The 60948-nt window shown below is 37.7% G+C and overlaps 7 protein-coding genes and 1 pseudogene across 9 annotated transcripts in view; 3 read left to right on the plus strand and 5 right to left on the minus strand.

The window, feature by feature from the left end:
• The window catches only part of LOC137943752 (uncharacterized), an 8495-nt gene extending 3581 nt beyond the window's left edge, over positions 1 to 4914 (minus strand). The window contains exon 1 of the mRNA XM_068789190.1: positions 4633 to 4914. Coding sequence (XP_068645291.1) covers positions 4633 to 4914 — 282 coding nt within the window. The remainder of the gene's footprint in view (positions 1 to 4632) is intronic.
• Positions 4915 to 6117: 1203 nt separating this feature from the next.
• On the minus strand, positions 6118 to 9180 carry LOC137943753 (probable ribose-5-phosphate isomerase 3, chloroplastic; annotated as a pseudogene).
• A 12218-nt stretch (positions 9181 to 21398) lies between these two features.
• On the minus strand, positions 21399 to 21755 carry LOC137943754 (agamous-like MADS-box protein AGL62). Its single transcript, XM_068789191.1, has one exon. It carries the CDS (start codon positions 21753 to 21755, stop codon positions 21399 to 21401), a length of 357 nt encoding a protein of 118 aa, XP_068645292.1.
• A 9764-nt stretch (positions 21756 to 31519) lies between these two features.
• Positions 31520 to 31768, plus strand: LOC137943755 (uncharacterized). The gene has a single exon (XM_068789193.1). It carries the CDS (start codon positions 31520 to 31522, stop codon positions 31766 to 31768), a length of 249 nt encoding a protein of 82 aa, XP_068645294.1.
• Positions 31769 to 33322: 1554 nt separating this feature from the next.
• On the minus strand, positions 33323 to 34023 carry LOC137943756 (uncharacterized). The gene is made up of 3 exons (XM_068789194.1): positions 33900 to 34023; positions 33751 to 33818; positions 33323 to 33589 (listed from the first exon to the last, which is right to left on the minus strand). The coding sequence occupies exons 1-3, from the start codon at positions 34021 to 34023 to the stop codon at positions 33323 to 33325; spliced, it is 459 nt and encodes a 152-aa protein (XP_068645295.1).
• An 8235-nt stretch (positions 34024 to 42258) lies between these two features.
• Positions 42259 to 44910, plus strand: LOC137944725 (uncharacterized). The gene is made up of 2 exons (XM_068790454.1): positions 42259 to 43101; positions 43910 to 44910. The coding sequence occupies exons 1-2, from the start codon at positions 42577 to 42579 to the stop codon at positions 44678 to 44680; spliced, it is 1296 nt and encodes a 431-aa protein (XP_068646555.1). The 5' UTR covers positions 42259 to 42576; the 3' UTR covers positions 44681 to 44910.
• A 7-nt stretch (positions 44911 to 44917) lies between these two features.
• LOC137944726 (protein HIGH CHLOROPHYLL FLUORESCENCE PHENOTYPE 244, chloroplastic) lies at positions 44918 to 48411 on the minus strand. The gene is made up of 8 exons (XM_068790455.1): positions 48175 to 48411; positions 47436 to 47671; positions 47105 to 47203; positions 46724 to 46918; positions 46165 to 46257; positions 45948 to 46043; positions 45492 to 45632; positions 44918 to 45349 (listed from the first exon to the last, which is right to left on the minus strand). Exons 1-8 carry the CDS (start codon positions 48338 to 48340, stop codon positions 45173 to 45175), a joined length of 1203 nt encoding a protein of 400 aa, XP_068646556.1. The 5' UTR covers positions 48341 to 48411; the 3' UTR covers positions 44918 to 45172.
• Positions 48412 to 48643: 232 nt separating this feature from the next.
• On the plus strand, positions 48644 to 60745 carry LOC137944724 (pentatricopeptide repeat-containing protein At3g22670, mitochondrial-like). Of its 3 annotated transcripts, XM_068790451.1 has the most exons (5): positions 48644 to 48848; positions 50457 to 51086; positions 51192 to 51399; positions 51766 to 52289; positions 60663 to 60744. In XM_068790451.1, exons 2-4 carry the CDS (start codon positions 50604 to 50606, stop codon positions 52287 to 52289), a joined length of 1215 nt encoding a protein of 404 aa, XP_068646552.1. In that variant the 5' UTR covers positions 48644 to 48848; positions 50457 to 50603; the 3' UTR covers positions 60663 to 60744. The 3 variants fall into 3 exon arrangements, with proteins under 3 accessions (XP_068646552.1, XP_068646553.1, XP_068646551.1); XM_068790452.1 differs by having other exon boundaries at positions 50457 to 51399; positions 51766 to 51930; positions 60663 to 60745; XM_068790450.1 differs by having other exon boundaries at positions 50457 to 51399.
• The last annotated feature ends 203 nt before the right edge of the window (positions 60746 to 60948 follow it).

Genomic DNA, 60948 nt, shown 5'->3' on the forward strand with positions numbered 1-60948 from the left:
ACATTAAAAGCCAAAATAGTGACAAACACCTAATTCATCATCAAGTTCTTTTACAAATAAGCAAGTACCGTTGCTACCCGTACCGAATAGTATGTCATTGCCAAAAGCGAGATAATAATAGCTCAATACTTTGTTTTTTTTCTCTTTACGTTGAGTTGTTTCATCAGTGAAAGTGGCTTTTAACAATAAAATTCACTTTGATGCGTGTTACATATTTTACTATTGTAAATTATAGGATAATAATTAATCATAATTCAACCATGCAAAAAAATAATAAAAATCACACAAAAAATAAAAGTAAATATGGTGAAAATTTTTATTTTATATGTGAAACTTATAAATTGTACATTATACAATAACAATAAAAATCTTTAAGGGGGAGGTCAAAGCTAGAGCCACTATCACCTTGAGGCGGTAGAATTTTTATACTAACACATTTTATATGCAACTTTAATTATGAAAATTGAAATCTAACTTTGTGGCATTGCAACTTTAAATCTGGTTTCCAGTGGCCGACCTTCAATATTGTTTAATTGACGCTTGGTCATCCCTAGTTCTTCCTTTGTTCGAGTAGGTTTCTCCTCATTGACATCAAAGCGGCAAGTAATCCACACTTTTTACTTATAATCAAAATTAAAATAAAACTAATTGACCAAGTAAATCAAATGTTAAACATAAAAAATTTTAAAAATCAAAGCAATTTTGTCTCTCCTATCCTTTGTTCCCTCTCTCCCTGTTATTTCCCTCTCCCAAAGAATTAAATAAATTAAAATAAAAAAATAAATTTGTGCAACAATTCTATCATGTGTCCCCAAGTTCATGATAATAACTCTTTTCCACATGGATATCATCATATGTAGGGGCGGCATCGAACCGAGCTGATTTCCAAGTAGCTCGAGCTCGGCTCGGTTTGGTTCAAGTCGATTCGCGATCAGGTTTCGATTCTTTTAAGTAAAGGAGCCAAACATGAAGTCGGGCCAGTTCGGTTCTGAATCTTGGATGTGACCGATTTTGTAAAGGTATATGCTATTATTCCTCGAGATGAAACTTGCCTGAGAGATATAATGTCAACTTCTAATTTTTCTCGTATCAAATGGTAGACTACCTCAATATGTTTTGTTCTCTCATGAAAAATTGGATTTGAAGCGATGTGGATTGTTGTTTGGTTGGCACAAAGTAGTTCTATGAATATTTCTTTGTGGAACCCTAATTTGGTAACAAGGGATTTGATCCATAGAAGTTCACTAACTGCATGGGACATAGCTCTATATTTTGCTTCGACATTGGACCTTGCAATAACATTATTTTTTTTTACTCTTCCATGTGACCAAGTTTCTTCCAACAAAAGTGCAATAACTAGAAGTGGACTTTTGTCATCAAGTGATCTAGCCCAATCTACATCTACAAATTCTTTTTTAGAAGTTAAGATCGAAGTATAGTGGCTTGATGTAATTGACCTTTGATTTATGTCTCTTTCTCTCCCTGCTTATGGTAAAGGGTAATGATATAATTATGGCTTTTCTTATTATTATAAATACACATTGAGGGGGAGGATTAGGTACATCACTTAACCTAATCCTCCTCCTTCCTTTTCTCTCAATCTTGTTTTCTCTCTTCTTCTCTCTCACACTCTTCTCCTCACGTTCTTATTCTCCATTACCACTTTATCTTTGGTTTCTCCCTCTTTCTCTATTTCTTGTGGTAACTATCTACTTCATTATCATGGGATTTGGTGGATTTAGGATCCCTATTGATTTCTAGGACCAACACATAAACCCAAGAGAGCACAGAATCCTTCTAGGGGATTTTTGACCTTCTCCTTCTCAAAAGAAGTAATAAATTTAGATAAAGGAAGTAGCTTAAAAATCATGAGATGCTGCAACAGAATTCAAAACAAGAGCCAAAGGATCTTTCTGATGGAAAGGCCACTGTAATCCAATGTTGCCTCCTTCTGAAATGCAGAAAGATCTGCCACCAATAATTCTAATCCAGTAGCATAAACTATTTGGAAACTCCATTGTCTTGGGCTGGTATGGAGAGAAATAGAAAATTCTAACTAAGGGCAACTTGATTCAAAAAAGAGTGTTGGTGATTAATTTTCTCAACTAGAGCAAAACAGTTGATCATCACCTCATCCAATGTCACCTCTCCATCTAGATTTGGCACAAAATCCTTCCAACTCTTCAGCATCAGCTTTTGCAAGCCCCCTACTTTCAACCAATTAATCCAGCAATGCCCCTTCTCTTGATAGAATCTTATACCGTGCTCTACCTTGGCCATTGTTCTGTGGTGAATTTGGGGAGAGTGGTAAAATAGACCCTTCAGAGGGAAAACTGAAACTATAGAAAAAATCTTCAACAGCTGCACTCACCATGTTTTCTTGCCGACCCGCCAACCAAAGGCATATATACACAGTACCACAGTTCCTTCTTTAGATAAAATTGGCATAATATTACAGTTCGGCATAATAAGAAACAAGCTCTCCAATCTCCTCAATTTCCTCCAAAGCCAGGACCATAAAACATAATTTTAATGGTAGCTCTCTTTCAAGAACCCGAGATCAGCAGATTTTGGTCGCCTATTTTGTCAGCATAACAGCAGTTCTTGGCTTGCGTGTGCTGGCCCATTAGGCTCTACAGACTATCACGCTGAATCAAGTGCAGTCCTAAACAGGATAACACTAGCTAGCACAAATTTACGCCCCCCCTTGCTGAAGGGGACTATTCATCAGCCATCAGCTGGTGCAGCAAAAGCAGCCAATGTTGGAATCCGTAATAATAAATTATAATCCAAAATTTCAGCATGCTAGAATATTAGGATTGAAAACATACCTGGATCTATTCCGTAAATTTTGTCTTCTGATACGGAATTTACTGTGACGAATGATAAGAACAGATATTGATAGTGTGGTCTTCCTCAACTAAATCGTATTATTCCTCAATGGGACCTTCGTCTCTCTTCCGGATGGGGAGAAGGGAAATTGTGATTTAGCATATTGGGGACCATAACCATGTTGTGTCTCTTTATATAGGGTTCCCATGATTCACTATGGTATCTACTCAATTGGCCCATATTCATGGCCCATTCTTTAATGGGCTTAACAAAATTAGATCACTTAATTTCAGCTCATTCCATTAATAATAGAAAATATAATTGTATAATAAATATGTTACCCAAATTAGAATAGGAAATGTGAATTTCCTAACAGCCAATCCTCCCTGGTGTTTGCTGGCCCACTTTGAGGATATCCGGGATGTTGCAAGAACTCTCACAAATTGTCTGGAATTAAGTTCTTTCATCGGCCAATGCTGTGGCTGATAAACATGCCAGAGAAAGGATTTTGCTTCCTTTGTGATTGATTAGCTCATTGTACTTACTTTTTCTCTCTTTTTTTGCTCTTGTTTTATGATTGTTGTAATAGGTGGGTCCCCCATTTCACTCTCCTTTGCTATTAAAGATTCATTTCGCTTCTTACAATAGAACTAACTTGATTTAACCATTTACCCTGTTCAATAAGTGGAACGCATTAGCTGTCCGCTCTCCGGTTGGGTAGTAAGGGTTGGAGAAGGGCAATCACTCATTCTTAAAACCAGCATTCTGGTGACCAAACCAAAGAGTCGGGCAGCAAAAGGGCGAGGGTTCTCCGTTTCTGGTTCTCCTGGAGTTGGATCCTCCACCACAAGAATCCTTAGGGGGGGGGGGGGGGGGTTAGTCAACAAAATGAAAACTTCATCTTCATCTTATGCATCTACATGATCTTCATCTTCGAAATGGGTGTTAGTGTGGACAATTTCATCTTCAAAATCTTCGAAATAGGGTGTTAGTATAGACAACTTCATCTTCTTCTTCATCTTAGAAATTTAAAACCATTGATTTTATTAATTATAAAAATAAGTTAATTAAACCAAGTGTTTGAGTTAACAATATTTTAATTACCACTATTAAATCACTAATACAATAGAGTAAATAAAAAAATTATGATTAATGAATAAAAAAGTATTATGTTAATAACATAAGATAGATTTGCATGGTATTAATTAATAATATATTTTGACAAAATTAAAAGTAATTAATTAATCAAATGCATACTTTAATTATATTTTATTTACCAGATACTTAAATATGAAGTTTAATATAGCAATAAAATTGAAAAAATAATAAATAAATACATATACAACTTTGAAAATAACCTAAAAAAAATTATTCAAATAACGAGTTCGTGCCTTTAATATTAAAATCAACAAGTTACAAGTTTAGTACATATAAATGACGCATGTTCAAAAGTAATAAGAGTAAACAATCATTTATCGTTCCACATGGAAGTCGATATGGCATCTCAAAATTGTGCGGCTCTTGTGTATTCTAATGCACTCTGCCTCTGAATGCTTGTTACTTGGCTACACATATCCTCAAGATCATCGCAATCGTCGTTGTCTGTATCATCCATTGCACCTAATTGAACCGCATCACCTCCTCCACCGAACTCGCCACCCGAATCATCATCTTCATCTTCAAATATATCATCATAATCTTTTGCACATATATAATTGTGCAATATGCAACAAGCATGTACAATTTTCACCTGGATCTTAAAAGAAAATGGAGTGTCTTTTAACATTTGAATCAACTTACAGGTGCTCTGGAAGGAGAATGCGAGAACATGGGTATTGGATTATCAAATCGATCATCAGTATCTACAACGCCAAATTTATCCGAATCATCACAAAACTTCGGTGAGAGGATTAGCACAATCTTAATTTGTTGAACACAATTACAGTCAAGAGGGAAAATCAAGTTTGCAATCAGTAGAATTTGGGGAATAACTTTGATTTTTTCTTGTTTCATTCTTTCAGCTAGCTCAAAGGTTCCAGGGAATCTGCTCTGGACAACGATCTTGATGACTTCCATGGCCATTGCTTCGTGGTTATAGAAACACGAAGAGTTGAAAGACAGACACCCTTGGTGATAGCTGTCATATAAACAGAGTGATTACATGATGATATTCCTCACCATTTTTCTTCATTACTATTTATTTTGTTAGAACTACTCTGTTGGATGGATAGAGATGGCCCTCGATGTTTTCTCTCATTTTCAAGCACAGGGGGTTCCTTGTTTGACAGGAGCATGTATATTATGTAATAAAGCAGTGGCTTGCCTGCTCCTTTTATTTAGTCCTTTTTTCTTATCTTGAGCGGAGCTGATCTCTTCAGTCAAACCATAAGAAGCAATTGATGAATTACTTCGAATTAATTCAGAGAATATAGGAAAATGAACCTACTGATGCACATCTCATGGAGATTAAAAATAAAAACGGAGGATCAAAACATGTTTTGGAATGCAAATGCCAGACAAGGAGTAAGACCACTTGCAAATGAAGGTCAAGTGCAAGCAGGGTCAAGTGTCATTTCTTTTTCATCTTAGGACCTGCTTGTAGCTTTCTGTTCAGGAAAAATACTTCCAATGGAGAAGGGAACATGTTGATGTCTTACAGGAAGTAGTATATCAGAAGACGGGAAACTTAAATCCATATATGACATATACAGAAGGTAGAATACTGCCCTGGTGCATTAAAAGTTCAGAGTTTTCTCCCTCCTTTAGAAGGGAAGGACATGGAAGAAAGGATCATCAACCTTAAGACATAATCTGATGCTTATATTTTCAATCAAAGGATTGTCCCACCCAGTTAACAGACAGACTCTTTTCATTAACTACATCAGTTTCCCTTTCGATTTGGATTATAGCAATCTGTTTCACAAAAGATACAGAGACTTGTTGTGCTAAAACTTGGGGTTGAAGGATCAGTATTGCTCCTTGATTGTGGAACAGATTTCAAGCTTTTTGTTTTAAAACAAACCTGGAAGTATAAATCCAGTGAAAACCTTGTAAGTCATGAACGAAGAAAGCTTTAGTTAGCTAAAAAATATCCAGGTGAAGACTCGGATGTCTAATTCACATAGATACTGCACAAAGGGAAAACAACAATTACAGGAAGTTAATCGTTCTCTAAATAAATATCGAAAGGCATAGAAGAAAGACCCTCCATGTCGAAAAGAGAGTTTCAGTGCTACGATTCAAAGGCAATAAAGGCTACAAAAAAGTGAAAACTCGCGACTCATCTGCAATAAAGGCTACATTTTCATTGAAATACAACAATTCATCCTCCTTTATTCCCCACATCTAGTCTGTCAACAAAAGGGTCAGAAAACCCAGAAAAACTTGGAAAAAAAATACAAAGAAATACCAAGGACCCCATTTCAGTTCAGTTGAGTAAAAGTGAAGCAAAAGAAAGTAGTAATAATGACACCATTTAGACTCTACCTCTCCTTTCACTTCGTCTGTACAGTCACTCCTTCCTTCCCGGAAATTATAACGGTAGTGGCCATATCAAGGAAAAGCCCATGTTCCACCACTCCTTCAAGTGCAGAAATCTCCTTTCCGGCAGCTGTAGCATCCTTAATCGGCGTCTGGAAGTACAAATCCACAATGTAGTTCGAGTTATCTGTCACATATGGTTTGCCATCTGAATCCACCCTGAGCTTGGCGTCTCACCCTTCTTCCGTGAACAGCTCCTGAAGCCTCGTCAAATTATACTTCCAACAGAACTGAACCACCTCCACAGGCATGGCCAAGCCGTTGCCTCCCAGACCCTCCACAAGCTTTGTCTCATCGACCACGACCACGAATTTTCACGACGCCGCCTCTACCATTTTTTCACGGAGAAGTGCCCCACCCCGCCCTTTGACCAAATTGAGAAAAGGGTCCACTTCGTCTGCGCCGTCAATGGCCGGATCGATGTTGGGGTGAGAATCGAGAACGGAGAGGGGAATGCCGAGAGATGTGGCTTGCTCCTGCTAGCGATTGGTGGTGGTGGTGGAGATGGGGTTCGGAAGGAGACAAAAAAAGGGAGGTTTTATGGGAATGGGAAGCCTGGGATTTTCGGAGACGAGAGGGAACTGAGACGGCCGGAGACGAAGGACGAGATCGATTTTATGGCAGCAGCGACGTCGGGGGCGCAAGGAGACGAGAGAGGAAGAAAAAATGACAAATAACGACGCGGACGGGGGGGGGGGGGGGGTGGAGAGAGAGGGGAAAAAGCAAGCGTCGTTCGTCCTTCAATTCAAAGACGATCAAAGAAGGCCTTCTTCCAGATGATCGAAATTAAACCGTGGAGATGAAGGACCCTTCATCTCTTGCATCGAGATGAAGTTTCATCTGCACTCCACTAACGACTTCAAGTGTTGAAGGGCGTTATGCGGTTGAAGATCATCTCATCCTTCAAGTTGACTAACCCCCCTTAGAATAGGATTCCATCTCAGCACCTTTTGAGATTTTGAGAAGAGCGGCATCAAATGAGTAAACCAAATCCAAATAAACTAACAAATACAAAACCTACAAAAACAAAAATAAAATAAAATTTGATTAACCCATAAGACCAAAACCACACAAAGAAATAACAAATGGATAGTTTAATGTGGAATTTAAAACCAATAGTTTACAATCTACCCAGAAATATGTCTAAACCAGTGAAGTTACTAACCGCTTTCTCGCAAGCCCCAAATTCGTTGTGGAACTATTAAAAAATGGGAGAAGGTATTTCCCAAAACAAGTTAATTTCATTCAATTGAACACAACATATTTATTCAAATTCGATGTCTCCAATCATGCCTTCAATCACACTTCAATTATGCCTATAATCACTCCATAGTAGACTTTTTTGTTTTGATTCTCCGGAAGATTTCCTCTTCTTAAAGGAAGCTCAGACAGCTCATGCCAACAGGAACCCATGTTGCGATACAGAAAACGGATCCTCTATCTTTGTCAGTTAAAACAACAAGAAAAAACATAACGAAATCATGGATCGTAAAAGGGAAAAAGAGAGAAACAAGAAGAGGAGAGAAAACGATCTAAGTAACCTATTGGAATTGAAGACAAGAAAACGATGAGGTTTTAGAGAGTAAAAAGGTCATGTTCCTCTTGTGGGAAAAAGGAAAGCTCTTTTGAAATTGTTGAAGAGGGCAGAGAGAGAGTTTATGTGGCATTGGAAAATTCATGGAGAAAGATATTGGTTTGCTGAAATATGACAAGTGAAAGTGAATTCACCGGTCTCTTGGAGTGAATTCACTTTCACTTTTTTTTTCACTAAACAAGTGAAAGTGAATTAGGTACTTCACTTTCACTCCTCACTTACCGAGTGCACTAACGATTTTTTGGGTACTTTAATTCACTTTCGCTCCTCACTTACAAAGTGCAATAAAGATTTTTTGGGCACTTTCCTTAATGAAAGTAAATTACATTTCGCATTAACAGGCCCATAAGGAAAAAATAGATTTGGGATGGAGCACAATAAGCTCTTGGGGATTGTGTGATGCTCACACTGTCTCCCTATGTTGTATCAAAATCTAACAAAGCCATTATCTTCTAAGATTTATCTTATTCTTTAGAATATTTTAGCACTAATTAAAATTGATTCAATTGGGTAATCAAGTCTAGGTTTCACTTGAGATAATGTCATCATAATATCATAATCTAAACAACACAAAAAATTGTATTAAAGGAAGTAGAGCGGCATCACGCCAAGCTCAAGCTATCACAAGGTGGGACTTAACTCAACCCATTGATTGAGATAAGGATAAAGATATCAAAAATACAAGTACCAAATAATCTCAAACTTAAAATCTGAGTTGTAATCTCTATAGTCATTGTTGTAATCCTATAAATACATGTCTCCTCGTCAATAAAAGAACACAAAAAATATTATTCTCAATTCCTAAATTATATATGGTATCGGAACTCTCAATAAGGCGTTGTCATTGCCGCTGTGTCCTGTCTCCCACCATCATCTCTGGTCTGATTCCTCTCCCATCGATGCCATCGCCTGTCGATTTTACCTCTCTACCATAAGTTCCATCGATCGATGATTGCAGTAGTAGCCTTTTTAGCTTTCCTAGACTCGTCCACCTCGCTCTCTCCCACCGTCACACCAGGCCCAACCTCTGACCATCTCACCTCCAGAACAACTCCTATCCCATCATCTAATGCCACACACGTGTGCCACACCGAGTCATTACAGAGCCTCTGCCTTTCTCTCAGCTCTCTCATCATCATCATCGAAGACAATCTCAAGCCTTCACCGACATTACCATTGCCATCGCCATACAGATTTACCTTTGTCGTCGCCATCGCCGGTCCCTATCACCAGCAAGGACCTTACACTCCTTCCGTGCCTTTCTCTCCCTCCTCTATGGCTCTATCATCATCACCGCCCCCATCCTCCAGAGCCTCTACCCTTTGCTCTTCTCCTCCCACAGATTTCCATCTAGATTTACCTCTGTCACTGTCACCCGATGTCGTCGTTGTCTCTATTTTCACTCTACAAGCAACCACCCTCGCTCCCCCTCCCGCCCGCTGCTCTTCCTCCAGATGATGCAATTTCGTCCCCTCTAGCCGCTGCTCTTCCTCCCGACGATGCGATTCCTTCCGCCCCAACCCTTCGCAGCCACAACCACTGTCGCTATTCTTCCATCTATTCATCAGACGATGCAATTCCCTCTGCCCCAGCCACTACCCGTGCTACTGCTCTTCCTCCAAACGATGTGATTCTATCTGCCCCAACCGATATTAGTGTCACTGCTTCCACATCTCTTCTCCGGATGATGTAATTTCGTCTACCCTAGCCTCAATTAGTGTCGCTAATCTTCCACAACTCTTCTCCGGACGATGCGATTTTGTTTTCCCCAACCGCTACCAGTGTCACTGCTTCCACATCTCTTCTCCGGATGATGTAATTTCGTCTACCCTAGCCTCAATTAGTGTCGCTAATCTTCCATCTCTTTCCTGGACAATACAATTTTGTCTGCCCCAGCCCCTACTAGTGCCGCTGATCTTCCACATCTTTTCACCGAATGATGCAATTCCATTTTCCCCAACCGCTACCAATGTTGTTGCCCTTCCACATCTCTTCTCCAGATGATACGATTCCATCCACCTCGGCTGCTACTATTAAGTTTTGGAGCCTAATTAATGTCTTATGCTGAGTCAGTACACGGTCCACGATATATTGATTGTTGTTTCATTAAGGGTAGTTAGGAGATTTCACTCTTGTATTGTGGTTGCCCTAGTTTTCGCTTTATATTTGGGGAGTCACTATTAGGGTTTATCATCGAAGAAGGATCTTGAGTTGCACCCCGAGAGAGGTTAGAGAAAAAAACACCTGTGAGTGTGTGTGATTTCTCTTGTAAATTATTTCATCTTCAGAGTGGATTACTGCAGCAGCGGAAGACAAGACGTAGTCTCACCTTGAGGGGAACCTGTATAAATCTAGTTGTCTTTTTGGTGTTTTTTTTTCTTCTTCTTTCACGATTATTATTATTATTGTTCTCTGTTGAATTTATGAAAAAGAAAAATACTTCATTGACTTATTATAATCAAAGTACATGAACCTCTATTTATAATAGAGGAAGGTAGTAGAGTCCAATTACAATTAAACTACCTTTGTTTCAATTACACCCAAACTCTAACACTTAAAGATATGTCCTAGTATAATTAAATAACCCAATATAAATAGACAACTAACATGACTAAAACACTTTTAAATTGAAACTCCTCTGTGAGACTTGCTTCCATAATAATTTTGGATCTGTTAGACTTCTTATTGTGTAAGACTTCTTATGCCACCTCATGTGATCATGGTGGGTCCCATATCTTATGGACTTGGGCCCATCTTCCAACACTCTTGGATATGTGGTCTTCTTTGGTCTTATGGGCTTGTGCCCATCTTCCAACACTCTTGAATATGTGGGCCTTCCTTAGTCATGTGGGCTTGGGCCCATCTTCCGACACTCTCGTTAGTTTGGAATTAGGGTGTCTAATTTCTAACAATTACCAGTGTTGCTGCCCTTCCACATCTCTTCACTGGACAATGCAATTTCATCCACCCCAGCCACTACCAGTGTCGTTGTTCTTCCACATCATCACTCCGAATGATGTGATTTTGTCTACCCTAATCGCTACCAGTGTCATTGCCTCTCCACCTCTTCCACTGAACGATGTGATTCCGTATGTCCCAACTACTACCGGTACCGTTGCTCTTCCCGTCCTTTAGCTTCTGCCAAAACACTTCCTCTTCTTGAACACCAAGATTGGATTCCCCTCTTAGAGCTCCATCTTGCGGGGGCATGATAGAGATAAAGATAATGATCGAAATACAAGTACCAAATAGACTCAAACTCTGAAGAGTTGTAATCTCTACAGTTTTTGTTGTAATTCTATAAATACATGTCTCTTCGTCAATGAAAATACGACAAATATTATTCTCAATTCCTAAATTCTATACCCATAACCACTGGGCTCAAGCTCGACTAGTAACTAGAGTACGGAAGAGGTGGTAATCCAATTAACTAATTGGGTAATTTTACCTATTTACAAATTTATCATCTATTAGACGGAATGAAATCAAATAATAGCTATTTTGTACATGGTTACATGCTAGCGTTAATTTTAAGGATATAAAAGTATTTTTTACTATACTAAACTTATAAATTAAAAGACACTGCTCTAGTTTCCCTCAAGAAACTAAGAACATTAGTATTCTAGTATACTTTTTATGAAGATGATATGTTTTATTTAAGGACCTTATCATGTGTATGCTATTATATGATTTTTTATATGTATTTTAGGTATTATGAAATGATGCCATTGTCTGCTTTTTTATCTTTAAGAATTTGATAGATTCTTGATTTTATCTTACTAATATATATTTATTTGCTTGTTTGCCCAATTGGTAATTGGGTAAATAAAAGAAATAGAATCCTCTCATTAATAATCGATCATAACATAAATGGAATAACGAGAAGGTAATTGGAACGATGTACAAAGCAACTTATTTCATTGCATCATATGATGTTTATAGCCCTAGGCTAACTTGCTCGAGCATTTGGCATCTGGATCGCACAAAAGGTCTCCTCCCCCTACATGCATGATCACTTGTTCTATCCACCATTATGTGAAACCAAAGATTCCATCCTCATCATATAAAAATCGCAATGGGTTACTTCCTTACTTGTTTTCTATGGTGTATGGTGATAAGACAAAACTTGTATTTATATAACAAACACCTAACGCCTTACATTACATCTGATAAACAAAGGTTTAAGTTAAGTGCATCAAATTTCACTATATTAACCCTAATGAAAATTTGAGCACACGACTCCAAAATAAAATGACACTTTAATATCCCGCATGGGGACGGGGTTGTTAGGGTTTATTATCGAGGAGGATCATCAGTTGCAATTGAGAGAGGCTAGAGAAAAATACGAGTGTGTGTGATTTCTCTTGTAAACTATTTCATTATCATAGTGAAATATTGTAGCAGCGGAAGACAGGATGTTGTCTCAACTTGAGGTGAATCTGTATAAATCTTGTGTTTTTAGTGCTTGATTATTTCTTTTTCTGAAATTTTTATTTCTCTCGTTAGTATTGAATTAGGGCATCTAATTCCTAACATGGCTCCACTCTCCTCCCTTGGACGTAATCAAGGAGTATAATTTTTTTATTTTGTGTTTAAAATGACATTATTACATCATACTAAGCCAATCAGCTAGCTATGAAATTGGATTGACTTATGTTAGACTATACTCTATGATGATGATGATAAGAGGAGAATTTGAAAGTTGACATTTGAATTCATATAAATTCTCTTGAGAGGTTTACACATTTAAATTTCATTAAATAGAAGAAAAAGAGAAACTTTGGTTTAATTACAAAAGAGTAAATCAAAACATAAGTTTGAATACAAAACTTCGACAGGAATGCTAATGTTCTTCCATTGTGACTAGGTAATCTTAGATGGCTATGTTAAGTTGGTTTTAACTTCTTCAAAGTGCTTATTTTAGCAAGGTGAGGTGGCTTGATCAGTTAAGAACTTGAGTTCCTTGTTAGACGACTATTTCTGTTTTTGAAAGCAATCAAATTGAAATCAATCGTGCCAACGAAACAAGACTTTGAGAGATTCTTAGTAGACCAGTGTCTACTATTACGAATCACGTGCACACACACCCCAATACATAGCCATCTAAGATTACCTAGTCAAATGACATCTATATTAAAGAGCCACAAAGGTCATATTATATTGTTGCCTTCATAGGGACTTATGCCACTCAAATGACTACAATTGCCAACTTATAAATCTTACTCTCACAAGGGTTTATGACATCTAGGCTCATCAACCTAGACCCACAATTGGGATTTTCACAAAAACAAACTAAACTTAAAAAACTAGATCTACACTTGGGATTTTCATTATAGAAAACTAAACTTGAAAGTCTAGATCCACACTTGGATTTTTAACACCTTAATCTCACCCACAACATGTTTCTTAGTGGATTGAGTTGAGCATTCACCTTACCTTCATAAGGTTTGATCAATCATAATGCAATTTTATTAGCTTACAATTATTCTCAAATAATATCTCTCAAATGGGCTGATTTTACAATTCAGTAATAAATAAATGTATAACCCTTCTTATGTGTCCTTCCATTATTTCACATAAAATCAATTTAATTCCCTAATAATTTGATTTCAAATTAAAATTTTATTTGGAAAACACAAATCAATCTGAAAATGCATCCCTTGTAAAATTTCTAAGTGAAGTGGTTGGTTAATTCAAGCATCCATGTATTTTGCTAAACAAAAGTTGATTTCAGAGTAAGTGTGTTTGTTCAACAAATATCATGCAAGTACACTATGATTTAAAAATGCGTAGATGAGTGTACTTGAATCTGCAAAGACCAACTGAATAAGTAATTCAATCAGGAAACCTAAGCACAACATGGTTTGTTGTAGATGTGTGATTAATTTGAAAGCTTGATGTACTGAATCAATAGAAAAAACACTTGTATAATCTCAAATTTAAAAACGAAGGCTCATTGGGGAGCATATCCGCCTCCCCAAAATTATTTTAAAATTTAGAATCACTTGCTGGTTAGTGTGGCGTTCTCTCACTAAAAAGTGAGGCTTAATTAATTTAATAACCAAGTGATAATATTCTAAAAACTAGCTCTTTTTTTCTCCAAAACAAGTATTTTTGTCTTCTAGGAAAAAAAACCAATCATAATGATGCAAAATGTTCATTGTGGCATTTTAACCACAATGGTAGGTCAATACAAAATTTTGACAACCAATATAGTTCAAATCAAAAGTCATAAGTTGAGGCTTTGACTTTTTGTCCAGTAGTAGTCGACTGATGGGTTAGTGTTGGATTGTTTGTAACTTGTTGGTTGCTTCTGACATTGGTTGAGCTTGGGCATGCAATTGTTGGTGTGTTGGTCAACTAGTGATACTCTTTTTTTGTGGTTTGAGCAGTCAACTATCGGATTTGATTTTGACTTTCTATTTCTTCGATAGTCAACTCCTTAATGAGGTGTAGTCGACAGATTGATCAATTTCTTGAACTAAATAGTTGATTGCAAAGTGTGGCATTCAATTTGTTCAAATTTTTTTATTCCTCCAAGTGTTTGTTTCTTTACCAATGGACTACTACTTTTACGAGAAGTTGTGTGCTTTTACAATTTGAACTATCGGGACAATCGGTTGCACCTGGGTAGGCTTATCTCACTTGCTTCAATACGCAAATGTACTTGATCCCTTGTATGGGATCAACTTCTTTTTTCTTCAATTGCTTTTTTGTTGCATGAAGAGCTTGACTCCTTCTGACTTCAAAAGCTCCATTCATTTTAATTGCTCTTTATGTTTAATATGCTTGATTTTTGCCTATTAAAGTTAGTGATTGATAATCCAATATGCTTCTTGATTTATATTTAAAAATAAAGGCATTAATATGGATTTATAAAAAATTAAATTATTCAAGAAAAAAAATTATTTGGGATTCTCAATTTATTATAGTTATTAGTTTAAATATTAAATTAATTACTTTATTATTTATAATTATCCATTTAATAATGAAAATACTAGTAAATAAACAAAAAGTGTAGTAAGCAAAAGTTTCTGTACAGAGTAAGATATTAATATGAATATGTGAATATTAATTTTTTAATTATTATGAAGAAATATTCAAAAATAAATCCCTGAACTCCATTTGAAAATATTTGACAGCTGGTCAATTAAGAAACAAACCCGCCGGAAGAAGTTGGGCGGGTAACCAAGAATCATGATCTTGAGCTTCACTCCGCGGCATTCTTCACTTCATCAGTTCTGGTTCCTGCTTCTCATCCACTGCCATTCCTTTCTTTCCCAAGAAGCATGGAACAGACTCATCGTCCCTGTGCTATTCGCGGCCTTTACTTGACGGTGACATCCAAAGACGTGTTCGGGAGATCAAAGGTCGACGAATCCGAAGAGTTTGATGCCATTGTCGATTTCCAAGTGAAAGTTGTCTTTCCTCGTGGCAGCGCTCCCCAGGTAGAAGGGATGGAGGTCATCGGCGACGAGCAAGGAGAGGTGGCGCACATGACCAAGAAGGTGTGGACCTCCTTTGACTATTTCCTCGACCGGAGACTGGCTCTGAGGGTTGCTAAAAGAATGCTAGTTTCCACTTTAGCGTCTTCGATGGAGGTCGATTCTGAGACTCTGCAATGGTTGATCAGCAGCATTGCATCCAAGGGGTGGAAAAGTTAGCTCAAGAATCAGTGAGACGGAGAGATAAGGCGTTGCATTTGACCGCCGATGTAGATCTTTTTTACAGAGACAGATTCATTCTGGCGCTACCATAGCCTGATGTTCAGAAATTAGGGAAAACAACAGATCATTCCTCACCCATTATCTTTTTATTAATTTTCTATTTCTTATGCAACATTCTTTATTCATAATTTTGAATTACAAATAAAAGATAAAGGATTTCTTCTCTCCTTCTCAAATTTCGTCTCTATTATTCTGAGATGGGTGGAGTTTTCTTTTTACACAGAGAAGTAGAAAATGGATTTCGGTGTTTCATCAATCTTTGAAAATTATTAATGTTTCGGTGTTTCAATTCCGGAGTTATGGTTCATAGTTGTGATGATGCAAAAACTATTGTTTGGCTCTGGGTGGTGATATGGTGGAGAAGAACTTAATTTTCACCTACTCGTCATGGTTCAACGGAGTTCACCGAATGATGCAAGACCCTATTTTAGTTCACCGAAGGATCAGGGAACCTTGATGTGTGTTCTCTCTGCTTTCAATGAGCAACAGATATCTCTACAGTAGGTGTTCGTCATCTGATAGATTGCAAGTTTTTTTTTTTTCTATTTTCTTTCACTCTTTCCATTAGAAGCAGATTGTTTAAGTGCATGTGCTCTGAATGTATGAATTTTTCATATATCATGAACTTCTAAATAACATAAATAAAATTCATGAACTCAAGATCGTACCTTTTGTCATGGCATCAATTTCTGATGAACATAGAATAGAGTTGTCTTGTCTATCACAGACCTTCATCGATAGCAACGTCCAAACATGTCTCTGCTAGACCAAACCTTTTTCTTAAAACTCTTTTCCATCAAAGGAGACCACCAAGCGACGGGTCATTTATGTGATGGTTAGAGAATCATTTAACATTCTGCCACTTGACCCATGCGCATACTTAATATGTATCATTGACTATTAAAACATCTTTCAGAATGTTTTCCCCAGATATAATATCCTTATACTCAAACAAAGAAGATATAATTACATGAATCATGGCAATAAATCCTATGACTTAGAAATTGTGTCAACAATTTCTAACCCTGAAATCAAACTCCTCAACCATATAACCTATGATGATGCTTCAAAACATGCTACAAACTCTGCTTCTGTCGTAGAAGTAGCAATCAAAGATTATTTTACACTTGTCCAAGAAATATTCTCTCAAACTAATAAGAAGACATATCCCGATGTCGACTTACTAAAATCAAGGCAGCCAGCAAAATCAGAGTTTAGAATATCCAATCACTTCCAGATGATCAGATCATCTGTACATAAGTTTGTAGTCTTTAGTTCCCTGAAGGTATCACATGACTTTCTTTGCAGCTTTCCAATGGTCTAAACCGGGATTACTTTGATATTTGCCCAACATTCTCACTGCATATGCTATGTTAGGTCTTATGCAAACCTGAGCATACATTAAACTACTAACGGCGGAAGCATATGGAATATTTTTTATTTATTCCCTCCCTAAATTATTTTGAGAACCTTATTCCAAACTCAATTTGTCACCTTTCACAATAGATGCAACACCAGATGAGCAATTATTCATACAATATTTCTCTAGAATTTAGAGGTTTTTGAGACAAACTTAATGTTCATTGGGATCTCTTTCTATCAATCTTTATACCTATGACATAAGAAACTTCACCATATCTTTCATATCAAACTTCATCAAGAGAAATCGTTTGACTTCATGAAGTAATCTTAAATCACTTGAAGCAAGTAGAATATCATCTACATATAGAACTAAGAAAATTATTTTGCTCCCACTGAACTTATGGTATATACATTGATCCATTATATTCTCCATAAAACCAAATGAAGAAAAAACATCATGAAATTTTAAATACCACTAACGGGAGGCTTGTTTTAGTCCATATATAGATTTTTTAAGTCTACAAACCAAGTGATTATCCCCTTCTAAAATGAAACCTTCAGGTTATTTAATGTAAACCTCTTCTTCTAGGTATCCATTGAGGAAAGCCATTTTCATATCCATTTGATGTAACTCCATATCATAATGAGCTACTAATGTCATGATTATCCAAAATGAATTCTTCTTTGAAGCAGGAGATAAGGTATTGTGATAATCAATTCTTTCTTGTTGAGTAAATCCTTTGGTTACAAGTCTTACCTTGTATATTTCGATATTGCCTAAAGAGATTCTTTTGGTTTTTAAAACCCATTTATAGTCAATGGCCTTCCCCCCTTTAGGCAATTCAACAAAATCTCAGACTTGGTTTTTAGCCATTGAATCCAACTTTTCCTTCATGTTATCATTCTATAATGTGGGTTTATATCCACTCATGGCCTGTGAAAACATACTAGAATCATCTTCAGCACCATTGTCCATGTCAGATTCTTGAAGGAATACTTCATATTTTGAAGAGATTGTAGGTTTTCTAACTCTTGAAGATCTTCTTAATGGTACTTCACCATTTTCAGGTTCAGAATGTTGAGTAACTGGATCTATAGGAGTATCTTCACGATGAGATGGTTCTTCTACTATTAGTTGTACTTGAATAATCGAATCCTAATGATTATCATGAACAACAACCAATCTATGTGAAGTTGTTGGAGTAGGTTGAAGACTTGTATGCTCCTCAAAAATTAAGTTTCGAGGTTGGCTACTCCCACTAATCTCATCATTCTCGAGGATTTTGCATTCTTAGATTCGACAATTCTTGTCAAACGAGATAGATAATAAAATCTGTATCCCTTAGACTTTTTCAGATAGCCAATGAAATGTTTACTGGCTATTCTAAAGTCTAACTTCGTCTCATATGGATTGTAAATCAGAACTTCAACTGGACAACCCCAAACATGTACATGCCTTAAATTAGTTTCCAACCTTTCCATAACTCGAATGGCGTTTTATGAACCGCCTTGGTAGGAACCTTATTAAGTACATAGCAATTTTGAGAGCTTCACTCCACAAACACAATGGAAAATTAGAGTTACTAATCATACTCCTCACCATGTCCATTAATGTTCGATTTCTTCTTTCAGCCACACCATTTTTGACGCGATGAGCCAGGCATTGTGTATCGTGGCACAATACCTTGTTCCTCAAGAAACCTTGCAAAAGGACCAGAAAATTGTCCTCTTTCAGTGTACCTTTCATAATATTCACCACCTCTATTTGACTTCAAGATTTTGATTTGTTTGCCTAATTGTTTCTTTACTTCTACTTTATGGACGTTAAAAGCATCTAGAGCTTCACTTCTATCATAAAGCAGATAGAGATACATATATCGTGAATGGTCATCAATAAAGGTAATGACTTTTGACCATTGAAACATGCATCGTAGGGACCTGAAATATCAATATGTATGATTTCTAAGACATCAGAAGTCCTCTTGACACCTTTCTTGTACTTGTTAGTTTGTTTTCCTTTAATGCAATTCACACATGTACTAAAATCAGTAAAATCAAGAGCCACAAGGACTCCATCATTAACCAATCTTTTAATTTTATCAATGGAGATTTCTCAATGCCATAAAATGGAAGATTTCTCATTTATAACACTTCGTTGAATGCCAACATTAATACCATGCACAATAGTAATGCTACAATCAAAGGTTCAATTGGCATCGGTTTTCATTTCATTCAAGAAACCATGCATGGTGTTGGCAACATGGATTTTAGTACTAGAATTAATCCACCAAGTGTTGTAAGAAGCACGAGTCATATTAAATTCAAAACACACTAAGGATATGAGATTACCTTTCTTTTCAAGTCAATGCTTGAACTTGGGGCAGGTTTTCTTTATATGTTCTTTCTTCTTGCAGAAGAAATATTTGACACTGCCCTTATTCTTTATTAAGAGGCGTTTTTTCTTTCCCTTTCTTAAAAGGTCTCTTGTCTCGAGTTGCTAAATGCACATTTTCGATCCTCCTAATTCAGCCTCCCTTCCTCTTGTACACACATGGTCAAAAGTTCGTTAATTAACCATTTATCTTTGTGTGTTATAAGATATTTTGAAGGGTGCGTATGCAGAGGGAAGTGAGTTAAGGATGAAGTGGACCAAAAATGACTAAGACATCCCAATCTCCTTCGATTTCAGTCTTGTGGCCATATCCTGCATTTGCATGATGTGCTCAGCACACCCTTTGTTGATTTTCAGAACTCCATGAATTTAGCTCATAGAGAAAAAGGGAAAGAAACTCATTGGGAGAAAACTGGAGGAAAAGGGTTATGGAATTGATTCTTATTACCCCCTGAAGCTCTATTTATATATTTATGTAACTATAATATTACAATAATACCCCTGAACTAAGGGTTTAGGGTTTTAAACCTAGAACTTTAACATAATTACATCAATGTCATCTCTATGAGATGTTTATTTACCATCCTACCATCAATGTATGTTGGCCTATGGGCCTTCTCTTTGATATGTGGGCCTTGAGCCTATCTTCTACATCTCTTGGTTGCATGGGTTTTCTTTGGTCTTATAGGCTTGGGCCCATATTCTAATACACTTGTATATGTGAGACTTCCTTGGTCGTGTGTGCTTGGGCCCTATCTTCCAACACTCCCCCTCAAGCTGGGGGTGAGAGAACATCAAGAACTCCCAGCTTGCTGTAAATGATGTATAAAATCTTTCTTATATAATAAGCCTTCATTTTCCAACGCTCCCTCATGAGGCCCATCTGGTATAATATCAATGAGAGTAAATCACTCCTAGCCACTAAGATATTGCGCTGAAATGTCCACCTCCACCACCGTGTCCCTCCACAGGACAACGACTCTCAAGTGGTAGAGTAATATATGATATTAATGGAGAGAAGTAATATAAATATAACAATAAGTTCCTCCGTCATGGACTTCCAACCAAAAAAATGTGATATTTTTACGGGGATGAAGTTCCTCCGTCATGGACTCCCGGGGATGAAGTTTCATCGTCATAGACTCCCAACCACAAAAAAAATTGATATTGTTTACGGGGTTGACGATAAATATAACAATAAGTTCCTCCATCATGGACTCCCAAAAAACAATTTGATATTTTTTACAGGGTTGACAATAAATAATGGTATGATGCTACATCTTCTTCAATAATAATATCTTACAAAATAGACACAATATCAACAGCTTAAATGGGCTTGGCTTGGGCCCACTTAACATAACCCAAAATAATCATTGTAAAATAATCCATGAAATAGTCCAATGCACATATGTAGACCAAATAATATGTTGACCATGGAATAATCTACCAATTCTTCGATAATAATAATTCACCCAAAGAAATTTTTTTAGTAAGTCGCATTGAAATCTTGGGCACGCATACCGAGGCAGAAACTAAGTGGCCTGAGTCAGGTAGACCCGGGTCCGAGTTGGTCTGAGTTGACTCGGTCTGTTGGTGCTGAAACAGTGGTAGACTGGGAACTCGGCTCGCTGGTACGAGTTGACTCAGCGAGTTCGGGTTTCGACCGAACAGAGCGGCCCGGCTGATTAATTAAGTTTCCGAACTTAGAAAACTATATTTTCCTCCCCGATTCTCGACGGAAACAGAGCTTGCTTTTCGGGAGGAAACTTTCCCCTCGAGGCCCAAAGAAGTTTCCGTTCCCCGTCGACGAGCGGTCCAAGGAGTTTCTGTTCCTCGTCGACGAACGACTTTCAATCGCCCTGGGGTGAGTTCCGCCGGGAAATTTTTCGCGCGAGGAAGGCGGAAACCGTCCAGAAACGGTAACAAAGCTGGCGGGATCATTCCGCCAATGTCATCGGCAATTCTGTCTCGATGTTCGGCTCCCACCTAACCTATGCTCCGTCGCCGCTTTCAAAGCCTGCTCTAGCCTCTCCTTCCTCTTCTTCTCGGTGTCCACCTGGTTGACCAGCTCTGTGTAGTGGCAGTTCAGCTTGTGCAGCGTGCTCGCACAGTGGGAAGCATTCGACAAAGGCATTCTAGCCGGCGAGAAGATGATAATGGCAATCTCCACCCCGCATAAGATCCAGAGCTCACTTGCCTTCTTGAACAGCCCCGATCGGCGCTTCGAGAAGCAGACTTGCAGAGCATCGCTGTTCTCGATCTTCTTGATCTCGATCTTTTGACGACCAAGGCTGGGTTTTCTCACCATGGCGAGACGAGGAGAGGGGCAGCTAAACCAGAGGAGAAAACGTAGAAGAAGAAGAAGAAGATGTTGCTGATGTTATCAAAGGCGAAGCTCCCAGGCCTAATGGCTCCAATGAGCTGCATCTCGGACTCCTTTCAGAACTCCAGAAAGAAGAAACGACATGATAATTTATTTATTTTTGTTCCCCGGCATCATAAACGTCTCTTCATGTTTTAGCAGCAGAACATTAAATCAAACATAATAAAAACAAATATCAACTATGGAAAAAAACACAACGAAAAATGATCCTGAAAAATCATAGTCGGAGTCCTCAAAACCATAGTTCTGATGCATGTTAATTTTCAGGACTCCATTGAATTTAGTTCATGGAGAAAAAGAAAAAGAAACTTATTGGGAGAAAACTGGAGGAAGAAGTATTATGGAATTTATTCTTCTTACCCTCCCCTTGAAATTATATTTATAGATTTATGAAACTACAATATTATAATTATACCATTGAACTTAGGGTTTAGGGTTTTAACCTTGGAACTTTAACATAATTACATCAATGTCATCTCTATGAGATGACCCTTTATTTACCATCCTGCCATCAATATATGTGGGCTTATGGGCCTTCTCTTTGATCTGTGGGCCTTGAGCCCATCTTTTACATCTCTTGGTTGCATGGGTGGTCTTAATTGATCTTATGGGCTTGGGCCTATCTTCTAATACACTTGTGTGTGTGAGCATTTCTTGGTCATGTGGGCTGCTTCCAACACACTTAGTGCCTGTAAGTTTCATGAAACACATTCGGGTTATCAGGGTGCTCGCTAATGCCTTATCAAAAGTCTCAAACTGTTCTTGAATAGCTTCAGGAATGAATCCATGAATACTCTTCCCAATATGAAACTTAATCGATTGGATTACTCCCAAGGTTTAAATGATGTTTTCTAGGGGGGGTTAGTCAACTTGAAGGACGAGATGATCTTCAACCGCATAACGCCCTTCAACACTTGAAGTCGTTAGTGGAGCGCAGATGAAACTTCATTTTGATACAGGAGATGAAGGGGTCCTTCATCTCCACGGTTTAATTTCGATCATGTGGAAGAAGGCCTTGTTTGATCTTCTTTGAATTGAAGGACGGGTGACGCTCGATTTTTCCCCTCTCTCTCCTCACACCCCCCCATCGCACGTCATCATTTCTCATTTTTTCTTCCTCTCTCCCGCACTCCCTCTCTCGTCTCCCTGCGCCCCTGACGTTGCTGCTGCCAAAATCGATCTCGTCCTTCGTCTCCGGCCATTGTCTCAGTTCCCTCTCGGCCTCGCCCTCTCTCTCGTTTCCCTCTCTCTATTCCCTCCCGACCTCCCTTTCTTCTCTGTCTTCTCCCTCTCTTCTCCGTTTCAGCCTCCCACTCCTTTCTCTCTCTGGCTAGTCTCCTTTCCCCCGAAAATACCTTCCGATTTCGTTCGATTTCCCCATTTCCAATTCGATTTTCTTCGATTTTGGACATTTGGGCATCGATTGCTTAATATCTACTTCGATTAGGCATCGATTTCACCCTTCGACTTCGGATTTCCCCAAATTTTAGAAGGTATGCCTAAACCCTAATTTTTTTCATTAAATTAGTGTTTTATTTGATTTAAATTTATTTTCAATGCATAATTAGGGGTTATTTGTGCATTATTTTGGGATTTAGGGTTACAGTTTATAGTCTAAATTCTTGATTCATGTATGGATTATTTTTAGGGTTTGTTGCTCGGTATTTAAGGGTCCAATAATTAGAGTTTAGGGTTTATGGTTAAGGATTTAGGGTATTTTAGGGATTAGGGCTTTTAAGGTTTAGGGGGTTTAGGGTTTTTAAGCTTTTGGGAGTTTTGTGTTTTTAAGCTATAAGGTTTTTTGGGTTTAGGGTTTGGAATTAGGGTGTAGGGTTTAGGGTTTAGGGCTTTTAATGTATTAAGTTATGGAATTAGTGTTTAGGGTTTAGAGTTTAGTAGGTGATAGGGTTTTTAAGGTTTTGGGGGGTTTTGTGTTTTTAAGCTCTAGGGTTTTTTGGCTTTAGGGTCTGGAATTATGGTGTAGGGTTTAGGGCTTCTAAGGTTTAGGGTATGTTATGGAATTAGTGTTTAGGGTTTAGAGTTTAGTAGGTGATAGGGTTTGACTTTAGGGTTTGATGGTTTATGGTTTAGGTTTTATTAGGGGTTTTTTACTCCAATTCAAACTAGGCTGAGTCGCCTACACGGGCGTCCATTAGCCAACGAAACTTGACCCCCATCACTGACGAGGTACAGTTCGTAGTGACTGCGAAGTTATATGGGACTCTACCAGGGGTGTTCGGTGAATTTGGACTTGATGTGTGTGTTTTCTCATTGTTTAGTGTATATGCAGTAGTGAAAATAGTTTAATTAATTTTGAAATGTTTTAGAATGTTGTTGAGGATTTTTGAAGTGCTATGGAATGTTTTTGCCATGTGGTGAGGAGATTCAGGTGTTATACATATCCACCACATGGTATTTTCTTTTTTTTGTGATTTCGATTCAACCCTTCGGCTTTGATTTTTCTCAAATTTCATAAGGTAAGTCTAAACTCTATTTTTTTTATTAATTTAGTGTTGTATTTGATTTGCCTTATAGACAACTACTTGTGATTGATATATCCTACTTTTGATATTGTTGAGAACTTGTTGACCAATGCCATTTCAACCATTGTTCTAAGATTTTGTTTTCCAATCTTATTTTTTTGGAGTCGGAGACTTTTGAGTCCGAAGGCCTGCTTGAGAATGTCTCATCAGGGCAATATTTATATCTCTATTCAGAATTTTTAGATTGTTAAAAGTAAACTAGTAAAGAATTGGCCCTTTTTTTTTACCATAATCACGGATTTATTCTGGATGTTCTTACTTGCATGTCAGGGCAATGCGGATGATGTAACAATTGCAGTATTGAAGGAGTTGCCTCCTCTACAATAGAAAGATCAATCAAGGGGAAGATTTGGAGATCAGTTCATAGGGGGAAATGGGCGAGGAACAACTAGCATGAAGAGAAACAATTATAGTTTGTAAATTTATAATGGATTTATAGTTTTTATTTGGGCGATTGTAAATTGATAGTGATATTTCATTTAATTTTGTTGTGTTTGATTATTGTATGGAGTTTTTTTATAATGTTATGCAGTGTATGGAGTGTTTAGACTATTTTATGGAGTGTATATAAACAATTCCATGGAGTGTTTATAGAATGTATAGACAATTTTATGGAGTGTATATAAACAATTCCATGGAGTTTCTGGAATGTATAGACAATTTTATGGAGTGTTTATGGAGTATTTATGCAGGTATTATGTATATTGATTATGCCCAATTTTAAGTAGAGGTCATGCCGAATTTTATACAGGTATTATATACATAGATTATGCTCAATTTTAAGAAGAGGTTATGCCCAATCTTATACATGTATTATATATATAGGTTATGCCTAATTTTATGTAGATGTCATATCCAATTTTATGTAAAATGTATAAAGACAGCGACGATTGCGATGGTCTTGAGGATGTGGGTAGCCAAGTAACATGCTTTCGAAGGCAGAGTGCATTAGAATCCACAAGAGCCGCACAATTTCGAGATGCCATATATCAACTTCCACGTGGAACGATAAATGATGGTTGTATCTTATTACTTTTGAACATGCGTCATTTATATGTACTAAACTTGTAACTTGATGATTTTAATATTAAAGGCACGAACTCGTTATTAGAATAATCTTTTTTTAGGTTATTAATAAAGTTGTATATATATTTATTTATTATTTTTTCAATTTTATTACTATATTAAACTTCATATTTAAGTCTCTGGTAAATAAAATATAATTAAAGTATGCATTTGATTAATTAATTACTTTTAATTTTTTCAAAATATATTATTAATTAATACCATGTAAAAAATCTATCTTATGTTATTAATATAATACTTTTTATTCATTAATCATATTTATTTTTTATTTACTCTATTGTATTAGTGATTTAATAGTGGTAATTAAAGTATTGTCAACTCAAACATTGGTTTAATTAACGTATTTTTATAATTAATAAAATCAATGGTTTTAAATTTTGAAAATGAAGATGAAGATGAACTTGTCCACACTAACACCTATTTCGAAGATGAAGATCATGTAGATGCATAAGATGAAGATGAAGATGAAGATCAAATTTTCAATTTGTTGACTAAACCCCCCTCAATTTGGGTATTGGATTTTGTGGGATTTGGAGGTTCATCTACTCGAAGTGACAAGTCAAAATCCATGCACCCAAATAACAGGAGAATTTTCTCCTTCCACTCAATATAATTTTCTCTATTCAAGGGAAAAATAGAGGAATCAAAGTTTGGGATAGACAAAGTTTGAAGAACTGCAAAATAGACAACAGGTTTACTAAACATGTAATGAAGGCAATTTTTTTGAATATTTACCCATGTAAATAATTCAAAGAAATAAATCAGTGTGTCATTATAATCTTTCTTGTGGGCTTAGATTATAACACATGTAATTTATGTCTCTTTATCATGGGACCCAGAAAATTTGTTTGTAAAGGAATATTCTAGGCCTATGGGCAACTAGAATTTTTTTTTAAATATTTCTTTTCCATCCTGATTAATCACTTAAATATAACATTTACCCTATGGGGTTAAATTATTATATCTCCACGATTAAACATAATTTTTATGTCATTAACTTAATGTGATTAAACCTAATGTCACTAGACATTTTCATAATTAAGAATATTGTGGCAATTACTCAATTATTCAAATGTATACAAAAAATATGACATAAAAATAATTGACTAAAATTGATGCCAATTATTAATTCTTTATAATATGCATAAAAATGAAGTATGCATAAAACCTAAATAAAAATTTTCGCAATTGAAAAATCAACAAAATATGAACAATATACAACTATATGTGCATGCACAATTATTTAATTCATTTGAATTGAAATTACATTAAAAACAGATCTGTAATTTAAATATGTATTAAATGTGTATCCAACGTTAACACATGATGGCCAGTGGGCCTATGGTTACCGATGCCAGAAATGTGTCTAGCGTGCGTGTTCGCATCCTACTGGCACAAAAAAAAAATTGATTTTGAGAACTGAGTCGGCTCGGTCTTCTCTCGGGAGACTCAAACAGCGAATTGAAACGGGCAAGCCGACTCAACCTCCCCGAGTCGACCCTAACCGCCTGATTCGACCCTTAATGTTCGAGTTGCTTCTACCTGTCTCACTCATCTCAACCGATTCGAGCCGTCTCAACCAGTCCGATCTTTCTCAACCGGTCTGAGTCGACTCAACCCATCCGAGTTGACTCGTTATTTAAATGAAACATAACCATAAGTTTCATTTTTTTTATTTTTGTGCACTGGAGGTCGTCTTCAACCTCTTGCCACACATAGAAGGGGTGCTCGATGGCTCCCACTGTCGCCCCCCCCCCCCCCCCCCCCCCCCGCTGGTCGTCGGCCTCCCTTTGGATGTCAGCCATCGTAGTTGGTGTCACTGGAACACCCCGCACCGCCCAGCGGCACTCTTTTGTTGTAGAAGTCCGAGAGCGTGACAGATGAAGGGAATCACCCATTGTCACTCGTAGTCAGCCTTTGTCACAGCCTCAACGCTGGATTACGACGACTATGCTAGCTGACGCACAACGCCAACACGAGACTCCAATCGACTTCACAATGCTAGCACTTGTAAACACCAATGAACGTATGCACAGAGCGTCGTTCTCCACGGAAATAATGTCATATCAGAGAGGAAAGCTCTGATACCAAATGTAAGATTCTTCATATATCATGAACTTCTACATAACATAAATGAAATTCATGAACTCAAGATCGTACCTCTTGTCATGGCGTTAATTTTTGGTAAACAGAGAACAAAGTTGTCTCATCTATCGCAGAGGTTCATCGATGGCAATGTCCAAGCATGCCTCTACTAGACCAGACCTTTTCTTAAAACTCCTCCTTTCCATTAAAGAAGACCACCAAGCGACGGGTCATTTATGTGAGAGGTTGTAACTGTTACCAGTTATAACCGGCGACACCTTTAAGGGAAACCACTAAGCGACGGGTCATTTAGGTGATGGTTAGAGAAGTAACACTGAATACATTAATCTGTATTAGGACAAGTGAAGGACTGAGATTAGTAAAGGGCTTACTTGGGAGAAGATCATTTGAGTTACTGTAAAGTTGAAACTTAAGAAGAAGAACAGAAGGAAAGGAATCCATAAGCAATACAGACAACACTGAAGAAGTTGAGATGGACATGGCTAATTGGGATTTGAGAAGCATGATGGATGTGAGTTAGATTCTTTGTTAATGAGTCAAAGTAGATGAACTGATCCTGAATTACTTATGGAGCAGAGAAAAGTAGAGTTGCCTATAGATGGCAGAGTTGAATGCTGTTCAGTTTAAAGGCAAAGTTTCCCTTTGAAGACTCACATAATCCAGAGATTGATTTCTCACTTCGAAACTAAGAGTGAAGTAGAAATTCTTAGGAATAACAACTACAAAAAAGGGTTACTATTTCAAATCTTGGTGGAATCCATACTAATAGGTATTTTTGTGACCTTTGAACAAGGAACATAAAAAAACTAGAGAAAAGAGGTGAGACTAATCACGAAAAACCTTGAATTTTATGTGAAGGATATTCATGGATTCAAGAGCAAGAGCCTCTGTAAAGTAGACAATTAGTAAAAAATAAAAAGTTACAAATTCAAAGTAGAAAGGAAAGTCCAATTGATCTAACCTTCAGGTACAAGACCTCCCAAAGGATGTAGGATCCATTGCAAAGTTATTCTCTGACAAGTTTCTAAATTCCAATGTACAACAATGGTAATTGGACCATAACAAAAGAAATCGACATGAGTGGAAGAGATAATAGAACTGCTCTACCAGAAGCTTGGATGCAATTTTGCAAAGAAGATTTCTTGTGATGCTTCTTTAATATTTCTTTAATTCCAAATCAGAAAGACCCCCTCACTCGATGTTCCGTCCTTGCTTCCCTTCTATCTTTAGACCTTTCCCCGATTTATCCTATAACATTGTGTCTGAAATGGAGTGATAGCATCAGAAAGATGCAGCAACTAAAGGTCTATTTTGGGCTTTCAGCCTTCAGGTTTTATCTATTTTTTTAAAATATGAGGAAGAGAGTAATTTTACATCTTTGAATACTATCAGGTTGGTCCTATGATTCTAATATAGAAGTCCGGACTTGGCATGTAAGGACAAGATGACCCATCTTTTATGGGCAAGTGTCGTCCAACTCGATCCTAATTCAATCATAGTCCTGGTCCAACTTTGTTTAATCCCTATCAAAAACTTTGAATCATAAGTTAGCTACCAATTCCGAGTTAGAAAACTATTACATAAATTAAAAAATATTATTTTCTATTTGTATTGATTTTATAAAAAAATGATCCAACGAGGTGATTAAGTCAAACATTATTTTAATTTTTAGTTATTGTAATATTAAAAATTAAAAATTTCATGGAAGGAGATGCTTCTCTCTTAAAGTTTTGTTGAATTTTTAGATAAGAGAAATAGATCGTTGACTTGCTCATAACTTAGTACAACTCCTGTTTATAATAAAGGAAACAAGTAGAATCAAATTACAAATAAACTAAAAGATAATTTCTAGAACAATTAAATAAATGAACATAAATAGAAGATTATCATAACAAAAACACCTTTGAACAAGACTCTTCCTCTCATACTCCACTATATTATTTTTGGCTCTATGAGGCTTCTTGTTGTGAGAGTCATGCAACACTCTTTCATACATGTTCTTCAACACTCCACCTCAAGCTAGAGCACAATGAAAAAAATCATTAGTCTTCAATACAAAAAATCTTCATATTTTACTCCACTTGACAAGGTATTTTGTTCATGCAAAATTTGATTACCACAACGCATGAAACTCTTTATTTTATATTCTACTTCTTCTCTCAAATGATGGCAACACAAATACTTCAATTCCATAAGGAGGCACAACCACTACAACACTCAACTTTCAAATAGAATTCTGACATGTAAACAAAATAAATTGAAAAGAGGCGAAACCATTGCAACACTCACAAATTCTTTTGCATATAAAAAATAAGAAGAAGACGTACATCAAATCAATAGAGTAACGAAAAATGACCAGGCTTGATTCAACTTGCAGAATCCTTCATACATCTCCTTTTATTCTCCCCCTCAAGTTGGATGGTATCAACATCGTCCCAATTTAAAATAAAAAATAACTATAATAATTATCTCTTCCATCAACGTAGCCAGAAGATAAGTACTTAGCCAAACACAAACTCCCAAAAATAAAACTATAAGTGATAAAAAAAAGAGTTGAAACCAACCTCATAAGATGTCCAGCAAAATAGTGATAATAATCATCAAAAAGGGGAAATGTCTATCACACAAAGACAACGATAAACACGTACTCATAAAAAAGTCTCAATGGACCAGAAACCTCATGTAGGTGGGCAGAGGCCTTCCCATGCCCATCTAGATGACAAAAGATGTGCTTCCCCTTATGAAGCAAATTGTCAAGGATAGCTCTCTCACCACTATGTCAACATGACCCAAGCAATGGGCCTAAGCAATCCGTCAAGTTATGAATCATTTTAAAAATCTCAGAATTCTTTCAAAAAATATTTTATTTTTCCTTCATTACAAACAATAATTATAAAAACACTTGTAATTAGTATTAAAAATTTAACATAAACCATTATAACCTCATCAAAAACATAATTTCTTCATAGGGTTATTTGTAAGCACATAATGTTACAAACCCATGTAGGAATAGGTCATCTTGATCATGAAGGTAGGGTAGGTCAAGTGAGTTTGCCTCCATGCTGGCCAGTAAGACAAGAAGAGTTTTACCCATGTGAGGGCTCTAGAGGAGCAAAACTGTAATAGGAATCTACATTAAGCAAGCAATTCCAAGTAGGAGTCTAGCATAGATACAATCAATGCTCATGAAATCGTGTCTGCGCATAGATCTCTATTTTGGCTTTGGAGATTTTTATTTTTTAAAATTTTCTAGTTCAAGTTGCCTCTATTGCTTTATCTAATTTTTTTTATTTGCATCTATAATCTTTCTTTTCTAATTTGATTCTCAATCCAATTTTAATTATTTTTAGTCTTTATTTTGACATAGACAAGGACTAGTAATAGGGATTTTAACTGTTACATATGAGTAATTTGGAATTTGCAAGACGTTAAAAGACACCCACATGTGTAGGAGTGAAATGACTAATAAATAAGGATAACTTCTATAGAGATAACATAAAATTGTAATTATGTAAGTTAGTGTATGTCTTCCTATGTCTTTTTCCTATTGAAGCATATAGTCCTAAAGACATTGTGGTCATCGTAAACACCTTCCGATAGCAATAAAGCAAAGAGTAGAGCATTCCCATGGTGGGTGTATTGGTTTTCAAGGAAAAATCATTAAAAAATTTAAAATATTCGATAAAAAAGGCATGGTTATTATATACATATAATATATGATATAAAGTGAAATGTTTTTGAACTAGCTGATAAGACAGAAAATGAGTATAAACGAGACCCCGTTGATTAAATATTTATTAAATTGCCTTGCCACTGAAATGAAAAACGTGTCCTCGCCCGGATCTTCCACATGATTACTGGAGACAACGTGTCAGGTTTGTTGGAGACGGACTAACGATTAAAAACAGAAATGAAGAAAGAGCTGAGTTGCAAGAGAAGACAGAGGCGACAAATATGGAGCAGAAAGAAGAGAGGAAGCCGACGACGATCTCAGACATGAAGCCGATGACGGAAGGAGCCTACGGCGGCGGACTGTACGGTAAGGAGGAGGGAGAAGATGAACAGCCTCGAAAGCCGCCGGCGAGCGAGACCCAAAGCGCCGACGGGGAGGGCCGTCCGACGAACGTCGAGCCCAAGCACAGGCCCCCTCCCTCCACCGGTGATAGAGATGTTGATATCACCGGCCAGGCTTATATTCAATAGTCCTTCCAAGATTTTTCTGAAACTATGAAGAATTTGTTTGTGCTTTCCACTCTTTTTTTATTTTTTTGCTCATCCGTTTTTAGGTGTTACAGTTTTGTGTGAATCAAACATGGTGTGCTTCCTTTTGACATTTTTTTTACTGTGGAAATTACTTTTGTTTTACAAAAGCTAACGAGCAAACGCCTGAACGCCAATGAATAAAATCACGAATTGATTGATCCATAGCAAAACAACATATGGAACAGAAAACGGCAATACAAGAGAAAATATATAGAGAGAAGAAGCCATAAATTCGTCGTGTTCAGTTCTGGAACACAAGGAAACATAGCCCTTCATCGTCCCTGCTTTAAACATTAGAATCGAGATTTCTGATGGGTCTCACAATCCAAAAACCATTACGATCACGATCTGCATTACTGTGCTACTCCATAATGGCAGCAGCCCTAACGACGGAGGTGAAGATCTTATGGCCTCGTGGAAAACTCATCGCACTTGATCTTGGACATATCCTTGCTTCATTTACCACATATGATAGTTACAGTCATACTCCTCATTTTAGGCCTAGGACAAACCCTAAAACCTAAAACCAAATTCATAAATTTTGTGTTAAAGTTCTAAAATAGTTTCAATGACTTCATATTGGTAGAGTTATAAAGAAGTATTCTTGTGAATTTGTAAATTCGTATTTAAATTTATAGTAACAAAATTTTAAAATATTGAAACATGGATGATATATTTTGTAATTAAAAGGTTAAGTGGTATACTTGTAAATATTAGAAGTTTTTATTTTATTTTTCACCCCTTATGTTTATACCCTATTTTATAAATAAGAAATTTAAGGGAGTTCACATCAAGCTCTTTTCTCTCCCTCCTAAACTTCTCTTCTCACACATTGTAAGTATAGAGGGAAATAAAATACAATAAAAAATACTTTCCCTAGGGAAAGTGAGAGGGGTGGGTTAGTGCACAAAGTAATAGAGGGAAATAAAATACAATAAAAAATACTTTCCCTAGGAAAAGTGAGAGGGAATGTAAAGTACTTGTTTGTGTTAGTGTGCGCAATGGAAAGTGCAGTGTAAAGTACTTGTTTGTTTTAGTGTGCGCAATGGAAAGTGCAGTGTAAAGTATTTGTTTGTGCTAGTGTGCACAATGGAAAGTGCAGTGTAAAGTACTTGTTTGTGTTAGTGTGCACAATGGAAAGTGTGGTGTAAAGTGAATATAGATTATTTATTAAATAAAATATTTTGATATATCTGACTATCAAAAAATTAAATTAATATTAGTAAATAAATAACATATATTAAATATAATAATTAAACAAATTCTTACTTTTATATGATTAAAATTGTAATCAAATTTTAATTTTGTAATATCTAAATGTGAAATAATTATACAAATATCGTACTGGCGTACTACACAAATATCGTAATAATAAAAATAACAATAATACAAATATTACTCAATCATCTTTTTAATATAAAAGAAATATAGTTGTCCATACAAAAGTACAACACAAAGAAATATATCTGTTCATACAAAAGTACAACATAATAGTCAATAATTTTGCCACATCTGAATTGCTAAAATATCTCGATAATATGATGCTCTTGCAGATTGTACTGCGGACTCCTTTTGAGTATTTCTTTGAGTATCCACATCATCACTACTATCACTGTCTTCAATATCACTTTCATTGTTATCTTCACAATGTTCTCCACCAGAATCATCACTTGAATAATCTTCTTCATCTTCAAATAAATCCATGTGATCTTCTATGCGTATATAATTATGTAATACACAACAAGCAATCACAATTTTAATCTGGACATCAAAATCAAAAGGAACATCTTTTAATATCTTGAAACGAGCTTTTAAAGCCCCAAATGTACGGTCGTTAGTGTTCCGTAAAGATGAGTGTCTTCGGTTAAATAATTCTCTTTCATCCGTAGGAGAATTATTTCCAAATTCTTGCAAGTGATAACGAGTATCTCAATAGGGAGCCGGAACCCAGGAAGATTTGCATACCCAACATCTACCAAATAATATTTGCCTACAATAAAATATATATCTATTATAATTTAATTAAAAAATATAAATTTAAATAGACTATATAGAGAGAAATGATATTTACCTTCAGGAACATAAAGTTTATCTCGCCTGGTTAATGTTGACTTCAATACACGTGAATCGACTGTTGATCCCTCCCATCCAGCAAGTATATATGTGAATTGCATGTCAAATGTACATGCTGCCATTACGTTTTGTGAGAGAAAACCCTTCCTGTTCCAGAATCTTGCTTGTTGATCAAATGGGATATGTGCTTTAAAATGAGTACCATCGATGACACCAATACAATCCTAATAAAAAATTCATTAATACAAATATATGTTTTTATAGTAACTGAAAATTATTCATCAAACGACTTTATATTTACCTTAAAATATGGATAATAAATATCACCATTCAAGATCTTTGAATGAGTACTTCTTGAAGGTCGCTTGATGTAATCAGATTGTAGTTTAATAATAACATTTAACACCTTGTTAAAATATTTACTAATTGTCCAATTTGATCTTTCAAACATCTCTAAGGTGACACTGTAAGATTATTGTTGACCAACAATTATACAAAAATATGCAAGCTGTTCTTCCACAGATATTGTCCCTGTATCAAATAAAAGTCCTCTACTTTCCAAGATTCCAACCAACTTGAGAAAAATAGTTTAATTCATCCTATACACTTTTCAAAATTTAATAGGCAATCTTTCTAATGCTTTCTTTAAATATCGTGGACCACCCATATGATAAGAACGTTGTACTTGCCTATTACAATCGTTTAAGTATGAATGGACAAGGACAAGTACAACTGTATAAGCTGCAATACAAATACATATTTTCTCCCTATCTAGTAGATTATCCATGGGTACCTGCAATACTAGACATTGAATAATGAAAACATGGTTCAAACACATTCAATAATACACATTCACTATTGACCAAAAATACTCAATAATCAACGTCATTCATACAAAATCAAATGTGTCTCGTAAATATAGGTTAAAACTGTCAACATCTGTAATAGTCTATTGCATTACGTTGAATTTAGCCATCAACCAGTTATACTGATCTTCTTGTTTCATCTTCATAAACATATCCTTCTTAGCTTTGGTGTCGAGTAACTGCATGGCATAATATTTGACTTTTATGGGCAAGTTAGGTAATGCCTCAAGTGCTTCGAACCATGGAGGTTCTACGGGGGGAGTAAAGATGTCTCTAAGGGTTGATGACATATTGTTAATAGCCTCAATGATCCTGTTAGAATTTTCAACTAATGGTTCAGATCTCTTCCTACGCCGAGTAGAAGAAGTTCTATACCCATCATTGCTTGGTGCTTTGCTTTTCGGAGGAGCATCACTTGGAGACTCTGTAATGTTGAGTGCTGGGATCTCCATGATTACATCATCTTCATCAATGTCATCAATCATTGTCCCTTCTACAAAATTCGAAAGGTTATCATCTGACTCCATGCTTGTGTTACTGGCTTTCCCCGCGGCCATAGTGTTTCTAACCACAATAGCCAATTTTTCATAGAGCGGACAACCTTCCCGCCTATACTTGTCGGCTTCTCTATGTGTCTACATGAAAAGTTATCATTTAAAAGACTAAAAAACATGATTAATAAAGCAAAAAACGTAACATTCTATATTACATTTACAAACTTTTATGTAGTCTTGTCACACTGTCTTACTAGCAGTGACTTTCTGGGTTGTTGGATCCCACCCAAAGTTGCTAGTGTTTAGGCATGTACTAACAACCATATACATTCTTTTCCAAGTCCTCGCGCGGTTTTTCAACTATTCTACTGTGTTTTGGTTCGTTGCGTCTATATTGAACATATTGACACAATCGTTGAAAACTTCGTGTTTCCAAATTCCATTGGGTAATTTGTTACCCAAATTGACTTGCTCAATGAGAAAATCAAGCATTTTATAGTCTTTGTCAGACGTCCATGTGTCGTATGACCTCTTTGTAGTACTATCCATACCGTTTTTACCTTTCCTCCTTCCAGCCATCTAAAACTCATAACCATTAGACAATGAATCAAAAAAAGTTCATAACACATTAGTAACAATTTCCATTACCTTGTTATTTTTATTTTCCAATGTCCAAACTCCCCAAGAACTTACAAAGTCCATGTGGGAATGAAGTCACAAACAAACAGTTCATATACAAAGTTCTTCAGGCATTGTTGGTGTTTAATACCCCATGCTTAATAAATTTCTATTTGTCTAAAACCATTTACAGAGCTACTTGACTCTGAGGTTAGAAACATACAATTCCTATACGAAATTAATCTTTTTTTTATGTTGCATATCTATATAAGACATGTGATCAATGTAATAATATATGAAACTATTATTCTCTTTACTATCACTACAAGAAGTTAAGCATCGTTAACATGAAATATATAACATATTAGACATAAGAGCCTCAGATAAAATCATATAGTGTTGTAGACAAATTAAAAATAACAGTGGAGTCCTGAAAAAGAAAAGCAGTAAATTTGAGATGAAGACCACCTAAAAATCTTTACACTGCATTGACCCTGTCAAAAACTTTGTTTCATTTTATTCTATTTCTCTTATTTCATTTTATCTACACTCGCACAAGAGCATAAGATTCCCACTCCTGTTAGTCTAGTTATTTACCAATTGGGTAACTACTTATAGGTCTACTGGGTTGATCTCATACAATCGCACTCTGTAAGTTACAAAGAAGTTTCAGGTTTCTCTTTGATAGTTCCATTATGTTACAAAAGAGAACTTCTCAATAGGAAAGAATAGCCGATCAATAAAGTCTGTGTAATCAGATAATTGATGAATTATATTAAATATAACTGGAGTCAGGCTTTGGCTTTCAGAATTGATAATACAATTGATTCAGCTTCAGATGAATGAATTAAAAACATAAGAAAGGGAGAATATATCAAGTTTCTAAGCCTTTAAGGTATCCACTTTTCATTTTTTTAAACGCAGATAACATCAATGGATTGAGTTACAATCTCTTTGATGTCACTGGATTGAGATATACTAATTGATAAACGGTCAAAAATAATTCTTCATCACCAATGTGCACCAAGAAGTCCACAGTGTGCCTTCAAATAACTTCATAAATACCTTGATTTGAGCCGGAGAGATTGCAAAGAGAGAAGACTGGTTCGACGACGGTCGTCGGTGTTGGGGACGGCGAGAGGGAGAGAATCAAGCATTGGGGAGAGGTCGTAGAGGGGGCGATTGAACTCGTCGACGGTTGCAAGTGAGGAAGGAATCGGAGAGGTTGCAGAGAGAGGGGAGAGATGTCACCGAAGGTCGTCGGAGTTGGGGACGGCGAGAGGAGCGCCTGAGATAAGGTCGCAGGGCGATTGAAATCGTTAAAGACGAGCGAGCGAGGGAGAAATTTTTTTCTTCGAAACCCTCGTTCGACTGACGTTCCTCCCCGACAGCGAAATGTATTTGAGTGATGGTAAGTGAAATCCGAGCTCGACCCCTCAAATTTCACTTACCATCGTTTTAAGCCTAAAACAGGGGAAAACGAAATGCAACTGTATTTCACTTTCCCCCGTCACTTACTGGACGCACTAACGGGTTTTGGCCCACTTTCCCTAGCGTAAGTGAAATACACTTCACTTACGTTGCGCACTAACAGACCTTTAGTCTTCTTCTTTAACAGCTACTCTACCATTTTCTTTTCTTTTTTCTTCCTCTTTTTCTTCTTTCACAAATCTTATAAGCTTTTAGAACGTAACATGGTATCAGAGCCTTAAAACGAAGTTTATAAAGAGGTAGTTATGGTTTCTGAAATAAATTATAACATAGATCTTATTCAGATAAGTTTGATTCATTATTACACTTTGTGTGTTTTAATTTCTTCAAAATATTAGCATTAAACTTCTTACTTGGGTGTCCAAATTAAATATGTATATTCTTATAAAATTATGCATTTTCATATAAAAAGGGGTTGCACATTGACCATAATTTGGGGTTGTTAAAATCCTTGCCAAAAATTCTTTTATGCATATTCGAAACCTCCTCTAGAAGGCTGGATTAAAATTATTGAGTTAATTTTTTAATTGGATTTTAAAATTCATGAAACCCTAAATTGAGGTTTGATGTTAATTATTGAAGTAAAGGTCACTGTTTGAGTTATTTTAATCCTTTTTTTCAAATCAGAATTTTTTGGGATATTCCAAAAATATTTATCATATTCAATTGTTGTCAAGGTTTTCATTTATTCATCCTATATCATAGTTGTTGAGTTTTGACAAGGCTACTTTTTATAAGGCACTTCGTTTGATTTCAGCACTTGATTATTATTTTTGATGTAGTGTTAATTTTTGCATCTTGACCTCTTAAGTTAGTCCTTGATTCTTTTATTCTTTGAGATTTAAAAGTAGTTTTTTTTTTGCTGCTTAAGAATGTCCAAAAGTTCAAATAAGTTATTTTTTTCTCATCATATCCTAATTTCTGCAAACATGTTTTTTTTTTTTTAAATCACTTCTATTCCACTCAAAGTTTTAAGCAATTCATCATTGTCACAGTCTGACAAATGTTTCATGATTACAAGAGACTTTTCTGGACATTTAACTTAGCCATCTATCACTAAAGACGATCCTTCCTATCGTAAGTGATTGAAGGAGGATACTTTGATCATAAGTTGGTTAATAAACAATACGGAAGAATTAGTAGGGAATAAATTTTGTTCACTTGTAAATAGCCAATGATATTTGGGGGAAATGTTCTAAATTGTATTCAACTCCTAAAAATCTTCAAAATATTTATGATATTTTTTAGGAGATGTATGTGACAAAGCAATGTGATAATTTATATAATTATTTTGCTAAATTTATAGGTCTTTTACAACAGCTTAGCATATTCAACAGATATAGCAACTCAAGATAAACAAAGAGAGACCCTTGTTTCAGCCCAATATCTTAATGTTGCAAAATCTCATGTACTTAGCTCTCCTTTTGGTGCTTCTTGTGGTGATATTTGTATAGTAAAGCTCAGAATTCCAGCCAAATAGGCAACATCTCAGCCAAATCAGTTAGAAACCTTTGCCATGTTGTCCAAGGAAGAGGGAGTGAAACTTATGATAGAGGAAAATGAAGAGGAGGTAGATGTATTGGTAGAGGTAGAGAAAGAAAAGGGAGCTTCTCCCCTACCACCTCAAATGCCAGTCAAAATAGAAAGTGTTTTTTTTGTGGCCTCAATAATCATTTTATTGAAAAATGTTAAAATTTATGTGAAAAACCATACTTTTCCAATAAAAATCATGCTTCAACTACTCCTATAGAAACAACTAAGAGGAGATTTCAAACCTCTTTATCACTGAGGTGGACTGATTTCCTACAAATCTGATTTTTCTCTTACAAATGGGTTACATCATATAAGATTATTACATACAAATGGGAGGTTTGGGTTTCGGGGTTAGGGTTTCCGGCAACCCGACCTCGACTCAACCCATTCCCACCCCTAATCCGGGCTAGGGTGAGACATTTAATTCAGGGTTGAAGATTATTACTGTTAAATTCATACTAACAAGAATACTAATTAAAACTGCTGTTTTGCTAGTCATAAGATTTAATTGTCAGTTTAGTCAGATGAGGGATACAACCACTTCGTTATGTAAAGATTATAATTATCATTCTTAAAGCAGGTATCATGTGGAAGCAAAAACGGCTTGAACAGGAAGAGTGTGCGTAGACTGACTCAAATTCTGACTTTTAGTTTCAGATTTCTTTATCTGTTTTTAATGGTTCGAAAGGTTCAGTAATAAAGAGTTAGTGGGAAGCCTGCTGTGCTTGTTTTGTAATCGATGGATCTGTTTCCGCGGGACAACTTTGCTTTTAATATAAATTGTGCTGATCATAAGAAGCTTCCCAGCTGCGAGCTGCAGATATGCAATGAACCTCGAACATGGGGAACAGTCTGTGTCAACGCAGGGGTGGTTGCGAGAGTGGTTGAAAGGAACTTGAGAGAAAAAGTCAGGGACGACGACGAAGTTCAAAATGGGGTTTCAACTTTGAACCAAACAGGACTGGTTACGAGTAATGTGTTAAGGGAAACGAAATAGGAACTTGAGAGAAAATCTTAATCATCTTTTATTTTCTTTTCATTTCGCTTTCGCTTTATTTTCTCTCCACTTTTTTGTGATTGCAAAGACTATTTTATGTACCAACTAAAGTTATTAGTTAACTAATTTTTGACTTTGTCAAAATCAAGTACAAAATTTCATTGGAAGGGAATCAATTAGTTGGTTGAAATTGCCTCCAATAATAAAATGAAAGGCCTATTCATGTCCATATCACATTGACATTGTTTTGTTACAAGTACAATATTTTTCTTCATTTAAATGCAGGTTTGTTCATTAGTAGTTGAATTTCGAGAGGCTGATATGATCATCCACCCACATCCGAACCCAATCCCTGTATTAAAAACCCCATGTGGTCATGGAACCAAAAACCTAACCCAGATTTGTTAAAGTTTTTCTTATGGGTCGATGATATCAAAAAGAGACACCCAGATGTACCCTAAAAAACAAGAATGTTGATCCAATACACAAAAAAATCATTTAGTGCGAAACATGCAAAACGGTTCTCTGAACTGTCCGATCATGATAGGACGATTGAGATAGTCGTTGATCGGATACCTAAGATAACCGTTGATCATGATCGGACAACTGAGATAGTCATTGATCATGATTGGACTACTGAGATAGTGTTAAACAACTATCTCCGTCGTCCGATCATGATTAGAAGGTTGTCATTGATAGGACGATTGAGATAACTATTGATCATGATCAGACGTTGACATAGCCGTTGATTAAATGGCTGAGATAACCGTTGATCATGATCAAATGTTTGAGATAATTGGTGATTAAATGATTGAGATAACCGTTTATTATGGCCAAACTGCTGACATAATAGTTGACCAAATAGCTGAGATAACCGTTCATCATGATCAAACGGCTGAGATAATGTTTCATATATTTCGTACTAAATTACTTTTCATATAGGTTCAGCCGTCCGGAACCTCCCGATGAGATTTTCACTTTTCCTTTCAACAAAGAAACGAGATGATAAATGCCCATTTCACCACTGCACGTAAGAGAAAAGTCATGAATAACGTGGTTGGCAAACCTAAGAAATACTTTTGACCAATCTTCAACTGTTGGAGGCGGAAAGGAAAAGACGCGGAGGAAAGATCAGAGCCAAAAAAAACAAAAACAAAAAAAAAGCTAAAAGAAAATGTTTCTGGTTTCTATCGTATGAGGAAGGTGGCAGTCTTGTAGAGGCCGAACAGGGAAAAAGAAATATTAAGCGGAGGCTTCCAATGGTGATTCGACGTGAAACGACCGTCGTGGAACGTTGAACGGAGATTTTTCAGTTTAAAGCTGAGACTTTGTTAATACGAGACAAGTGCCAATTTAGTTCATTTGGTCTAGATTTTGACCCGGTCTTCTTGGTTAATTGAATTGTTCTTGCACGATAAGGGAATTGATCACTCCCTCCCTACATTTTTGCACTACTTCTACCTTTTGATCCCCAATGAAACATATCTATGACCAAACACCCTTCCTTGTTCTTCATAAATTCTCCACTCCCTACACTTTTCAAGTGTTTGTGCTACTATTGGGTATGAGAATTAATTTTTTTGTTCGACTCATCTTGCATGCATTACGAAAATGATAAAGATGACGAAAAAATTAAGTTACCATTTGTTTAAGTAGGAAATCATGACAAAAAAAAGAAAAAACATTTAAAGGGTTCCTCATCGGTTACTCCCGTCTTACGTCTACCTTATCGAGTGTAGGCACAAACACTAGAATGCAAGAATGCAAGATAATTAGTCAAAGGAAAAAAAAATCATTCAAAATACAAAAAGTTTAACTTGAGAAATGATTAAATGTTTCTAGTTTATTTGTAAGTTGAGTAAGTAGAAAGATTTCATCATTTTTTTGCCACAAATTGAAGTGATTCAAGACCCCAATAAAATCATGAGAGGTGTTGCAGCTTTGTGGGTAAATACATTAGGACTTGTGGGGGTAGTGAAGATCGAGACAATTAGGGCCATGATTTCAGAGTGGTTCCATCCACTATTGTAGGCAGTAGTTTTTCGCACTTAATAAATCGGTCTGTTGGGTTATATTGGCTAACTGCTGTTATAGTATCAGAGCCGGATACACCACGTCCTGCATTGTTCGGTCCACTCTTGTGTATTTTGTCTTCGTTTCTTAATGTAACTCACCAACAACATTTACCTAGTAATTGAGTGAGACGCCCGCTGCCCATATATTATACGGCCTGCAATCTGAGGAATTTCTTTCTTATACGCTTCTCACTTGAGCAGCTTCTCAGTATTTGCTCAGATCGGAAGAAAGAGATTAAATAACACAGCTCGTATCTCAGGCGGATTGAAGACGCTCCCTGTCTCACTCCGTGACACCCTTGATAAATCTTCTCTCCTGTAGTTTCAGATTGTAGATTCAAATCCATCAACTCCAAACCCTTTTTTAACTGTTGTTTTCATAAATTGTTATCTGCTCATCCGCTGCAATAATCTCCCAAATCGAAAGCGCATCGCCTGTCACGCCGAGGTCGTTCCCTTCCTTCCCTTCAAGCTTGCGGAATCATCAATCCTGCGCGAAAACAGAGGCAGCATCGAAGAACTAAAGAGGAGGGTGATTCCTCTTTTTAACCCTTCTTTCCTTCTCCCTTCTCCCCATGGGAAAAACTAAGAAAAGGCGAAGATGTTGAGAAACCCCAGAGCCATGTTGCTCAAATATTTTGCCGATGTCGACTGGCGCCATCGCTTCCTCATCCTCGTTCCCCTCTCGCTCCTTCTCTACGTTTCTCTCTCCTACGCCACCGGCAGTCCTTTCTCGCTCGGTACGGCTTTCATCACCGGCGGTCAATTGAGTCCTGATACGGCTCATTCCCGCCCGCCCCACGCGCCGACGCCGGAAACGATGGAGATCGCGGCCAGGAGGAAGCAGAAGGCCGAGCTGCGCCGGTCGAGGATCGCTGTCTGTCTTGTGGGCGGGGCAAGGCGATTCGAGCTGACGGGGCCGTCGCTGATCCAAAACGTCCTCAGGGAGTACCCCAATTCGGATCTCTTTCTGCACAGTCCGCTTGACAAAGGCGCTTACAAATTCTCACTGCTTAAGGTTGCACCGAGGATCGCTGCTGTAAAGATCTTCACGCCGAAGCCGCTCCCGGAGACGGAGGCGGAGAATCGGGTGTTGACCGGTAGCGGCTCGCCCAATGGGATTCAGGTGAGCTTCCGTTCCCGTTAACGGACATTTCCTTCGCTTTTCTGTCTCTCGGTTTTGTCGTTTTAAAATTGTGAACTCCGTAGTTTTGATTTGAGAACATACCAATAAAAGTCCCAGTTCATGGGAACGAATCAAACTCAGTGTTGAGATGGCTGATTTTTTTTTTTGTCCTGGGAACTACTTCTATTTGAATCCGATTCTTTGTTCTCTTCCCTCGATTTTCAGATAAATTTTCAACCATTTCAGTTGGAGGTAGAAAACAATTTATGAGTTCAATCACAAAATTCATACGACCTCTATCCAAAATCCAAAGACCGAATTATGCGATTGGGTGTGCGTCGTATCTTGTTTATCGCGCTGACAGAGCCAGAGTCGTGTCACTTTCGATCTTGCTAGGTGGATCCCTCCTCTGAGTATGTGGGTTTGGTCCTGAAACCTTCTCAGTTTATACTAGTTAAGAGCAAAATTAGAATAAAATCTCCAAAGAGTTCGACAAGTGGAAAGAGTAGCGATTTTATATTTTTGAGTTTCTTTCTCGCACTTTCTGAAAGTTTGGGACTTTAAAGCAGTTTTTTGCGCTTTCGTCTTTTTCACGACTCTGCGATGCGGGCAGTTATTTATCTTTCTTGAATTGTGAGCGATAAATTAATGAAAGCGGAGACCTTTTGAGCTTCAGGCAAAGAATAAAAATATGGGTTTCCTGATTTGTTCTTTTCAATTTTTTAATTTTTAAGCATCTTCTGCAGAATAAAAAAAGTTATAGTGCCTTCTTGGTTGGTTCATCAATCCAAATTCTGGCCGGTTTCAGGGTCTGTTGCAGTACTTCAGTCTGGTGCAAGACTGCCTGAGCCTCATAAACGCTTACCAGGAGCGGCACAACTTCACCTACGACTGGATTGTCCGGACCCGGGTGGATGGATACTGGTCACGCCCTCTCACCCCAGACCACTTCATCCACTCTAAATACGTTGTGCCCTCCGGCTCCCGGTACAACGGCCTCAACGACCGCCTCGGCATTGGGGACGTCAAGTCGTCCCGCGCCGCCCTCTCCCGCCTTGACATGATTCCCCTCCTCGATGCCGCTGGCTACAGATTGCTCAACTCAGAGACCGCATTCAAGGCCCAGCTCACCGTCGCCAGCGTGCCATACCAAATGAACCGTCTTCCCTTCTGTATCGTCTCGGACCGGACATACTCCTTTCCGCCGGGGCCGTATGGGGTGCCTGTGGCGTCGATGAGCAGCCCTGGTCCGCTGAGTGGAGCGAAATGCAGGCCCTGTAAACCGGTCTGTGCTGGACCATGCGTGGCGGACGTGATGGGGGTGCTGAATAAGGGTTGGAGTTGGACTGACTGGGAGAAAGGGAGCTTGCAGCTGTGCGATGCCAGCGGATCATGGGATGTCGGTTGGGAGAAGGAGTTCGATCGGGTAGCCGGCCGGAAACGGGCGGCCGTCAGGAAGCGGGTGTGGAAGATGGGGATTGATGAGTGTGCGAGAGACTTTGAGGTGATGAGGAATAGAACGGTGATATGGGAAGCACCTGAACCGGCGGAAATCTGCAAGCTTGGGTTGGATTCCTAAGCTGGTGGCTGAGCTGAGCAGTGCTTGTGTTTTTCCTTTTATCTTTTTGTTGTTTGTAAAGAAGAAAAGCGGTGTAAAAAGGGCGTTTTTAGAGCGAGATTTTTCTAACACACGGTTAAAGGGATCAGATAAGCAGTTTTAGGTGTTTTTTTTCTTCTTCTAATTACACAGCAGTAGTAGTTTGCTGCGAATTGCTTGGAAATAAATTGGGTTACTGAAGCTTTTTTAAATTCTTCTTCAATAAATTACAGATACTCTTGAGAACTTTAACATGGAGATAGGGGCTTCAGAGGCAGCACTGTGCCAATCCTTTCTCCGATATTCTGGATCTTTCAGGCTTTAACATGGACAGCAAATTTGTTTGAAAATGGACAAAGAAAAGAATAGTTGGAAGGCATTCATGATGTTCTCCACAGCTACTGTAAATTCAAATGAACCTTTGTAAAACTATACAGCAATGCCAACCTGTGCACAAAACGATAGATAGACACATCAGAAGTAGATGTCGGTTTGCTTTGATTGAGCTTTCAGGTCTTTCAATTTCTTCAATATGTTAGTGAAATAGTCTTGCAAATACTTCTCCAAGGTTACGATATCTTTTGCTTCCACCCCGAGTTGGTCATATGTTTCAGTCATGGGGACTGAGAAGACCGTGTTACTTGAGAGAACCTGGACATGTCAGAGACATTAACAAAGTCTTAGGACTCTTAACTAAGGACTGAAAAGGGAAAGCGGGTTAGTGGCAATAAATAGAGATTAGAATTCAGCCACTGAGTGTAAAGCTAGATGTCAAGAAAGGAAAGATTATCACCTCTGAGAATGCCAATCTATCAGCAACATCGTTTGTCCATTGAAAAAATCTAGTCAACTGGCGTGTGAATCTCAAGACTGAAACAGGAACAGTAGTTACATTTGCATCCTGTCCTGCTAGCCTTTCACACAAAGTTATCACCTGTAACAAAGAAAGACTTCTTCAAATGTTTACTTTCTTTGCAACCCTTGGTGCAAGTATACTACTTTCTACAGCCAGCAATTGACACTTCCGTACGGAATCTGCCACATTCAAATTTTTCCAAGTGGAACTTCCCAGCTATTCTGACAAGCAAAGCCACTTGAATATGTAGCACTAGGAGGCTGTTTCTTTAAACCAGTTGATTGGTGACTAGAAATTGTTCAGCTCTTAGGGACAGAAGCTCCTTGATGGTAAAACTCCTGTTCATTGACCGGAAAATTATAATATGCTATGACAAAGAAAGATTCTTTTCACCTCCTGGGTTGTCCATGCACGAGGTCCAGCAAATGTCGTAAGTTTGTTATTAATCTTCTCATTTCTTAGAGCTATGAAGGTTAACCGAGCAATATCCTGGAAAAAGAGAATGCTTTAGATGGCAAGCTAAATTTTGTAATTCACAACCACTGGTAAAAATAAAGTTAAGTCGACCATGAAGAAGCAATAAGGATTCAACTGAAAATGAGATAAGAACCTGGGTGTCCATGTAAGCTATTCGTGTAGGTGCATCTGTTCCCCAAACTGATTTTTCTTCTAATATGGGCACAGCATATTGCCCAATAAGCCCCTGCAAGATTTGACCTTTTATGTTATAAAGCAAGAAGACAGAAAATTAAAATGTTTGCGTAGTAAGAAACAGTTAGGAATGTGTATGTAGAAGGAAAACATCTCAACTGCTAACACATGTAGGTTTGAAATAATCCATGATACAGATGGCAATGGAAACATTTCTTTCACCCACAAGAGAACTACATAAAAAACGGGTGAGACAAAATTTTAGTTATATATCTTTGTAGACACTTAAGATCCACCAATTGACATCCACCGGGGTGGAGGTCCATGGTTGGAAATTGGAATATTCATTAAGAACACAATATTGGCATTTTGGCTTCACGGTCAAATGTTGAAATTTCCAAGTGCATATTATGATCTTCAATTTAGTAATCATCATGACAAATGAACTGCTAATCTACCAATTTTACCATGCAAAAATAACAGAAATTCCGCAGAGTTTTATATGGTTGTTTGAATACCTGCATGAACCCGCACAATCGGATCACTATATAGGTGAGACCTGAATCTTGAAGGAACTTCTCTGTGCAGTGCTTAATTTCCATTAATGGAACTTCTGGATGCTTATCACAGTTGTGGATGGAATAGAAGACATATTTTTGGATTCCCATGGCTTTTGCACATTGTATTAGAGCAACTTTTCCTTCCCAATCTACCTAAATAGGAAAAGAAAATCAGCAACTGAATCAGACAAAAAACGACCAAGTTCAATAATTATATGCTCTCTTGTAATAAGTATATATAAAGTTAATACTACCAGTTCAATATATCAGGCAAAATTAACAGTTTCGAATCTGAAGTCCAAACCCCCAAAAAACCACCATAAGCTTCACACTTCATACCGTCCTGATGGGTTCTTCTGGCCGTCCTGTGGCACAATCTATCACTGTGTGGATGCCAACCAAAGTAGCAGGAATTGTTTCTGGCTTGCTCAAATCAGCCTGCTCAAATTAACTTATTAGAATCTGTTAAATAGAAACACTTTCGTCTTTTCAAGTCTAAAAAGAAGTACATGCCGACCTATATAAGAGCTTCAGAAAAATAAAAGAAATCCTTGTTATGTGGGATAACAAGACCCACAGTTCAATGATGGAGAGCCAGAGGCAATTTGCCTTGACAAGGAATTCTAATAACTAAAAGTGACCGTAGAGTATCTGAAAAATTGGAGCCTACATTGACAACAGTTGCACCCCAGTCCCGGAGGAAGTCTGCAGGGGCAGGTCGAGGCCTCACCAAACACCTTACATCATAGCCTTCGTCTAATGCTTTTCTCACAACCTGGCGGCCCAAAGTTCCAGTGGCTCCTACCACCAAAATACTTGTAGGCCTAACTGGAGTCCCTGGACCCAAGTTAGTTGCTACAACCGTCCCAGTAGTACATCTAATTGCTGATGGCATGCAATGATTCCCTGAAGATACAAGGGTGAAGGGCAAAAGTCAGATTACTTTGTGGAAAAGATTCCCAGAACTCGAGATCCTCCCTAAAAGAGTAAATCCACCAACTGACCATATCTTATATCTTATCCTCTAGACCTCTGCTTCTTTCAACAACTTTAACAAGTTGAAAATTAAGAAAATTGACATGAAAAACCAAAAAATCACCTAGGTAAATAGAAATTAAAAATGTTTTAAACAAGATCAACAAGAAGTTCGCCAGAGTTTCTGATCTATCAATAAAATTTCCTTTAATTACAAGACATCATAAGGTGAGCATGTAAAAAATCACAAACAACACCAGTAAAACACTTTGAACTTTCATCAACAGTTTACACAACAGCCGAAAAGCAAGAAACTGGTTCCAGCTAGATCATTCTCTTCTATCAAGTTACATAGACAATTTACAGTTAAAAACACAAATTAAAAGAAGCAGAGAAGAGTAGCATCTAACGGCGAACGATGGAATTATGCTTGCCTTGAAAATTTGCACGGGCGAAAAGAAGAGCATGGCTGGAGGAGAGGAGACTATCCTGAGTACTGGAAAAGGTTCGTGCCCAAGAGAGGGAACTCTCACATTGACGGCTGAGATGACGAGATGGGGTAGCCAGTGGAGGAGGGAAGGTGGTGCACCTCGACGCCATCGTCGACTGCTTTTTCCTTCTTCTCCGAGCTCTGGAAAAATTTCCTGTTTCTTTTCCTTCACAGAAAAGAGAGAAAGAGAGGGTGAGGGGATGTCGATCTCAGTGTTGCCACGTCCTTCAAAATGGATCACGCAATATGTCCATCTCAGCATCCGGCAATTGTGCTTCGTGGGCCCCGCTGAATTCATCGTCTGTAATTGGGACTAAGTAGAAAATTACCAAATTAAAACCCCTGATTTGCCAATTAAACAACAGAGATGCCCTTATGTTAATTCTACATTTTGTGCCGAGAAAATGCTTCTGTCAGCGACTCCGGAGACGTTTTCTGTAGTTCGGTTCTCACTTCTCCCTCTTTTGAGTCCGGATGCGGGATCGTAACCCAATTGGCAAAACTTTCTTTACTCTCCACTTGAAGCCCAGCGCTCGATACTTCGCTGATTCAGATACTCGTAACTTTTCGTTCCGCAGATTCTTCTCCATTCAAGTTCTGTTGCTTCTGTACTTTCTGGTGAGCACTGATCTCTGCTTTTTGGAGATTTTGTAGGCGATTAGTTATGGTGGCACAGGGCTATTCCTTGTTCAGTTTAGATGTTGCAATAGTTCTATTTACTCCTTTCAATCTTGAAGCACAATCTAGTAACTGAAACCCCACTTTTTAAGAACAGTGGCACTATAATGGTTGGCTTCCCTGGAAATCCTGTAGCGACCATGTTAGTGAACGGGCACGAAATGTACCACAGTACAGTCACCTTTGTAGTTTGTTGGGAAGTGGCCAGTTATGCTTTCTTAAAAGTTGGAGCCAGAAAGTATGCTAAATAGAAGTAAAATGTGTTTCTGTTTTTAGTAAGTAGTAGTAATTGAAAAGCTAGGGACAAACGTCTATCTTCTTTCTGATCACAAGGGAGGCCGCATAAAACTGCAAATAAAAAGCCCCTATGCATCTTGACAAAAATGAATATTATCCTCCTTTACTTGGCTTAGTTGAAATGCTGTAAACTGAGGCAAAAACATCTGAACAAATGTTTCTTGTTGACTTTTCATTAGTGAATGCTTCTGAATGAAAGACAAAGATCTCATATTGGAACTTGGAAACATTAGTAATGACAATTCTATACTTCCAACCTTGAGGCGCTCACAAGCATCTGATATCAACTCTGTCAAGTTGGAAGCAGTGCTAGAAGTTGAATTATTCACTGGTTTTATCAGAATTTCGGACTTCAGCTTTTTGCGAATTTTTGCAGTCTAATCTCTCATAATCTTTTGTTGGATTGACATAGAATGAGAGACATGTTCTTCATTAATACTTTTAGTTTGTGTAATTTTAATCTCTCACTGAGGTCAAACTTTGTTGGCCTTTTTTGGGTTTTTTTAATGGATCTTTCATGATCCTTTTTGGTTTGATATATCTGTAACTAGGGAATGCATCTTCATATTTTGTCTTGGTCTTATGCAAAATTTTTTAGTAATTTTCTTTCTAAAAACGTAGTAGTATTTTATAAAAAAATATATTTTTATCTATTCAAGTGGAGTAAAAAGTAACTGGTGCTGGATCAGATAACTACTATTTAGCTTGAAGTGCATTTATTAGATCGGAAAGTTAGTTTGTTCTACGACTGTTCAACATTGTTCTGACGATGGTAAATGAGGAGTGTGCTGAAAAAAAAGTGACAGAGCATGATGTTTTTAAACAATGTGAGAATAAATTTTACTAAAGAAGAGCTCCTGTCGGGATAAGAATAACAGACTAATTACATCAGGAAAAAAAAGGACATAAAAGGAAAAGGGCACGTTGTAGGTCAGACATAGATTAAGTATCGTACAGTGTATGTTCTACTCATAACATGCTCTTTTTATTTTTATTTTCTGTCCTTATATTGAGTAAGTATCATAGAAATTTGTTGAAGATTATCTCCTACTTTATTTACATGATGTTTTACTGTTGATTTCTGATGTCTTCTGTTGTATTTTGGTATGGCCAGCATCTTCTTTTGCTCATTTTCTTTTTATAATTCTTTGATCCTCTTTAATAATTCTTACTTTTTTTTTAAAAAGTAAGCATCATGGAATAAACTTACACAATTTATATATTTATATCTTTTTATGCTGTTTCGTGAAGGTCCTTGCAGAAGAGGCAAAAGGTGTTTCTTCAGCACTGAGGATTAATTAGAGATCTTGCAAGCTGGGCTACTTCTCAACTCATCCTTTGGTTCCTTGAATATCGGCAATTAAAACTATTTTTTTTGTTCCATATCTCAGTTATCCTATGCTCAGAAGATCCACATTACTAAGGATTATCTCACAGTGTGGATCAGAAAAGCAAGTGAAGCTCTGGGATGGTTTTACTCACCAAGTTAATGGTGCATTTTTTTGCTTATTTAATAGTTTGTGCAGAATGCCAGAGTCACCTGAACTACCAAGTTGGATTCTATTCCCTCAAACTGAACAGTCTTCAGTAGCAAACTCGAATGATGATTTTGTGCTTCCTTATTTGGTTAGAAGTGTTTCAAATGGGGCACATGGACAGGAAACTTGTTATGCAGATGCATGCAGTGAGGTTATTGATGATGGTACAAATAAAATCAGCGAGATTCTAAAGGCTTCTTGGTTCAAATCTCCAGAGATGGTTGTTCATGCATTAGATGGATCCGATCTAGATATTTCAAAGAGTTTGGTTGCTAAGATATTGAAGAGATTCAGTAATGATTGGATTCCAGCATTTGGTTTCTTTAGTTGGGCCAGCAAACAAGTAGGCTACTATCATTCATCAGATTCTTATGACTCAATAATTGACATTCTAGGAAAAGCAAAACAATTTGATCTCATGTGGTGCTTGGTTGATGAAATGGTTCAGGACAAGGGCTTTGTTTCACTAATCACTGTAAGTAAGATCATGAGAAGGTTTGCAAGAGCTGATCGATGGAAGGATGCTGTAGATACATTTCATAGAATTGAAGATTTTGGTCTGAGACAAGACACTGCTGTCATGAATATTCTATTAGACACTTTGTGTAAGGAGCGAAGCACTGAGCATGCACAAGATGTGTTTCTTGAGCTTAGAGGTAAGATTAATCCTGATGCTAATTCTTTTAATATCTTGATACATGGGTGGTGCAGAGCAAGGAAGCTAGTTGATGCCCATTTCACCATGGAAGAAATGAGAAAGTATGGTTTTCATCCTTCTGTGATCTCCTACACTAGTTTGATTGAAGCGTACTGTAGTGATAAGAATTTCCGCAGAGTGAAACTTCTCCTCAGTGAGATGCAGGCCAATGGTAGCCCACCTAATGTTGTCACTTATACCATTGTAATGCATGCTTTGGGAAAGGCAAAACAAACCCACGAAGCTCTGGAGATTTTTGAAACAATGAAAAAGAATGGTTGTGTCCCTGATACTTCATTCTTCAATTCTTTAATTTATATCTTAGGTAAGGCTGGACGACTTTGTGATGCTGATGATGTGTTTAAGGAGATGTGCACAAATGGCATTGCTCCCAATCTGACAACATATAACACACTGATCACTTCTGCATGTGACCACTCACAAGAAGATAACGCTCTTGGTTTACTGAAGCAAATGGAAGAGAGCTCCTGTAAGCCTGATCTCAAAACTTATGCTCCCTTACTTAAAATGTGTTGCAAAAAGAAAAGGATGAAGACCCTTCAGTTTCTGTTGAATGATATGTTCAGAAAGGACATTAGTATTGATCTTGGAACATACACTTTGTTGGTGCAAGGGTTGTGTAGTAATGGACTACCTGAGCACTCGTACTTATTTTTTGAGGAAATGGTATTGAAAGGGTTTCTTCCTAGAAAGCACACTTACGATATGTTAGTGAAGGAACTTGCGCGGAAGAACCTTGAGAAAGCAAAGTGCAAAATTCAGGAATTGATGGTGCAAGCTGAAACTAAAAATCCCTTACGAGCATTCATCAAGCCTCAAGCAATTTAGGTTGTTTAAACTATTTCATTTAGTCTTTTCCTCTGATTCTTCCAATCAGGAATGTTCTCTTATACCTAACCAAGGAGCTCAGTTGGCCTGCCAATATCTAAGGGGGTACTGGAGCTTGTGTTATGGGTGTTTTCTTTGAGTGTCAGGGAAGCGTCTTGTTTCCTTTTATGGTCAAAATTCTCCACTATTATAAACTGCTTTTGTTTGGGAATAAAAAATATGAAAAAAATCTTGTCATTACTCCTTATAAATAAATAAAATTTCACCTTTTTAACAAAGGTAGGCATTAATTTTTATTTTATTTTTATATTTTTGAAGAAGGCATGAAGTAGTCATTAGTAATCAACTAACTCTATCTTTGATTTTGTCTGATATCTCGATTTTCTTCCTTTCTACAAAATTTTGAACTCACTTACAAACTTGTCATACTACGACCTATAATAGTGCTCTTGAAACTTGAGAATTCATTTGCATTTGAGATACCCTCTTTTCTTTAGTCCATTGCTATTAGTGCAAGAATTGGGACCTGGTCATTTCAATGAGTGTTCTAGTTTAATTGCATGAAAGAGCCTGTCATCATCCCCACGGAAAAAGAGGATTATTGTCTGTAAATCAATGTTCTAGTACAGTTTTTAGTTGATGCTGTCACTTGATTATCTTATGAGACAGTTTTTTCCTTTTTTCTTAAAGGTGAGTCAGTAATTTTAATGTGTACTGCAATTGTATCTATATATATATATATATATCTGTTTGTTATTGTGTTGCATGTTTATGAAGAAAAAGTTCATATATCAGTTTGGCTAAGGTGGGAAGCCTTATTCTTAGCAAACGGGGTAAGACTATGACACTTACGACAAGGGTGACTGATGCTTGCTTCTGTAGAAATAGTAATGCAACTATCAAGTTTTCTGTTCTGTAATTCTTTGTTACTTTGAAGCTATGTGACAGAAAATAATACAATTTTCCTTGCAACGGAAATAAAAAAAACTAAAGAGGCTCTGGTCTCTTTAGTAAAATGGTGGGCGGAGTAGTAGAAGTGTTAGACCTTTTGCAGATGGATGTATTATTTTGTACTTCAAGGTTATTGTATTTTCATATTTGTCCCGCATCCTGGCCCGTCGTCTCAAGGTTGTTCTTCCTACCATCATCTACCGGGGTCAGAGCGCCTTTATCAGAGGTTGTGACATTCTTGACTCTGCTATGGCCATGCATGAGATTGTGGATGATTTTGTCAAGTTGGGTCAGCCACGGTTTGTTCTCAAGTTGGACCTCGAGAAAGCTTTCGACTGGGTTGGTTGGTCCCTCTTAGACAACATTATGCAATGTATGGGGTTTGGTGACAAATGGAGGTTTTGGATCCGCAGTTGTATCTCTTCGGCCTTGTACTCCTTGCTTCTCACTGGCATGGTCTGTGGCTTCTTCTAGGGTACTCGAGGCATCCATTAGGGAGACCCCCTCTCCCCGCTTCTCTTCAACATCATTGCTGAATACTTATCATCTATGTTCTACTCTACTCACAACCTTGGTTGGCTAGAGGCCGTATCTAATCAGAGTTGTTTTCTTGAAAAACTCTGTAAATACATAAAATACTAGCTCTATGGTGCTTTCTAAGTTGACACGATTCACACTTGAAAGATAGATCAAACAATAGAGAAGGAAAGAAGTGATGTCGCTTAGCTAGAGATGGATGTCCCAAATGCAGGTGCCATAAATATGGTGAAGTGTTGGTTGATAATGCTTCAATTTTTAGAAAAGACACACATCCAGAAGAATAGAGCGCATTGTTAAGCACCTAACCAATACTACCCAAAAGACCGACCTGATAGGTAGCGGAAAGCCAAGTACTTAACCCTAGGATCATAACAATACTCCCCATTATGAGCCGACGTCCTCGGCGGCCCACTCTAGCGACACTGGCCCGACCCACTTTTTGGGTCTACCAGTAATTTTAATCCGGCCTCTAGGTCCCCCCTCTAGGTCGCCCCTTCTAGGTCGCTCCCTCTGGGATTCGAACCCGCAACGTCGTGCCTGATACCAAATGTTAAGCACCTAGCCAATACTACCCAAAAGACCAGCCCGATAGGTAACAGAAAGCCAAGTACTTAACCCCAGGATCATAACACGCACCTTTCTCATGCCTAGAATTGATTGTCTTCTTCGTCTACAAATCCTAAAAAGTACAAGATGTAGGATAAAAAGTACCAAAACAATTTAAAGACTTAGTAATATTACTTATTGATAAAATATTAATGGAAATTTTGGGAACAAACAAGACACAGGACAATGACATATGTGAAGTAGTTTGTACACCACCCTAACCTAAACTTGTAATAAGCTAAGGTGACGGTTTGATATGTTTGTGAAGTATAGATAAGAGTAAAGTGGGCATACCTGACATACATGTGGACGCTCTGGAATCAGTGACCCATGAGGGATTAGAGGAACATGTAATTTAGTCATACTTGAGTTTGTCATGGTGGCACTACCAATAGAAGAAGGTCCGATGGCCTATGTTGTGGGGGATGATGATGTGGCATCAATTGGCTCTACCATTGAAGTAACTGTTAAATTTCTCCTTGAGTCTCATTAGTGGACACTTTCTCACTTTCAACAAAACTAGAGTTGACACATATTGGTTTTCTGAATTTATCCCAATACTTGTTTGAAGTCTTTTCGGGTTGTATTGGCTAGGTATCTGACTAAGAACTCTAAAGTTAAGCGAGCCTGAGCGAGAGTAATCTTAGGATGGGTGACCTCCTGGGAAGTTGCTAGGCGTTTGACAATTATTTCTTCCACATTGGACACACCTCTTGTCATTTCTATCACAGTGTCCACGACTACAACTTGAATTGTCTCAACCATGATCTTGTCCACCCTCTCCATGTTTTGTTTGGGTGTTAGATCTAGTGGGGTAGAGTTGAGATTGAGAGCTGAAGCTTCACTTGTTTTAGTTTGCTTCTCATCTTTATTTACTATAGCACTTTTAGTTCAAATAACAAGGTAAAATGCTTTCTCAAGAGTGGTCGCTTCATCATCTGACAACATTTGAGGCCGGAATGCGTCATGTTTTGGTCAAAGTTTTTCTAAGAAATGTGCCGCTTGAATCTGATTCTTTGCTTTACAAAGTTGATAAACATTTGTTGAGAAAGGATCAAATGCACTAATCTCCTGCGAGACACACGCTTTGTAGTAAAATAGTTAGTAATGGAATGGTTACCGTTGCATGATGAAATACATAGAATACAAATCATTGACTTTAAATAAATCGATCTCTTGTGATAAAATAGATTCCAAAGTAACATACATTTTCTTAGACATCTTGCAACTCATCACCTGGTCACTAAGTCTTGCTTCCGTACTATTAATGAACCAAATCATTGCCCAACTATCTTTTGCCTCACAATCCTCTGTCATATAACTAGGATGATTCTCTTTACGATGCTTAGTCTTTCTCTTTGCTTTCAAAACATGATGTCTACTTTAGACCAATTGAAGTAGTTCTTTCCATTTATTTCACTAACATAATTTAATAGAATGAGTGTCTTTACTCTCAGAATTTTCAGAGGGATTGATTGGAGTAATAATTTTCTCAGTTTTTGCCATTTCTACCATAATTAGGTACAATAACAGCCAATAAACAATCACAATAAAAGACAATCTAGAAGTACACTTAATTGCAACACACAACTTGTGTAGATGTAGGTAGGCCACACACATAGAAATGGATCTTTGGTTATGTCATCCTAGATATCAAATACACAATTTCAATGGCAATAAGAATCACTTTGAGACCCCAAAGCAATTCAATCCCTCCAAATTATTACCCTGCGCAAGCATTACATAGATTTGAACAGGTACATGCAGGTCCAAATCTGCTCCAGATCTAGGATGAGATCGGGAAAAACACTTTAGGAATACAATAACACATAAAAACTGCTTAAAAGGCAGTACAAACCATCAACCAAGTGGTTATGACACAAGAAAGAAGTAAATATCTGACTTTTATGAATTTAGAAAAGCAGATCTGTGGAAATCCTCCCAATGGAATTGAGGGCATGGATGTATAGAACACTCCAAGTTCGAACTTTATTGCTTTGATACCATGTAAAATATAAAAAATATGGAGAAAAGGAAGAGGGAAGAAAAGAAAAAAGAGAAGAAAATAACTTGAGAAGGCTGTGTTGAATACAACCGTTGGGTTTGGAGAACAACCCTGAACCTTCTTATAACTCAAGATTAGGGTTACAAAATAACATATATGCCCCTCTACATATAAACCCCTTATTAACTCCTCAAATACAACTTAGAGTAAAACAAAAATTGAAATATAGAACTCTAACATGAAGATCAACTTACTACTATCTTACAAGGAACATACAACCAATGGAATGACCAACATACCCCTGGACGTATATTCTAACAGCTTATTTCTTAGAGAAGGCTAACACAATTGCCGCAGAGATCATGTCTTCCACTCCTATACCTATATCTCAGCTGAAGGAGCCACCTACATCTAACAAAAAGCTTCCAACAGCATGTAGCTCTCCTTTTCTTTCGAATATGGTGTGAATATTATTAAAGGAAGAGAGAATTAAAAATTAGGGATACTCTCCTGATACAGCTAGGGATTGAAGGGATGTTTCCGTTTTGGCTTGCTCATCAGCAAAGAAATTTGCTGAACGGGGAATATGGTTCCAAGTACAATATAAGCTGGAAGAAATAGTACAGATGTCATGAGTTGCCCAATGCCTCCAAGGAGGCTCCTTGGTGTTTGCACACCAATCAATTATGACTTTGGAGTCGCCTTCAACAGTCAACGGCTTGGAGAAGTAGTTGTGGAAAATGATGAGACCATGTAGAAGAAGACCAGTGAGTTCAGTGGTGGTGGAGTTGGAAATTCCCAATGATTCAGCATATGTTGTAAGTAGAGTACCCTTAGAATTGTGGATGACACCACCAAAACTAGCAGGACCTGGGCTACCAGCAGCGCTGCCATCAAATTTTAAATTGAGGGAGCTAGCAGGAGGAGGATCCCATCATGTTTGGTTGTCTGGATGGGAGGAACATTTGAGCCACAAGATGCCAATTGTAGCACAAAGTCGTGTCCTGAAGATGCTGGATTCCTTTCTAGTAAATTACCAAGAGGGGACATGGCTAACAATCATCTCAGAAATCTGACACTTCTGAATTTGCATTGGAAGCATCAATTGTTTCTCTCATTCCAAAGATACCAAGGAATGAACCTAAGGTAGCTAGAGAGGTGGATCATGCCCATCTGAGGAAGCTTGGCACCCAAAAGTGACAGGAGGGTGGATGGAATGTAAGAGAAACCGGACCTTTCAAGCATAGGGGCAGTGGATGAGGAGGTGGCTAATCGTATTGCTTTTGGTGTTGCAAAGTGGTAAGTGGGGTCAGGTTCCAGGTTTCCTCGATGCTACAAGTTATCCGTGGTGAGGATTTTATTTAGGCTGGCAGTCTAGAAGAAAAATTTAACCTGAGGCAGGGCAGCAAGACGCCAGGCCAGTGCTGCAGTACTTTGATTAGCATTGATGTTCCAGCCAGGAAGATAGGTGTAAGCTGAGGAAACGACGAACTTGCCACTAGAGTCTGCCATCAAAATCAACTTGTCCGGGATGTGAGTACAGATCTTAACCCATGCCAAGTCATTAATGAGGTTAGAGACAGTATAAGTCTCGTCATCAGTTAATCCACACCTGAATTGCAAGTCCCAGTCACCTTTGTCATGGCAAGCTGTAGCAACGGTGGAAGAGGTGCAAGTGGTTATATTCATGAGAGCTTGGTATGAGATGTTGAAGGGCCTGTCTCCCAACCACCAATTGAACCAGAATTTGGTTAGCATCCCATTCTCAACAAAGCATTTTGTTGCAAAGGAAAATTTTAGGAGGAGGAAGAGTGACCTCCAAATAGGGGAGAGGTAGCTAATCCACCAGCCATCATCCCAATCGAGTATGGTAGCAACCATTGGTCTCTGGATCTAGTTGGGCAGCATGTTAAATTTCCAAATCCACTTTAATAGGGGTGCCGAATTCAATTCTGTTGTAAGCCGGATGCCAAGACCACTGAGTGAGATGGATTTACAGACTTCTGCCCAATGGACAAGGTGATACTTATATTCGCCTCTCAGTTCCCTCCACATGAATCTCTTCTTCATGGTTTCTATTCGGTGGCACATAGAAGCAGGGCAAGGGAAGAGGGAAAGGAAGTGGTTCGGGATGCCAGCCAGGTAGGATTTTAATGAGTACCAGCATACCAGCCTTTGATAGGAATTTTCCCCTGCAAGTAGCAAGGTGCCGCTCAAGTTTCTCAATTACAGGGCTCTAGGAGTTCTTCCGCGGCATGTTGTCCAACGGGGTAGCCCTAGATGTGAGTTGGGTGGGTTATCAATGGAGCAGCCCAAGCAGCTGGTCATTTGATTGAGGTTGCCCCTGCTGATATTATGCCCCAGGGTTGTCCTTTTTGGCCAGCTATCTTCTGTCCCGAAGTCAACTCAAAGAGGCCCAATAGAGCTTTTATCTTCTTGATTTGGTTAAAGGTGCCAACCCTAATGTAGAGTGCATCATTGGTGAATCGAAGAAGTGGGATGTCGAGGCTTTCTCGGTTGGAGATGGGAGTGAGTCACCCACTGTTCTTTGTTGAGTAGATTATGGCAGACAAGTATTCAGCAATAAGGTTGAAGAGGAAAGGGGAGAGAGGGTCCCTTGTCGGATGACCCAGGAGCCATGGAAGTAGCTGCAAGATGTCCTGTTGAAGAGAATGAAGTTTGAAGCAGAGGAGATGTAGTTTCGAATCCAAAATCTCCATCAGTTGCCAATGCCCATGCCCATGAGTAGGTTGTCAACCTGCTTCCAATTGACTTGATCTAATGCCTCAAAGTCAAGTTTGAGGGCAATTTGAGGGAGTCCAGAATGCTTAAAGTGGTCTGCCATTGTTAAGTCTAGTATATTTCTTTCTTTCACGAAGGTGCTTTGCCCATGATCTATGATTGTAGGTAGCACGGACTTGAATCTATGAGCGAGGACTCGGGCAATGATCTTGTATGGATCGGAAACGAGACTAATCAGATGGAAGTCATGGGGGTGTTCCATGTTGGTCTTTTTAGGAACAAGGACAATGAAGGATGCCCCTATGGCTCGGTAAGTGATGCCATCCTGATGGAAGTTGTGCACCATTGCAGTGAGGCCTTCTTATATGATTGGCCAGCAATTTCTATAGAATTCACCATTGTATCTGTCAGGTCCGGGGCATGGTTCTGTGGCATATCAGGGGAAGCTGCTTCAATTTCTTGGGAGGAGAAAGGCTGTTCCAGCAGGTTAGTTGTGTGGTTGCTAATTTTAGCAAGCTGAATATGCTGGAGAAAGGGGCTGTTGATACATTCTTCCATATATAAGTCTGTGAAGAAGCTAACGATTGCATCAATAATGAAAAGCATGTAGCTCTCCTTAATTTGCAATATTCAATACTAGTAGATATTTCCCATGAGGTGGCCATCAACTTGGAACTTGTTTTCAACGTTCGGCAGTTGTTGGATACCTACTCATTTAACCAGTATCTTGCTACTATGGAAGCGACAGTCTTCCTTGGTCTACATGGTTGATGATGTCCCAGCCACATCATGTCTACCCAAAGTTCAAGTTCTACATTCTCAACGACCTTGGAGCTACACTAATGGAAGAAAGACATAGGATTTCAAGCAACCAAGGTTGATATGACAAAACCAATCATATCTGAACCTTGAAGTTGAGGTTCCTCAAGGATGGCTGGAATTTTAGACACCATCCTTGGGGTATTTCCAGTGATTCTTATGCTTATGTAGAGGTAGTTAGGAAATTAGGTATAAGTGGGAATATGGCAAATTATTGTAGTTCATGAGGGTAGTTTAGTCATTAAGTAGCACTAGGGTTAATCTTAGGGATGTAATACAACTATTTAATTAGAGCTAGAGCTTGAGTTTGGGCAGCCAAGAAACCCTAAACTCATGTTTGTTTATCTCTGTGTATTTTCTCAGGAGTACCTGAAACTTCTCTTGCCAAACACACTTTTCTCTTTTTGTCGTGAAACCTGCACTCAAGTCTCATTAAGACCTTTCTCTAGCTGACATAGATGATCCCAGAGAGATGCTTATCAGTAGAACCCAAGAGTACTCAACTAGTTTATTCCAGTTTGTATCAATTGCAAGCCTAATCATTAGATACTCCCAGGATGTTGTACTGAGAGCTCAACATGGTATGATAAAATTATCATAGAAAAAGACACAAATGCTTTTAGTCGTTTACATGCTCTAACTTTAGCTGGATCCACTTCTAGATTTCTAGACTTACTCTTGGTGCTAATAACTTTGCTATCATGTTGCAGGAGGCTTGCTGCATGGCAGAAGTGAAAAGTCTTGGAAGCCATCTTGCCTGTTGTCTTTGCCCCTCATTCCACACTCTGTTTTGATGTTGAAGGGCATTTGTGCAACAGAATGGATATTACTTATTCTTCCTGGCGGACTGTGAGCATGTACAATTGAAGAGCAGATTGATGATATTGCCGATCAGACGTACAAAGGACTAGGAAGCAGCACTATGAGAAGTTTATTCATGGCGATTTGATGATATAATGTCATGAAAGAGTGTAACCAAGGAGCAGGTGAGACACT

The sequence above is a fragment of the Aristolochia californica genome, unplaced genomic scaffold, assembly GCF_029961685.1.
Source record: "Aristolochia californica isolate CCGP_79_NKW_82.1479 unplaced genomic scaffold, dmAriCali1.0.hap1 SCAF_11, whole genome shotgun sequence".
Lineage (NCBI taxonomy): Eukaryota > Viridiplantae > Streptophyta > Magnoliopsida > Piperales > Aristolochiaceae > Aristolochia > Aristolochia californica.

Coding starts and splice junctions, on each gene's coding strand:
- LOC137943754 (XM_068789191.1), bottom strand. CDS start 21,755: ATGGTGAGAAAACCCAGCCTTGGTCGTCAAAAGATCGAGATCAAGAAG.
- LOC137943756 (XM_068789194.1), bottom strand. CDS start 34,023: ATGGCAGCATGTACATTTGACATGCAATTCACATATATACTTGCTGGA. Junction 33,819..33,899: donor TAAACTTTATGTTCCTGAAG/GTAAATATCATT, acceptor ATTTTATTGTAG/GCAAATATTATTTGGTAGAT. Junction 33,590..33,750: donor GGCTCCCTATTGAGATACTC/GTTATCACTTGC, acceptor TTTGATGTCCAG/ATTAAAATTGTGATTGCTTG.
- LOC137944724 (XM_068790450.1), top strand. CDS start 50,604: ATGCTCAGAAGATCCACATTACTAAGGATTATCTCACAGTGTGGATCA. Junction 51,400..51,765: donor TGTGTTTCTTGAGCTTAGAG/GTAAGATTAATC, acceptor TTTATATCTTAG/GTAAGGCTGGACGACTTTGT.
- LOC137944726 (XM_068790455.1), bottom strand. CDS start 48,340: ATGGCGTCGAGGTGCACCACCTTCCCTCCTCCACTGGCTACCCCATCT. Junction 47,672..48,174: donor CGCCCGTGCAAATTTTCAAG/GCAAGCATAATT, acceptor TTGTATCTTCAG/GGAATCATTGCATGCCATCA. Junction 45,350..45,491: donor ATAGATTGGCATTCTCAGAG/GTGATAATCTTT, acceptor TGACATGTCCAG/GTTCTCTCAAGTAACACGGT.
- LOC137944725 (XM_068790454.1), top strand. CDS start 42,577: ATGTTGAGAAACCCCAGAGCCATGTTGCTCAAATATTTTGCCGATGTC. Junction 43,102..43,909: donor GCTCGCCCAATGGGATTCAG/GTGAGCTTCCGT, acceptor GGCCGGTTTCAG/GGTCTGTTGCAGTACTTCAG.
- LOC137943755 (XM_068789193.1), top strand. CDS start 31,520: ATGGAGCAGAAAGAAGAGAGGAAGCCGACGACGATCTCAGACATGAAG.